The following is a 70,765-nucleotide window of genomic DNA, read 5'->3' on the forward strand; positions in this document are numbered from 1 at the left end:
AATGTCACAAGTATCAGTAAAACTGGTGCCTGGAGGCTGGAAACACACCCAAGGCCTTGCAGGCCTTATTATGATACTGTAAAGCAGTTAAATACACTTTCCTGAGGATGTGAAGTGTTTTATTTTCACACCTCAAGCCTGGGGTGAAGCCAGAAATCTCACCCTGCGCGGAGCTCCATGACACTGGGTAGAAGGTGCGACTTCATCCCCTTGAAGCCTAACACCTGCAAATGTCACAAGTATCAGTAAAACTGGTGCCAGGACGCTGGAAGTAGGCCCAAGGCCTTGCAGGCCTTATTCTGATACTGTAAAGCAGCTAAATACAATTTCCTGAGTATGTGAAGTGTTTTATTTTCACACCTCCAGCCAGGGGTGAAGCCTGAAATCTCACCCTGCGCGGAGCTCCATGACCCTGGGTAGAAGGTGCGACTTCATCCCCTTGAAGCCTAACACCTGCAAATGTCACAAGTATCAGTAAAACTGGTGCCAGGAGGCTGGAAGTAGGCCCAAGGCCTTGCAGGCCTTATTCTGATACTGTAAAGGAGCTAAATATACTTTCCTGAGTATGTGAAGCTTTTATTTTCACACCTCAAGCATGGGGTGAACCCTGAAATCTCACCCTGCGCGGAGCTCCATAACCCTGGGTAGAAGGTGCGACTTGATCCCCTTGAAGCCCAACACCTGCAAATGTCACAAGTATCAGTAAAACTGGTGCCAGTAGGCTGGATGTAGGCCCAAGGCCTTGCAGGCCTTATTCTGATACTGTAAAGGAGCTAAATACACTTTCCTGAGTATGTGAAGTGTTTTATTTTCACACCTCAAGCCTGGGGTGAACCCTGAAATCTCACCCTGCGCGGAGCTCCATGACCCTGGGTAGAAGGTGCGACTTCATCCCCTTGAAGCCTAACACCTACAAATGTCACAAGTATCAGTAAATCTGGTGCCAGGAGGCTGGAAGTAGGCCCAAGGCCTTGCAGGCCTTATTCTGATACAGTAAAGCAGCTAAATACACTTTCCTGAGTATGTGAAGTGTTTTATTTTCACACCTCCAGCCTGGGGTGAAGCCTGAAACCTTACCCTGCACGGAGCTCCATGACCCTGGGTAGAAGGTGCGACTTCATCCCCTTGAAGCCTAACACCTGCAAATGTCACAAGTATCAGTAAAACTGGTGCCAGGAGGCTGGAAGTAGGCCCAAGGCCTTGCAGGTCTTATTCTGATACTGTAAAGGAGCTAAATACACTTTCCTGAGTATGTGAAGTGTTTTATTTTCACACCTCCAGCCAGGGGTGAAGCCTGAAATCTCACCCTGCGCGGAGCTCCATGACCCTGGGTAGAAGGTGCGACTTCATCCCCTTGAAGCCTAACACCTACAAATGTCACAAGTATCAGTAAAACTGGTGCCAGGAGGCTGGAAGTAGGCCCAAGGCCTTGCAGGCCTTATTCCGATACTGTAAAGCAGCTAAATACACTTTCCTGAGTATGTGAAGTGTTTTATTTTCACACCTCCAGCCAGGGGTGAAGCCTGAAATCTCACCCTGCGCGGAGCTCCATGACCCTGGGTAGAAGGTGCGACTTCATCCCCTTGAAGCCTAACACCTCCAAGTGTCACAAGTATCAGTACAACTGGTGCCTGGAGGCTGGAAACACACCCAAGGCCTTGCAGGCCTTATTGTGATACTGTAAAGCAGTTAAATACACTTTCCTGAGTATGTGAAGTGTTTTATTTTCACACCTCCAGCCAGGGGTGAACCCTGAAATCTTACCCTGCGCGAAGCTCCATGACCCTGGGTAGAAGGTGCGACTTCATCCCCTTGAAGCATAACACCTCCAAGTGTCACAAGTATCAGTACAACTGGTGCCTGGAGGCTGGAAACAAACCCAAGGCCTTGCAGGCCTTGTTCTGATACTGTAAATGAGTTAAATACACTTTCCTGAGTAAGTGAAGTGTTTTATTTTCACACTTCCATCCAGGGGTGAACCCTGATATCTCACCCTGCGCGGAGCTCCATAACCCTGGGTAGAAGTTGCGACTTCATCCCCTTGAAGCCTAACACCTGCAAATGTCACCAGTATCAGTAAAACTGGAGTCTGGAGGCTGGAAACACACCCAAGGCATTGCAGGTCCTATTCTGATACTGTAAAGGAGTTAAATACACTTTAATGAGTATTTGAAGTGTTTTGTTTTCACACCACCAGCCAGGGGTGAACCCTGAATTCTCACCCTGAGCGGAGCTCCATAACCCTGGGTAGAAGGTGCGACTTCATCCCCTTGAAGCCTAACACCTGCAAACGTCACAAGCATCAGTAAAACTGGTGCCTGGGTGCTGGAAACACACCCAAGGCCTTGCAGGCCTTATCCTGATACTGTAAAGGAGTTAAATACACTTTCCCGAGTATGTGAAGTGTTTTGTTTTCACACCTTGAGCCAGGGGTGAACCCTGAAATCTAACCCTGCGCGGAGCTCCATGACCCTGGGTAGAAGGTGCGACTTCATCCCCTTGAAGCCTAACACCTGCAAATGTCACCAGTATCAGTAAAACTGGTGTCTGGAGGCTGGAAACACACCCAAGGCATTGCAGGCCCTATTCTGATACTGTAAAGGAGTGAAATACACTTTCCTGAGTATGTGAAGTGATTTGTTTTCACACCTCCAGCCAGGGGTGAACCCTGAAATCTTACCCTGCGCGGAGCTCCATGACCCTGGGTAGAAGGTGCGACTTCATCCCCTTGAAGCATAACACCTCCAAGTGTCACAAGTATCAGTACAACTGGTGCCTGGAGGCTGGAAACAAACCCAAGGCCTTGCAGGCCTTGTTCTGATACTGTAAAGGAGTTAAATACACTTTCCTGAGTAAGTGAAGTGTTTTATTTTCACACTTCCATCCAGGGGTGAATCCTGAAATCTCACCCTGCGCGGAGCTCCATAACCCTGGGTAGAAGGTGCGACTTCATCCCCTTGAAGCCTAACACCTGCAAATGTCACAAGTATCAGTAAAACTGGTGCCTGGAGGCTGGAAACACACCCAAGGCCTTGCAGGCCTTATTGTGATACTGTAAAGCAGTTAAATACACTTTCCTGAGTATGTGAAGTGTTTTATTTTCACACCTCCAGCCAGGGGTGAACCCTGAAATCTTACCCTGCGTGAAGCTCCATGACCCTGGGTAGAAGGTGCGACTTCATCCCCTTGAAGCATAACACCTCCAAGTTTCACAAGTATCAGTACAACTGGTGCCTGGAGGCTGGAAACAAACCCAAGGCCTTGCAGGCCTTGTTCTGATACTGTAAACGAGTTAAATACACTTTCCTGAGTAAGTGAAGTGTTTTATTTTCACACTTCCATCCAGGGGTGAACCCTGAAATCTCACCCTGCGCGAAGCTCCATGACCCTGGGTAGAAGGTGCGACTTCATCCCCTTGAAGCCTAACACCTGCAAATGTCACAAGTATCAGTAAAACTGGTGCCAGGAGGCTGGAAGTAGGCCCAAGGCCTTGCAGGCCTTATTCTGATACTGTAAAGGAGCTAAATACACTTTCCTGAGTGTGTGAAGTGTTTTATTTTCACACCTCCAGCCAGGGGTGAAGCCTGAAATCTCACCCTGCGCGGAGCTCCATGACCCTGGGTAGAAGGTGCGACTTCACCCCCTTGAAGCCTAACACCTACAAATGTCACAAGTATCAGTAAAACTGGTGCCAGGAGGCTGGAAGTAGGCCCAAGGCCTTGCAGGCCTTATTCTGATACTGTAAAGCAGCTAAATACGCTTTCCTGAGTATGTGAAGTGTTTTATTTTCACACCTCCAGCCAGGGGTGAAGCCTGAAATCTCACCCTGCGCGGAGCTCCATAACCCTGGGTAGAAGGTGCGGCTTCATCCCCTTGAAGCCTAACACCTACAAATGTCACAAGTATCAGTAAAACTGGTGCCAGGAGGCTGGAAGTAGGCCCAAGGCCTTGCAGGCCTTATTCTGATACTGTAAAGCAGCTAAATACGCTTTCCTGAGTATGTGAAGTGTTTTATTTTCACACCTCCAGCCAGGGGTGAAGCCTGAAATCTCACCCTGCGCGGAGCTCCATAACCCTGGGTAGAAGGTGCGACTTCATCCCCTTGAAGCCTAACACCTGCAAATGTCACAAGTATCAGTAAAACTGGTGCCTGGAGGCTGGAAACACACCCAAGGCCTTGCAGGCCTTATTGTGATACTGTAAAGCAGTTAAATACGCTTTCCTGAGTATGTGAAGTGTTTTATTTTCACACCTCCAGCCAGGGGTGAACCCTGAAATCTTACCCTGCGCGAAGCTCCATGACCCTGGGTAGAAGGTGCGACTTCATCCCCTTGAAGCATAACACCTCCAAGTGTCACAAGTATCAGTACAACTGGTGCCTGGAGGCTGGAAACAAACCCAAGGCCTTGCAGGCCTTGTTCTGATACTGTAAATGAGTTAAATACACTTTCCTGAGTAAGTGAAGTGTTTTATTTTCACACTTCCATCCAGGGGTGAACCCTGATATCTCACCCTGCGCGGAGCTCCATAACCCTGGGTAGAAGTTGCGACTTCATCCCCTTGAAGCCTAACACCTGCAAATGTCACCAGTATCAGTAAAACTGGAGTCTGGAGGCTGGAAACACACCCAAGGCATTGCAGGTCCTATTCTGATACTGTAAAGGAGTTAAATACACTTTAATGAGTATGTGAAGTGTTTTGTTTTCACACCACCAGCCAGGGGTGAACCCTGAATTCTCACCCTGAGCGGAGCTCCATAACCCTGGGTAGAAGGTGCGACTTCATCCCCTTGAAGCCTAACACCTGCAAACGTCACAAGCATCAGTAAAACTGGTGCCTGGGTGCTGGAAACACACCCAAGGCCTTGCAGGCCTTATCCTGATACTGTAAAGGAGTTAAATACACTTTCCTGAGTATGTGAAGTGTTTTGTTTTCACACCTTGAGCCAGGGGTGAACCCTGAAATCTAACCCTGCGCGGAGCTCCATGACCCTGGGTAGAAGGTGCGACTTCTTCCCCTTGAAGCCTAACACCTGCAAATGTCACCAGTATCAGTAAAACTGGTGTCTGGAGGCTGGAAACACACCCAAGGCATTGCAGGCCCTATTCTGATACTGTAAAGGAGTGAAATACACTTTACTGAGTATGTGAAGTGATTTGTTTTCACACCTCCAGCCAGGGGTGAACCCTGAAATCTTACCCTGCGCGGAGCTCCATGACCCTGGGTAGAAGGTGCGACTTCATCCCCTTGAAGCATAACACCTCCAAGTGTCACAAGTATCAGTACAACTGGTGCCTGGAGGCTGGAAACAAACCCAAGGCCTTGCAGGCCTTGTTCTGATACTGTAAAGGAGTTAAATACACTTTCCTGAGTAAGTGAAGTGTTTTATTTTCACACTTCCATCCAGGGGTGAACCCTGAAATCTCACCCTGCGCGGAGCTCCATAACCCTGGGTAGAAGGTGCGACTTCATCCCCTTGAAGCCTAACACCTGCAAATGTCACAAGTATCAGTAAAACTGGTGCCTGGAGGCTGGAAACACACCCAAGGCCTTGCAGGCCTTATTGTGATACTGTAAAGCAGTTAAATACACTTTCCTGAGTATGTGAAGTGTTTTATTTTCACACCTCCAGCCAGGGGTGAACCCTGAAATCTTACCCTGCGCGAAGCTCCATGACCCTGGGTAGAAGGTGCGACTTCATCCCCTTGAAGCATAACACCTCCAAGTGTCACAAGTATCAGTACAACTGGTGCCTGGAGGCTGGAAACAAACCCAAGGCCTTGCAGGCCTTGTTCTGATACTGTAAATGAGTTAAATACACTTTCCTGAGTAAGTGAAGTGTTTTATTTTCACACTTCCATCCAGGGGTGAACCCTGAAATCTCACCCTGCGCGAAGCTCCATGACCCTGGGTAGAAGGTGCGACTTCATCCCCTTGAAGCCTAACACCTGCAAATGTCACAAGTATCAGTAAAACTGGTGCCAGGAGGCTGGAAGTAGGCCCAAGGCCTTGCAGGCCTTATTCTGATACTGTAAAGGAGCTAAATACACTTTCCTGAGTATGTGAAGTGTTTTATTTTCACACCTCCAGCCAGGGGTGAAGCCTGAAATCTCACCCTGCGCGGAGCTCCATGACCCTGGGTAGAAGGTGCGACTTCATCCCCTTGAAGCCTAACAACTACAAATGTCACAAGTATCAGTAAAACTGGTGCCAGGAGGCTGGAAGTAGGCCCAAGGCCTTGCAGGCCTTATTCTGATACTGTAAAGCAGCTAAATACGCTTTCCTGAGTATGTGAAGTGTTTTATTTTCACACCTCCAGCCAGGGGTGAAGCCTGAAATCTCACCCTGCGCGGAGCTCCATAACCCTGGGTAGAAGGTGCGGCTTCATCCCCTTGAAGCCTAACACCTGCAAATGTCACAAGTATCAGTAAATCTGGTGCCAGGAGGCTGGAAGTAGGCCCAAGGCCTTGCAGGCCTTATTCTGATACTGTAAAGCAGCTAAATACGCTTTCCTGAGTATGTGAAGTGTTTTATTTTCACACTTCCATCCAGGGGTGAACTCTGAAATCTCACCCTGCGCGGAGCTCCATAACCCTGGGTAGAAGGTGCGACTTCATCCCCTTGAAGCCTAACACCTACAAATGTCACAAGTATCAGTAAAACTGGTGCCAGGAGGCTGGAAGTAGGCCCAAGGCCTTGCAGGCCTTATTCTGATACTGTAAAGCAGCTAAATACACTTTCCTGAGTATGTGAAGTGTATATTTTTCACACCTCAAGCCTGGGGTGAACCCTGAAATCTCACCCTGCGCGGAGCTCCATGACCCTGGGTAGAAGGTGCGACTTCATCCCCTTGAAGCCTAACACCTACAAATGTCACAAGTATCAGTAAAACTGGTGCCAGGAGGCTGGAAGTAGGCCCAAGGCCTTGCAGGCCTTGTTCTGATACTGTAAAGGAGTTAAATACACTTTCCTGAGTATGTGAAGTGTTTTATTTTCACACTTCCATCCAGGGGTGAACCCTGAAATCTCACCCTGCGCGGAGCTCCATGACCCTGGGTAGAAGGTGCGACTTCATCCCCTTGAAGCCTAACACCTGCAAATGTCACAAGTATCAGTAAAACTGGTGCCTGGAGGCTGGAAACACACCCAAGGCCTTGCAGGCCTTATTATGATACTGTAAAGCAGTTAAATACACTTTCCTGAGGATGTGAAGTGTTTTATTTTCACACCTCAAGCCTGGGGTGAAGCCAGAAATCTCACCCTGCGCGGAGCTCCATGACACTGGGTAGAAGGTGCGACTTCATCCCCTTGAAGCCTAACACCTGCAAATGTCACAAGTATCAGTAAAACTGGTGCCAGGACGCTGGAAGTAGGCCCAAGGCCTTGCAGGCCTTATTCTGATACTGTAAAGCAGCTAAATACAATTTCCCGAGTATGTGAAGTGTTTTATTTTCACACCTCCAGCCAGGGGTGAAGCCTGAAATCTCACCCTGCGCGGAGCTCCATGACCCTGGGTAGAAGGTGCGACTTCATCCCCTTGAAGCCTAACACCTGCAAATGTCACAAGTATCAGTAAAACTGGTGCCAGGAGGCTGGAAGTAGGCCCAAGGCCTTGCAGGCCTTATTCTGATACTGTAAAGGAGCTAAATATACTTTCCTGAGTATGTGAAGCTTTTATTTTCACACCTCAAGCATGGGGTGAACCCTGAAATCTCACCCTGCGCGGAGCTCCATAACCCTGGGTAGAAGGTGCGACTTGATCCCCTTGAAGCCCAACACCTGCAAATGTCACAAGTATCAGTAAAACTGGTGCCAGTAGGCTGGATGTAGGCCCAAGGCCTTGCAGGCCTTATTCTGATACTGTAAAGGAGCTAAATACACTTTCCTGAGTATGTGAAGTGTTTTATTTTCACACCTCAAGCCTGGGGTGAACCCTGAAATCTCACCCTGCGCGGAGCTCCATGACCCTGGGTAGAAGGTGCGACTTCATCCCCTTGAAGCCTAACACCTACAAATGTCACAAGTATCAGTAAATCTGGTGCCAGGAGGCTGGAAGTAGGCCCAAGGCCTTGCAGGCCTTATTCTGATACAGTAAAGCAGCTAAATACACTTTCCTGAGTATGTGAAGTGTTTTATTTTAACACCTCCAGCCTGGGGTGAAGCCTGAAACCTTACCCTGCACGGAGCTCCATGACCCTGGGTAGAAGGTGCGACTTCATCCCCTTGAAGCCTAACACCTGCAAATGTCACAAGTATCAGTAAAACTGGTGCCAGGAGGCTGGAAGTAGGCCCAAGGCCTTGCAGGCCTTATTCTGATACTGTAAAGGAGCTAAATACACTTTCCTGAGTATGTGAAGTGTTTTATTTTCACACCTCCAGCCAGGGGTGAAGCCTGAAATCTCACCCTGCGCGGAGCTCCATGACCCTGGGTAGAAGGTGCGACTTCATCCCCTTGAAGCCTAACACCTACAAATGTCACAAGTATCAGTAAAACTGGTGCCAGGAGGCTGGAAGTAGGCCCAAGGCCTTGCAGGCCTTATTCCGATACTGTAAAGCAGCTAAATACACTTTCCTGAGTATGTGAAGTGTTTTATTTTCACACCTCCAGCCAGGGGTGAAGCCTGAAATCTCACCCTGCGCGGAGCTCCATGACCCTGGGTAGAAGGTGCGACTTCATCCCCTTGAAGCCTAACACCTCCAAGTGTCACAAGTATCAGTACAACTGGTGCCTGGAGGCTGGAAACACACCCAAGGCCTTGCAGGCCTTATTGTGATACTGTAAAGCAGTTAAATACACTTTCCTGAGTATGTGAAGTGTTTTATTTTCACACCTCCAGCCAGGGGTGAACCCTGAAATCTTACCCTGCGCGAAGCTCCATGACCCTGGGTAGAAGGTGCGACTTCATCCCCTTGAAGCATAACACCTCCAAGTGTCACAAGTATCAGTACAACTGGTGCCTGGAGGCTGGAAACAAACCCAAGGCCTTGCAGGCCTTGTTCTGATACTGTAAATGAGTTAAATACACTTTCCTGAGTAAGTGAAGTGTTTTATTTTCACACTTCCATCCAGGGGTGAACCCTGATATCTCACCCTGCGCGGAGCTCCATAACCCTGGGTAGAAGTTGCGACTTCATCCCCTTGAAGCCTAACACCTGCAAATGTCACCAGTATCAGTAAAACTGGAGTCTGGAGGCTGGAAACACACCCAAGGCATTGCAGGTCCTATTCTGATACTGTAAAGGAGTTAAATACACTTTAATGAGTATGTGAAGTGTTTTGTTTTCACACCACCAGCCAGGGGTGAACCCTGAATTCTCACCCTGAGCGGAGCTCCATAACCCTGGGTAGAAGGTGCGACTTCATCCCCTTGAAGCCTAACACCTGCAAACGTCACAAGCATCAGTAAAACTGGTGCCTGGGTGCTGGAAACACACCCAAGGCCTTGCAGGCCTTATCCTGATACTGTAAAGGAGTTAAATACACTTTCCCGAGTATGTGAAGTGTTTTGTTTTCACACCTTGAGCCAGGGGTGAACCCTGAAATCTAACCCTGCGCGGAGCTCCATGACCCTGGGTAGAAGGTGCGACTTCATCCCCTTGAAGCCTAACACCTGCAAATGTCACCAGTATCAGTAAAACTGGTGTCTGGAGGCTGGAAACACACCCAAGGCATTGCAGGCCCTATTCTGATACTGTAAAGGAGTGAAATACACTTTCCTGAGTATGTGAAGTGATTTGTTTTCACACCTCCAGCCAGGGGTGAACCCTGAAATCTTACCCTGCGCGGAGCTCCATGACCCTGGGTAGAAGGTGCGACTTCATCCCCTTGAAGCATAACACCTCCAAGTGTCACAAGTATCAGTACAACTGGTGCCTGGAGGCTGGAAACAAACCCAAGGCCTTGCAGGCCTTGTTCTGATACTGTAAAGGAGTTAAATACACTTTCCTGAGTAAGTGAAGTGTTTTATTTTCACACTTCCATCCAGGGGTGAACCCTGAAATCTCACCCTGCGCGGAGCTCCATAACCCTGGGTAGAAGGTGCGACTTCATCCCCTTGAAGCCTAACACCTGCAAATGTCACAAGTATCAGTAAAACTGGTGCCTGGAGGCTGGAAACACACCCAAGGCCTTGCAGGCCTTATTGTGATACTGTAAAGCAGTTAAATACACTTTCCTGAGTATGTGAAGTGTTTTATTTTCACACCTCCAGCCAGGGGTGAACCCTGAAATCTTACCCTGCGTGAAGCTCCATGACCCTGGGTAGAAGGTGCGACTTCATCCCCTTGAAGCATAACACCTCCAAGTGTCACAAGTATCAGTACAACTGGTGCCTGGAGGCTGGAAACAAACCCAAGGCCTTGCAGGCCTTGTTCTGATACTGTAAATGAGTTAAATACACTTTCCTGAGTAAGTGAAGTGTTTTATTTTCACACTTCCATCCAGGGGTGAACCCTGAAATCTCACCCTGCGCGAAGCTCCATGACCCTGGGTAGAAGGTGCGACTTCATCCCCTTGAAGCCTAACACCTGCAAATGTCACAAGTATCAGTAAAACTGGTGCCAGGAGGCTGGAAGTAGGCCCAAGGCCTTGCAGGCCTTATTCTGATACTGTAAAGGAGCTAAATACACTTTCCTGAGTGTGTGAAGTGTTTTATTTTCACACCTCCAGCCAGGGGTGAAGCCTGAAATCTCACCCTGCGCGGAGCTCCATGACCCTGGGTAGAAGGTGCGACTTCACCCCCTTGAAGCCTAACACCTACAAATGTCACAAGTATCAGTAAAACTGGTGCCAGGAGGCTGGAAGTAGGCCCAAGGCCTTGCAGGCCTTATTCTGATACTGTAAAGCAGCTAAATACGCTTTCCTGAGTATGTGAAGTGTTTTATTTTCACACCTCCAGCCAGGGGTGAAGCCTGAAATCTCACCCTGCGCGGAGCTCCATAACCCTGGGTAGAAGGTGCGGCTTCATCCCCTTGAAGCCTAACACCTACAAATGTCACAAGTATCAGTAAAACTGGTGCCAGGAGGCTGGAAGTAGGCCCAAGGCCTTGCAGGCCTTATTCTGATACTGTAAAGCAGCTAAATACGCTTTCCTGAGTATGTGAAGTGTTTTATTTTCACACCTCCAGCCAGGGGTGAAGCCTGAAATCTCACCCTGCGCGGAGCTCCATAACCCTGGGTAGAAGGTGCGACTTCATCCCCTTGAAGCCTAACACCTGCAAATGTCACAAGTATCAGTAAAACTGGTGCCTGGAGGCTGGAAACACACCCAAGGCCTTGCAGGCCTTATTGTGATACTGTAAAGCAGTTAAATACGCTTTCCTGAGTATGTGAAGTGTTTTATTTTCACACCTCCAGCCAGGGGTGAACCCTGAAATCTTACCCTGCGCGAAGCTCCATGACCCTGGGTAGAAGGTGCGACTTCATCCCCTTGAAGCATAACACCTCCAAGTGTCACAAGTATCAGTACAACTGGTGCCTGGAGGCTGGAAACAAACCCAAGGCCTTGCAGGCCTTGTTCTGATACTGTAAATGAGTTAAATACACTTTCCTGAGTAAGTGAAGTGTTTTATTTTCACACTTCCATCCAGGGGTGAACCCTGATATCTCACCCTGCGCGGAGCTCCATAACCCTGGGTAGAAGTTGCGACTTCATCCCCTTGAAGCCTAACACCTGCAAATGTCACCAGTATCAGTAAAACTGGAGTCTGGAGGCTGGAAACACACCCAAGGCATTGCAGGTCCTATTCTGATACTGTAAAGGAGTTAAATACACTTTAATGAGTATGTGAAGTGTTTTGTTTTCACACCACCAGCCAGGGGTGAACCCTGAATTCTCACCCTGAGCGGAGCTCCATAACCCTGGGTAGAAGGTGCGACTTCATCCCCTTGAAGCCTAACACCTGCAAACGTCACAAGCATCAGTAAAACTGGTGCCTGGGTGCTGGAAACACACCCAAGGCCTTGCAGGCCTTATCCTGATACTGTAAAGGAGTTAAATACACTTTCCTGAGTATGTGAAGTGTTTTGTTTTCACACCTTGAGCCAGGGGTGAACCCTGAAATCTAACCCTGCGCGGAGCTCCATGACCCTGGGTAGAAGGTGCGACTTCTTCCCCTTGAAGCCTAACACCTGCAAATGTCACCAGTATCAGTAAAACTGGTGTCTGGAGGCTGGAAACACACCCAAGGCATTGCAGGCCCTATTCTGATACTGTAAAGGAGTGAAATACACTTTACTGAGTATGTGAAGTGATTTGTTTTCACACCTCCAGCCAGGGGTGAACCCTGAAATCTTACCCTGCGCGGAGCTCCATGACCCTGGGTAGAAGGTGCGACTTCATCCCCTTGAAGCATAACACCTCCAAGTGTCACAAGTATCAGTACAACTGGTGCCTGGAGGCTGGAAACAAACCCAAGGCCTTGCAGGCCTTGTTCTGATACTGTAAAGGAGTTAAATACACTTTCCTGAGTAAGTGAAGTGTTTTATTTTCACACTTCCATCCAGGGGTGAACCCTGAAATCTCACCCTGCGCGGAGCTCCATAACCCTGGGTAGAAGGTGCGACTTCATCCCCTTGAAGCCTAACACCTGCAAATGTCACAAGTATCAGTAAAACTGGTGCCTGGAGGCTGGAAACACACCCAAGGCCTTGCAGGCCTTATTGTGATACTGTAAAGCAGTTAAATACACTTTCCTGAGTATGTGAAGTGTTTTATTTTCACACCTCCAGCCAGGGGTGAACCCTGAAATCTTACCCTGCGCGAAGCTCCATGACCCTGGGTAGAAGGTGCGACTTCATCCCCTTGAAGCATAACACCTCCAAGTGTCACAAGTATCAGTACAACTGGTGCCTGGAGGCTGGAAACAAACCCAAAGCCTTGCAGGCCTTGTTCTGATACTGTAAATGAGTTAAATACACTTTCCTGAGTAAGTGAAGTGTTTTATTTTCACACTTCCATCCAGGGGTGAACCCTGAAATCTCACCCTGCGCGAAGCTCCATGACCCTGGGTAGAAGGTGCGACTTCATCCCCTTGAAGCCTAACACCTGCAAATGTCACAAGTATCAGTAAAACTGGTGCCAGGAGGCTGGAAGTAGGCCCAAGGCCTTGCAGGCCTTATTCTGATACTGTAAAGGAGCTAAATACACTTTCCTGAGTATGTGAAGTGTTTTATTTTCACACCTCCAGCCAGGGGTGAAGCCTGAAATCTCACCCTGCGCGGAGCTCCATGACCCTGGGTAGAAGGTGCGACTTCATCCCCTTGAAGCCTAACAACTACAAATGTCACAAGTATCAGTAAAACTGGTGCCAGGAGGCTGGAAGTAGGCCCAAGGCCTTGCAGGCCTTATTCTGATACTGTAAAGCAGCTAAATACGCTTTCCTGAGTATGTGAAGTGTTTTATTTTCACACCTCCAGCCAGGGGTGAAGCCTGAAATCTCACCCTGCGCGGAGCTCCATAACCCTGGGTAGAAGGTGCGGCTTCATCCCCTTGAAGCCTAACACCTGCAAATGTCACAAGTATCAGTAAATCTGGTGCCAGGAGGCTGGAAGTAGGCCCAAGGCCTTGCAGGCCTTATTCTGATACTGTAAAGCAGCTAAATACGCTTTCCTGAGTATGTGAAGTGTTTTATTTTCACACTTCCATCCAGGGGTGAACTCTGAAATCTCACCCTGCGCGGAGCTCCATAACCCTGGGTAGAAGGTGCGACTTCATCCCCTTGAAGCCTAACACCTACAAATGTCACAAGTATCAGTAAAACTGGTGCCAGGAGGCTGGAAGTAGGCCCAAGGCCTTGCAGGCCTTATTCTGATACTGTAAAGCAGCTAAATACACTTTCCTGAGTATGTGAAGTGTATATTTTTCACACCTCAAGCCTGGGGTGAACCCTGAAATCTCACCCTGCGCGGAGCTCCATGACCCTGGGTAGAAGGTGCGACTTCATCCCCTTGAAGCCTAACACCTACAAATGTCACAAGTATCAGTAAAACTGGTGCCAGGAGGCTGGAAGTAGGCCCAAGGCCTTGCAGGCCTTGTTCTGATACTGTAAAGGAGTTAAATACACTTTCCTGAGTATGTGAAGTGTTTTATTTTCACACTTCCATCCAGGGGTGAACCCTGAAATCTCACCCTGCGCGGAGCTCCATGACCCTGGGTAGAAGGTGCGACTTCATCCCCTTGAAGCCTAACACCTGCAAATGTCACAAGTATCAGTAAAACTGGTGCCTGGAGGCTGGAAACACACCCAAGGCCTTGCAGGCCTTATTATGATACTGTAAAGCAGTTAAATACACTTTCCTGAGGATGTGAAGTGTTTTATTTTCACACCTCAAGCCTGGGGTGAAGCCAGAAATCTCACCCTGCGCGGAGCTCCATGACACTGGGTAGAAGGTGCGACTTCATCCCCTTGAAGCCTAACACCTGCAAATGTCACAAGTATCAGTAAAACTGGTGCCAGGACGCTGGAAGTAGGCCCAAGGCCTTGCAGGCCTTATTCTGATACTGTAAAGCAGCTAAATACAATTTCCCGAGTATGTGAAGTGTTTTATTTTCACACCTCCAGCCAGGGGTGAAGCCTGAAATCTCACCCTGCGCGGAGCTCCATGACCCTGGGTAGAAGGTGCGACTTCATCCCCTTGAAGCCTAACACCTGCAAATGTCACAAGTATCAGTAAAACTGGTGCCAGGAGGCTGGAAGTAGGCCCAAGGCCTTGCAGGCCTTATTCTGATACTGTAAAGGAGCTAAATATACTTTCCTGAGTATGTGAAGCTTTTATTTTCACACCTCAAGCATGGGGTGAACCCTGAAATCTCACCCTGCGCGGAGCTCCATAACCCTGGGTAGAAGGTGCGACTTGATCCCCTTGAAGCCCAACACCTGCAAATGTCACAAGTATCAGTAAAACTGGTGCCAGTAGGCTGGATGTAGGCCCAAGGCCTTGCAGGCCTTATTCTGATACTGTAAAGGAGCTAAATACACTTTCCTGAGTATGTGAAGTGTTTTATTTTCACACCTCAAGCCTGGGGTGAACCCTGAAATCTCACCCTGCGCGGAGCTCCATGACCCTGGGTAGAAGGTGCGACTTCATCCCCTTGAAGCCTAACACCTACAAATGTCACAAGTATCAGTAAATCTGGTGCCAGGAGGCTGGAAGTAGGCCCAAGGCCTTGCAGGCCTTATTCTGATACAGTAAAGCAGCTAAATACACTTTCCTGAGTATGTGAAGTGTTTTATTTTAACACCTCCAGCCTGGGGTGAAGCCTGAAACCTTACCCTGCACGGAGCTCCATGACCCTGGGTAGAAGGTGCGACTTCATCCCCTTGAAGCCTAACACCTGCAAATGTCACAAGTATCAGTAAAACTGGTGCCAGGAGGCTGGAAGTAGGCCCAAGGCCTTGCAGGCCTTATTCTGATACTGTAAAGGAGCTAAATACACTTTCCTGAGTATGTGAAGTGTTTTATTTTCACACCTCCAGCCAGGGGTGAAGCCTGAAATCTCACCCTGCGCGGAGCTCCATGACCCTGGGTAGAAGGTGCGACTTCATCCCCTTGAAGCCTAACACCTACAAATGTCACAAGTATCAGTAAAACTGGTGCCAGGAGGCTGGAAGTAGGCCCAAGGCCTTGCAGGCCTTATTCCGATACTGTAAAGCAGCTAAATACACTTTCCTGAGTATGTGAAGTGTTTTATTTTCACACCTCCAGCCAGGGGTGAAGCCTGAAATCTCACCCTGCGCGGAGCTCCATGACCCTGGGTAGAAGGTGCGACTTCATCCCCTTGAAGCCTAACACCTCCAAGTGTCACAAGTATCAGTACAACTGGTGCCTGGAGGCTGGAAACACACCCAAGGCCTTGCAGGCCTTATTGTGATACTGTAAAGCAGTTAAATACACTTTCCTGAGTATGTGAAGTGTTTTATTTTCACACCTCCAGCCAGGGGTGAACCCTGAAATCTTACCCTGCGCGAAGCTCCATGACCCTGGGTAGAAGGTGCGACTTCATCCCCTTGAAGCATAACACCTCCAAGTGTCACAAGTATCAGTACAACTGGTGCCTGGAGGCTGGAAACAAACCCAAGGCCTTGCAGGCCTTGTTCTGATACTGTAAATGAGTTAAATACACTTTCCTGAGTAAGTGAAGTGTTTTATTTTCACACTTCCATCCAGGGGTGAACCCTGATATCTCACCCTGCGCGGAGCTCCATAACCCTGGGTAGAAGTTGCGACTTCATCCCCTTGAAGCCTAACACCTGCAAATGTCACCAGTATCAGTAAAACTGGAGTCTGGAGGCTGGAAACACACCCAAGGCATTGCAGGTCCTATTCTGATACTGTAAAGGAGTTAAATACACTTTAATGAGTATGTGAAGTGTTTTGTTTTCACACCACCAGCCAGGGGTGAACCCTGAATTCTCACCCTGAGCGGAGCTCCATAACCCTGGGTAGAAGGTGCGACTTCATCCCCTTGAAGCCTAACACCTGCAAACGTCACAAGCATCAGTAAAACTGGTGCCTGGGTGCTGGAAACACACCCAAGGCCTTGCAGGCCTTATCCTGATACTGTAAAGGAGTTAAATACACTTTCCCGAGTATGTGAAGTGTTTTGTTTTCACACCTTGAGCCAGGGGTGAACCCTGAAATCTAACCCTGCGCGGAGCTCCATGACCCTGGGTAGAAGGTGCGACTTCATCCCCTTGAAGCCTAACACCTGCAAATGTCACCAGTATCAGTAAAACTGGTGTCTGGAGGCTGGAAACACACCCAAGGCATTGCAGGCCCTATTCTGATACTGTAAAGGAGTGAAATACACTTTCCTGAGTATGTGAAGTGATTTGTTTTCACACCTCCAGCCAGGGGTGAACCCTGAAATCTTACCCTGCGCGGAGCTCCATGACCCTGGGTAGAAGGTGCGACTTCATCCCCTTGAAGCATAACACCTCCAAGTGTCACAAGTATCAGTACAACTGGTGCCTGGAGGCTGGAAACAAACCCAAGGCCTTGCAGGCCTTGTTCTGATACTGTAAAGGAGTTAAATACACTTTCCTGAGTAAGTGAAGTGTTTTATTTTCACACTTCCATCCAGGGGTGAACCCTGAAATCTCACCCTGCGCGGAGCTCCATAACCCTGGGTAGAAGGTGCGACTTCATCCCCTTGAAGCCTAACACCTGCAAATGTCACAAGTATCAGTAAAACTGGTGCCTGGAGGCTGGAAACACACCCAAGGCCTTGCAGGCCTTATTGTGATACTGTAAAGCAGTTAAATACACTTTCCTGAGTATGTGAAGTGTTTTATTTTCACACCTCCAGCCAGGGGTGAACCCTGAAATCTTACCCTGCGTGAAGCTCCATGACCCTGGGTAGAAGGTGCGACTTCATCCCCTTGAAGCATAACACCTCCAAGTGTCACAAGTATCAGTACAACTGGTGCCTGGAGGCTGGAAACAAACCCAAGGCCTTGCAGGCCTTGTTCTTCTGATACTGTAAATGAGTTAAATACACTTTCCTGAGTAAGTGAAGTGTTTTATTTTCACACTTCCATCCAGGGGTGAACCCTGAAATCTCACCCTGCGCGAAGCTCCATGACCCTGGGTAGAAGGTGCGACTTCATCCCCTTGAAGCCTAACACCTGCAAATGTCACAAGTATCAGTAAAACTGGTGCCAGGAGGCTGGAAGTAGGCCCAAGGCCTTGCAGGCCTTATTCTGATACTGTAAAGGAGCTAAATACACTTTCCTGAGTGTGTGAAGTGTTTTATTTTCACACCTCCAGCCAGGGGTGAAGCCTGAAATCTCACCCTGCGCGGAGCTCCATGACCCTGGGTAGAAGGTGCGACTTCACCCCCTTGAAGCCTAACACCTACAAATGTCACAAGTATCAGTAAAACTGGTGCCAGGAGGCTGGAAGTAGGCCCAAGGCCTTGCAGGCCTTATTCTGATACTGTAAAGCAGCTAAATACGCTTTCCTGAGTATGTGAAGTGTTTTATTTTCACACCTCCAGCCAGGGGTGAAGCCTGAAATCTCACCCTGCGCGGAGCTCCATAACCCTGGGTAGAAGGTGCGGCTTCATCCCCTTGAAGCCTAACACCTACAAATGTCACAAGTATCAGTAAAACTGGTGCCAGGAGGCTGGAAGTAGGCCCAAGGCCTTGCAGGCCTTATTCTGATACTGTAAAGCAGCTAAATACGCTTTCCTGAGTATGTGAAGTGTTTTATTTTCACACCTCCAGCCAGGGGTGAAGCCTGAAATCTCACCCTGCGCGGAGCTCCATAACCCTGGGTAGAAGGTGCGACTTCATCCCCTTGAAGCCTAACACCTGCAAATGTCACAAGTATCAGTAAAACTGGTGCCTGGAGGCTGGAAACACACCCAAGGCCTTGCAGGCCTTATTGTGATACTGTAAAGCAGTTAAATACGCTTTCCTGAGTATGTGAAGTGTTTTATTTTCACACCTCCAGCCAGGGGTGAACCCTGAAATCTTACCCTGCGCGAAGCTCCATGACCCTGGGTAGAAGGTGCGACTTCATCCCCTTGAAGCATAACACCTCCAAGTGTCACAAGTATCAGTACAACTGGTGCCTGGAGGCTGGAAACAAACCCAAGGCCTTGCAGGCCTTGTTCTGATACTGTAAATGAGTTAAATACACTTTCCTGAGTAAGTGAAGTGTTTTATTTTCACACTTCCATCCAGGGGTGAACCCTGATATCTCACCCTGCGCGGAGCTCCATAACCCTGGGTAGAAGTTGCGACTTCATCCCCTTGAAGCCTAACACCTGCAAATGTCACCAGTATCAGTAAAACTGGAGTCTGGAGGCTGGAAACACACCCAAGGCATTGCAGGTCCTATTCTGATACTGTAAAGGAGTTAAATACACTTTAATGAGTATGTGAAGTGTTTTGTTTTCACACCACCAGCCAGGGGTGAACCCTGAATTCTCACCCTGAGCGGAGCTCCATAACCCTGGGTAGAAGGTGCGACTTCATCCCCTTGAAGCCTAACACCTGCAAACGTCACAAGCATCAGTAAAACTGGTGCCTGGGTGCTGGAAACACACCCAAGGCCTTGCAGGCCTTATCCTGATACTGTAAAGGAGTTAAATACACTTTCCTGAGTATGTGAAGTGTTTTGTTTTCACACCTTGAGCCAGGGGTGAACCCTGAAATCTAACCCTGCGCGGAGCTCCATGACCCTGGGTAGAAGGTGCGACTTCTTCCCCTTGAAGCCTAACACCTGCAAATGTCACCAGTATCAGTAAAACTGGTGTCTGGAGGCTGGAAACACACCCAAGGCATTGCAGGCCCTATTCTGATACTGTAAAGGAGTGAAATACACTTTACTGAGTATGTGAAGTGATTTGTTTTCACACCTCCAGCCAGGGGTGAACCCTGAAATCTTACCCTGCGCGGAGCTCCATGACCCTGGGTAGAAGGTGCGACTTCATCCCCTTGAAGCATAACACCTCCAAGTGTCACAAGTATCAGTACAACTGGTGCCTGGAGGCTGGAAACAAACCCAAGGCCTTGCAGGCCTTGTTCTGATACTGTAAAGGAGTTAAATACACTTTCCTGAGTAAGTGAAGTGTTTTATTTTCACACTTCCATCCAGGGGTGAACCCTGAAATCTCACCCTGCGCGGAGCTCCATAACCCTGGGTAGAAGGTGCGACTTCATCCCCTTGAAGCCTAACACCTGCAAATGTCACAAGTATCAGTAAAACTGGTGCCTGGAGGCTGGAAACACACCCAAGGCCTTGCAGGCCTTATTGTGATACTGTAAAGCAGTTAAATACACTTTCCTGAGTATGTGAAGTGTTTTATTTTCACACCTCCAGCCAGGGGTGAACCCTGAAATCTTACCCTGCGCGAAGCTCCATGACCCTGGGTAGAAGGTGCGACTTCATCCCCTTGAAGCATAACACCTCCAAGTGTCACAAGTATCAGTACAACTGGTGCCTGGAGGCTGGAAACAAACCCAAGGCCTTGCAGGCCTTGTTCTGATACTGTAAATGAGTTAAATACACTTTCCTGAGTAAGTGAAGTGTTTTATTTTCACACTTCCATCCAGGGGTGAACCCTGAAATCTCACCCTGCGCGAAGCTCCATGACCCTGGGTAGAAGGTGCGACTTCATCCCCTTGAAGCCTAACACCTGCAAATGTCACAAGTATCAGTAAAACTGGTGCCAGGAGGCTGGAAGTAGGCCCAAGGCCTTGCAGGCCTTATTCTGATACTGTAAAGGAGCTAAATACACTTTCCTGAGTATGTGAAGTGTTTTATTTTCACACCTCCAGCCAGGGGTGAAGCCTGAAATCTCACCCTGCGCGGAGCTCCATGACCCTGGGTAGAAGGTGCGACTTCATCCCCTTGAAGCCTAACAACTACAAATGTCACAAGTATCAGTAAAACTGGTGCCAGGAGGCTGGAAGTAGGCCCAAGGCCTTGCAGGCCTTATTCTGATACTGTAAAGCAGCTAAATACGCTTTCCTGAGTATGTGAAGTGTTTTATTTTCACACCTCCAGCCAGGGGTGAAGCCTGAAATCTCACCCTGCGCGGAGCTCCATAACCCTGGGTAGAAGGTGCGACTTCATCCCCTTGAAGCCTAACACCTGCAAATGTCACCAGTATCAGTAAAACTGGAGTCTGGAGGCTGGAAACACACCCAAGGCATTGCAGGCCCTATTCTGATACTGTAAAGCAGCTAAATACAATTTCCTGAGTATGTGAAGTGTTTTATTTTCACACCTCCAGCCAGGGGTGAAGCCTGAAATCTCACCCTGCGCGGAGCTCCATGACCCTGGGTAGAAGGTGCGACTTCATCCCCTTGAAGCCTAACACCTGCAAATGTCACAAGTATCAGTAAAACTGGTGCCAGGAGGCTGGAAGTAGGCCCAAGGCCTTGCAGGCCTTATTCTGATACTGTAAAGCAGCTAAATACACTTTCCTGAGTATGTGAAGTGTTTTATTTTCACACCTCCAGCCAGGGGTGAAGCCTGAAATCTCACCCTGCGCGGAGCTCCATGACCCTGGGTAGAAGGTGCGACTTCATCCCCTTGAAGCCTAACAACTACAAATGTCACAAGTATCAGTAAAACTGGTGCCAGGAGGCTGGAAGTAGGCCCAAGGCCTTGCAGGCCTTATTCTGATACTGTAAAGCAGCTAAATACGCTTTCCTGAGTATGTGAAGTGTTTTATTTTCACACCTCCAGCCAGGGGTGAAGCCTGAAATCTCACCCTGCGCGGAGCTCCATAACCCTGGGTAGAAGGTGCGGCTTCATCCCCTTGAAGCCTAACACCTGCAAATGTCACAAGTATCAGTAAATCTGGTGCCAGGAGGCTGGAAGTAGGCCCAAGGCCTTGCAGGCCTTATTCTGATACTGTAAAGCAGCTAAATACGCTTTCCTGAGTATGTGAAGTGTTTTATTTTCACACTTCCATCCAGGGGTGAACTCTGAAATCTCACCCTGCGCGGAGCTCCATAACCCTGGGTAGAAGGTGCGACTTCATCCCCTTGAAGCCTAACACCTACAAATGTCACAAGTATCAGTAAAACTGGTGCCAGGAGGCTGGAAGTAGGCCCAAGGCCTTGCAGGCCTTATTCTGATACTGTAAAGCAGCTAAATACACTTTCCTGAGTATGTGAAGTGTATATTTTTCACACCTCAAGCCTGGGGTGAACCCTGAAATCTCACCCTGCGCGGAGCTCCATGACCCTGGGTAGAAGGTGCGACTTCATCCCCTTGAAGCCTAACACCTACAAATGTCACAAGTATCAGTAAAACTGGTGCCAGGAGGCTGGAAGTAGGCCCAAGGCCTTGCAGGCCTTGTTCTGATACTGTAAAGGAGTTAAATACACTTTCCTGAGTATGTGAAGTGTTTTATTTTCACACTTCCATCCAGGGGTGAACCCTGAAATCTCACCCTGCGCGGAGCTCCATGACCCTGGGTAGAAGGTGCGACTTCATCCCCTTGAAGCCTAACACCTGCAAATGTCACAAGTATCAGTAAAACTGGTGCCTGGAGGCTGGAAACACACCCAAGGCCTTGCAGGCCTTATTATGATACTGTAAAGCAGTTAAATACACTTTCCTGAGGATGTGAAGTGTTTTATTTTCACACCTCAAGCCTGGGGTGAAGCCAGAAATCTCACCCTGCGCGGAGCTCCATGACACTGGGTAGAAGGTGCGACTTCATCCCCTTGAAGCCTAACACCTGCAAATGTCACAAGTATCAGTAAAACTGGTGCCAGGACGCTGGAAGTAGGCCCAAGGCCTTGCAGGCCTTATTCTGATACTGTAAAGCAGCTAAATACAATTTCCTGAGTATGTGAAGTGTTTTATTTTCACACCTCCAGCCAGGGGTGAAGCCTGAAATCTCACCCTGCGCGGAGCTCCATGACCCTGGGTAGAAGGTGCGACTTCATCCCCTTGAAGCCTAACACCTGCAAATGTCACAAGTATCAGTAAAACTGGTGCCAGGAGGCTGGAAGTAGGCCCAAGGCCTTGCAGGCCTTATTCTGATACTGTAAAGGAGCTAAATATACTTTCCTGAGTATGTGAAGCTTTTATTTTCACACCTCAAGCATGGGGTGAACCCTGAAATCTCACCCTGCGCGGAGCTCCATAACCCTGGGTAGAAGGTGCGACTTGATCCCCTTGAAGCCCAACACCTGCAAATGTCACAAGTATCAGTAAAACTGGTGCCAGTAGGCTGGATGTAGGCCCAAGGCCTTGCAGGCCTTATTCTGATACTGTAAAGGAGCTAAATACACTTTCCTGAGTATGTGAAGTGTTTTATTTTCACACCTCAAGCCTGGGGTGAACCCTGAAATCTCACCCTGCGCGGAGCTCCATGACCCTGGGTAGAAGGTGCGACTTCATCCCCTTGAAGCCTAACACCTACAAATGTCACAAGTATCAGTAAATCTGGTGCCAGGAGGCTGGAAGTAGGCCCAAGGCCTTGCAGGCCTTGTTCTGATACTGTGAAGGAGTTAAATACACTTTACTGAGTATGTAAAGTGTTTTGTTTTCACACCAACAGCCAGGGGTGAACCCTGAATTCTCACCCTGCACGGAGCTCCATGACCCTGGGTAGAAGGTGCGACTTCATCCCCTTGAAGCCTAACACCTGCAAATGTCACCAGTATCAGTAAAACTGGTGCCAGGAGGCTGGAAGTAGGCCCAAGGCCTTGCAGGCCTTATTCTGATACTGTAAAGGAGCTAAATACACTTTCCTGAGTATGTGAAGTGTTTTATTTTCACACCTCCAGCCAGGGGTGAAGCCTGAAATCTCACCCTGCGCGGAGCTCCATGACCCTGGGTAGAAGGTGCGACTTCATCCCCTTGAAGCCTAACACCTACAAATGTCACAAGTATCAGTAAAACTGGTGCCAGGAGGCTGGAAGTAGGCCCAAGGCCTTGCAGGCCTTATTCCGATACTGTAAAGCAGCTAAATACACTTTCCTGAGTATGTGAAGTGTTTTATTTTCACACCTCCAGCCAGGGGTGAAGCCTGAAATCTCACCCTGCGCGGAGCTCCATGACCCTGGGTAGAAGGTGCGACTTCATCCCCTTGAAGCCTAACACCTCCAAGTGTCACAAGTATCAGTACAACTGGTGCCTGGAGGCTGGAAACACACCCAAGGCCTTGCAGGCCTTATTGTGATACTGTAAAGCAGTTAAATACACTTTCCTGAGTATGTGAAGTGTTTTATTTTCACACCTCCAGCCAGGGGTGAACCCTGAAATCTTACCCTGCGCGAAGCTCCATGACCCTGGGTAGAAGGTGCGACTTCATCCTCTTGAAGCCTAACACCTGCAAATGTCACAAGTATCAGTAAAACTGGTGCCAGGAGGCTGGAAGTAGGCCCAAGGCCTTGCAGGCCTTATTCTGATACTGTAAAGGAGCTAAATACACTTTCCTGAGTATTTGAAGTGTTTTATTTTCACACCTCCAGCCAGGGGTGAAGCCTGAAATCTTACCCTGCGCGGAGCTCCATAACCCTGGGTAGAAGGTGCGACTTCATCCCCTTGAAGCCTAACACCTACAAATGTCTCAAGTATCAGTAAAACTGGTGCCTGGAGGCTGGAAACACACCCAAGGCCTTGTAGGCCTTATTCTGATACTGTAAAGGAGCTAAATACGCTTTCCTGAGTATGTGAAGTGTTTTATTTTCACACCTCCAGCCAGCGGTGAACCCTGAAATCTTACCCTGCGCAAAGCTCCTTAACCCTGGGTAGAAGGTGCGACTTCATCCCCTTGAAGCCTGACACCTGCAAATGTCACAAGCATCAGTTAAACTGGTGCCTGGATGCTGGAAACACACCCAAGGCCTTGCAGGCCTTATCCTGATACTGTAAAGGAGTTAAATACACTTTCCTGAGTATGTGAAGTGTTTTGTTTTCACACCTTGAGCCAGGGGTGAACCCTGAAATCTAACCCTGCGCGGAGCTCCATACCCTTGGGTAGAAGGTGCAACTTTATCCCCTTGAAGCCTAACACCTGCAAATGTCACAAGTATCAGTAAAACTGGTGCCAGGAGGCTGGAAGTAGGCCCAAGGCCTTGCAGGCCTTATTCTGATACTGTAAAGGAGTTAAATACACTTTCCTGAGTATGTGAAGTGTTTTATTTTCACACCTCCAGCCAGGGGTGAACCCTGATATCTCACCCTGCGCGGAGCTCCATACCCTTGGGTAGAAGGTGCAACTTTATCCCCTTGAAGCCTAACACCTGCAAATGTCACAAGTATCAGTAAATTGGTGCTAGGAGGCTGGAACTAGGCCCAAGGCCTTGCAGGCCTTGTTATGATACTGTGAAGGAGTTAAATACACTTTACTGAGTATGTAAAGTGTTTTGTTTTCACACCAACAGCCAGGGGTGAACCCTGAATTCTCACCCTGCGCGGAGCTCCATAACGCTGGGTAGAAGTTGCGACTTCATCCCCTTGAAGCCTAACACCTGCAAATGTCACCAGTATCAGTAAAACTGGTGTCTGGAGGCTGGAAACACACCCAAGGCATTGCAGGTCCTATTCTGATACTGTAAAGGAGTTAAATACACTTTACTGAGAATGTGAAGTGTTTTGTTTTCACACCTTGAGCCAGGGGTGAACCCTGAAATCTAACCCTGCGCGGAGCTCCATGACCCTGGGTAGAAGGTGCGACTTCCTCCCCTTGAAGCCTAACACCTGCAAATGTCACAAGGATCATTAAAACTGGTGTCTGGAGGCTGGAATTAGGCCCAAGGCCTTGCAGGCCTTGTTCAGTTACTGTGAAGGAGATAGATACTCTTTACTGAGTATGTGAAGTGTTTTGTTTACACACAAACAGCCAGGGGTGAACCCTGAATTCTCACCCTGCGCAGAGCTCCATAACCCTGGGTAGAAGGTGCGACTTCATCCCCTTGAAGCCTAACACCTGCAAATGTCACAAGCATCAGTAAAACTGGTGCCTGGATGCTGGAAACACACCCAAGGCCTTGCAGGCCTTATTCTGATACTGTAAAGGAGTTAAATACACTTTCCTGAGTATGTGAAGTGTTTTATTTTCACACCTCCAGCCAGGGGTGAACCCTGATATCTCACCCTGCGCGGAGCTCCATACCCTTGGGTAGAAGGTGCAACTTTATCCCCTTGAAGCCTAACACCTGCAAATGTCACAAGTATCAGTAAATTGGTGCCAGCAGGCTGGAATTAGGCCCAAGGCCTTGCAGGCCTTGTTCTGATACTGTGAAGGAGTTAAATACACTTTACTGAGTATGTAAAGTGTTTTGTTTTCACACCAACAGCCAGGGGTGAACCCTGAATTCTCACCCTGCGCGGAGCTCCATAACCTTGGGTAGAAGGTGCAACTTCATCCCCTTGAAGCCTAACACCTGCAAATGTCACAAGTATCAGTAAATTGGTGCTAGGAGGCTGGAAGTAGGCCCAAGGCCTTGCAGGCCTTGTTCTGATACTGTGAAGGAGTTAAATACACTTTACTGAGTATGTAAAGTGTTTTGTTTTCACACCAACAGCCAGGGGTGAACCCTGAATTCTCACCCTGCGCGGAGCTCCATAACCCTGGGTAGAAGGTGCGACTTCATCCCCTTGAAGCCTAACACCTGCAAATGTCACAAGCATCAGTAAAACTGGTTCCTGGATGCTGGAAACACACCCAAGGCCTTGCAGGCCTTATTCTGATACTGTAAAGGAGTTAAATACACTTTACTGAGAATGTGAAGTGTTTTGTTTTCACACCTTGAGCCAGGGGTGAACCCTGAAATCTAACCCTGCTCGGAGCTCCATGACCCTGGGTAGAAGGTGCGACTTCCTCCCCTTGAAGCCTAACACCTGCAAATGTCACAAGGATCATTAAAACTGGTGTCTGGAGGCTGGAATTAGGCCCAAGGCCTTGCAGGCCTTGTTCAGTTACTGTGAAGGAGATAGATACTCTTTACTGAGTATGTGAAGTGTTTTGTTTACACACAAACAGCCAGGGGTGAACCCTGAATTCTCACCCTGCGCAGAGCTCCATAACCCTGGGTAGCAGGTGCGACTTCATCCCCTTGAAGCCTAACACCTGCAAATGTCACAAGCATCAGTAAAACTGGTGCCTGGATGCTGGAAACACACCCAAGGCCTTGCAGGCCTTATTCTGATACTGTAAAGGAGTTAAATACACTTTCCTGAGTATGTGAAGTGTTTTATTTTCACACCTCCAGCCAGGGGTGAACCCTGATATCTCACCCTGCGCGGAGCTCCATACCCTTGGGTAGAAGGTGCAACTTTATCCCCTTGAAGCCTAACACCTGCAAATGTCACAAGTATCAGTAAGTTGGTGCCAGGAGGCTGGAATTAGGCCCAAGGCCTTGCAGGCCTTGTTCTGATACTGTGAAGGAGTTAAATACACTTTACTGAGTATGTAAAGTGTTTTGTTTTCACACCAACAGCCAGGGGTGAACCCTGAATTCTCACCCTGCGCGGAGCTCCATAACCTTGGGTAGAAGGTGCAACTTCATCCCCTTGAAGCCTAACACCTGCAAATGTCACAAGTATCAGTAAATTGGTGCTAGGAGGCTGGAAGTAGGCCCAAGGCCTTGCAGGCCTTGTTCTGATACTGTGAAGGAGTTAAATACACTTTACTGAGTATGTAAAGTGTTTTGTTTTCACACCAACAGCCAGGGGTGAACCCTGAATTCTCACCCTGCGCGGAGCTCCATAACCCTGGGTAGAAGGTGCGACTTCATCCCCTTGAAGCCTAACACCTGCAAATGTCACAAGCATCAGTAAAACTGGTTCCTGGATGCTGGAAACACACCCAAGGCCTTGCAGGCCTTATTCTGATACTGTAAAGGAGTTAAATACACTTTGCTGAGTATGTGAAGTGTTTTATTTTCACACCTCCAGCCAGGGTTGAACCCTGATATCTCACCCTGCGCGGAGCTCCATACCCTTGGGTAGAAGGTGCAACTTTATCCCCTTGAAGCCTAACACCTGCAAATGTCACAAGTATCAGTAAATTGGTGCCAGGAGGCTGGAATTAGGCCCAAGGCCTTGCAGGCCTTGTTCTGATACTGTGAAGGAGTTAAATACACTTTACTGAGTATGTAAAGTGTTTTGTTTTCACACCAACAGCCAGGGGTGAACCCTGAATTCTCACCCTGCGCGGAGCTCCATAACGCTGGGTAGAAGTTGCGACTTCATCCCCTTGAAGCCTAACACCTGCAAATGTCACCAGTATCAGTAAAACTGGTGTCTGGAGGCTGGAAACACACCCAAGGCATTGCAGGTCCTATTCTGATACTGTAAAGGAGTTAAATACACTTTACTGAGAATGTGAAGTGTTTTGTTTTCACACCTTGAGCCAGGGGTGAACCCTGAAATCTAACCCTGCGCGGAGCTCCATGACCCTGGGTAGAAGGTGCGACTTCCTCCCCTTGAAGCCTAACACCTGCAAATGTCACAAGGATCATTAAAACTGGTGTCTGGAGGCTGGAATTAGGCCCAAGGCCTTGCAGGCCTTGTTCAGTTACTGTGAAGGAGATAGATACTCTTTACTGAGTATGTGAAGTGTTTTGTTTACACACAAACAGCCAGGGGTGAACCCTGAATTCTCACCCTGCGCAGAGCTCCATAACCCTGGGTAGAAGGTGCGACTTCATCCCCTTGAAGCCTAACACCTGCAAATGTCACAAGCATCAGTAAAACTGGTGCCTGGATGCTGGAAACACACCCAAGGCCTTGCAGGCCTTATTCTGATACTGTAAAGCAGCTAAATACGCTTTCCTGAGTATGTGAAGTGTTTTATTTTCACACCTCCAGCCAGGGGTGAAGCCTGAAATCTCACCCTGCGCGGAGCTCCATAACCCTGGGTAGAAGGTGCGACTTCATCCCCTTGAAGCCTAACACCTGCAAATGTCACAAGTATCAGTAAAACTGGTGCCTGGAGGCTGGAAACACACCCAAGGCCTTGCAGGCCTTATTGTGATACTGTAAAGCAGTTAAATACACTTTCCTGAGTATGTGAAGTGTTTTATTTTCACACCTCCAGCCAGGGGTGAACCCTGAAATCTTACCCTGCGCGAAGCTCCATGACCCTGGGTAGAAGGTGCGACTTCATCCCCTTGAAGCATAACACCTCCAAGTGTCACAAGTATCAGTACAACTGGTGCCTGGAGGCTGGAAACAAACCCAAGGCCTTGCAGGCCTTGTTCTGATACTGTAAATGAGTTAAATACACTTTCCTGAGTAAGTGAAGTGTTTTATTTTCACACTTCCATCCAGGGGTGAACCCTGAAATCTCACCCTGCGCGAAGCTCCATGACCCTGGGTAGAAGGTGCGACTTCATCCCCTTGAAGCCTAACACCTGCAAATGTCACAAGTATCAGTAAAACTGGTGCCAGGAGGCTGGAAGTAGGCCCAAGGCCTTGCAGGCCTTATTCTGATACTGTAAAGGAGCTAAATACACTTTCCTGAGTGTGTGAAGTGTTTTATTTTCACACCTCCAGCCAGGGGTGAAGCCTGAAATCTCACCCTGCGCGGAGCTCCATGACCCTGGGTAGAAGGTGCGACTTCACCCCCTTGAAGCCTAACACCTACAAATGTCACAAGTATCAGTAAAACTGGTGCCAGGAGGCTGGAAGTAGGCCCAAGGCCTTGCAGGCCTTATTCTGATACTGTAAAGCAGCTAAATACGCTTTCCTGAGTATGTGAAGTGTTTTATTTTCACACCTCCAGCCAGGGGTGAAGCCTGAAATCTCACCCTGCGCGGAGCTCCATAACCCTGGGTAGAAGGTGCGGCTTCATCCCCTTGAAGCCTAACACCTACAAATGTCACAAGTATCAGTAAAACTGGTGCCAGGAGGCTGGAAGTAGGCCCAAGGCCTTGCAGGCCTTATTCTGATACTGTAAAGCAGCTAAATACGCTTTCCTGAGTATGTGAAGTGTTTTATTTTCACACCTCCAGCCAGGGGTGAAGCCTGAAATCTCACCCTGCGCGGAGCTCCATAACCCTGGGTAGAAGGTGCGACTTCATCCCCTTGAAGCCTAACACCTGCAAATGTCACAAGTATCAGTAAAACTGGTGCCTGGAGGCTGGAAACACACCCAAGGCCTTGCAGGCCTTATTGTGATACTGTAAAGCAGTTAAATACACTTTCCTGAGTATGTGAAGTGTTTTATTTTCACACCTCCAGCCAGGGGTGAACCCTGAAATCTTACCCTGCGCGAAGCTCCATGACCCTGGGTAGAAGGTGCGACTTCATCCCCTTGAAGCATAACACCTCCAAGTGTCACAAGTATCAGTACAACTGGTGCCTGGAGGCTGGAAACAAACCCAAGGCCTTGCAGGCCTTGTTCTGATACTGTAAATGAGTTAAATACACTTTCCTGAGTAAGTGAAGTGTTTTATTTTCACACTTCCATCCAGGGGTGAACCCTGATATCTCACCCTGCGCGGAGCTCCATAACCCTGGGTAGAAGTTGCGACTTCATCCCCTTGAAGCCTAACACCTGCAAATGTCACCAGTATCAGTAAAACTGGAGTCTGGAGGCTGGAAACACACCCAAGGCATTGCAGGTCCTATTCTGATACTGTAAAGGAGTTAAATACACTTTAATGAGTATGTGAAGTGTTTTGTTTTCACACCACCAGCCAGGGGTGAACCCTGAATTCTCACCCTGAGCGGAGCTCCATAACCCTGGGTAGAAGGTGCGACTTCATCCCCTTGAAGCCTAACACCTGCAAACGTCACAAGCATCAGTAAAACTGGTGCCTGGGTGCTGGAAACACACCCAAGGCCTTGCAGGCCTTATCCTGATACTGTAAAGGAGTTAAATACACTTTCCTGAGTATGTGAAGTGTTTTGTTTTCACACCTTGAGCCAGGGGTGAACCCTGAAATCTAACCCTGCGCGGAGCTCCATGACCCTGGGTAGAAGGTGCGACTTCTTCCCCTTGAAGCCTAACACCTGCAAATGTCACCAGTATCAGTAAAACTGGTGTCTGGAGGCTGGAAACACACCCAAGGCATTGCAGGCCCTATTCTGATACTGTAAAGGAGTGAAATACACTTTACTGAGTATGTGAAGTGATTTGTTTTCACACCTCCAGCCAGGGGTGAACCCTGAAATCTTACCCTGCGCGGAGCTCCATGACCCTGGGTAGAAGGTGCGACTTCATCCCCTTGAAGCATAACACCTCCAAGTGTCACAAGTATCAGTACAACTGGTGCCTGGAGGCTGGAAACAAACCCAAGGCCTTGCAGGCCTTGTTCTGATACTGTAAAGGAGTTAAATACACTTTCCTGAGTAAGTGAAGTGTTTTATTTTCACACTTCCATCCAGGGGTGAACCCTGAAATCTCACCCTGCGCGGAGCTCCATAACCCTGGGTAGAAGGTGCGTCTTCATCCCCTTGAAGCCTAACACCTGCAAATGTCACAAGTATCAGTAAAACTGGTGCCTGGAGGCTGGAAACACACCCAAGGCCTTGCAGGCCTTATTGTGATACTGTAAAGCAGTTAAATACACTTTCCTGAGTATGTGAAGTGTTTTATTTTCACACCTCCAGCCAGGGGTGAACCCTGAAATCTTACCCTGCGCGAAGCTCCATGACCCTGGGTAGAAGGTGCGACTTCATCCCCTTGAAGCATAACACCTCCAAGTGTCACAAGTATCAGTACAACTGGTGCCTGGAGGCTGGAAACAAACCCAAGGCCTTGCAGGCCTTGTTCTGATACTGTAAATGAGTTAAATACACTTTCCTGAGTAAGTGAAGTGTTTTATTTTCACACTTCCATCCAGGGGTGAACCCTGAAATCTCACCCTGCGCGAAGCTCCATGACCCTGGGTAGAAGGTGCGACTTCATCCCCTTGAAGCCTAACACCTGCAAATGTCACAAGTATCAGTAAAACTGGTGCCAGGAGGCTGGAAGTAGGCCCAAGGCCTTGCAGGCCTTATTCTGATACTGTAAAGGAGCTAAATACACTTTCCTGAGTATGTGAAGTGTTTTATTTTCACACCTCCAGCCAGGGGTGAAGCCTGAAATCTCACCCAGCGCGGAGCTCCATGACCCTGGGTAGAAGGTGCGACTTCATCCCCTTGAAGCCTAACAACTACAAATGTCACAAGTATCAGTAAAACTGGTGCCAGGAGGCTGGAAGTAGGCCCAAGGCCTTGCAGGCCTTATTCTGATACTGTAAAGCAGCTAAATACGCTTTCCTGAGTATGTGAAGTGTTTTATTTTCACACCTCCAGCCAGGGGTGAAGCCTGAAATCTCACCCTGCGCGGAGCTCCATAACCCTGGGTAGAAGGTGCGGCTTCATCCCCTTGAAGCCTAACACCTGCAAATGTCACAAGTATCAGTAAATCTGGTGCCAGGAGGCTGGAAGTAGGCCCAAGGCCTTGCAGGCCTTATTCTGATACTGTAAAGCAGCTAAATACACTTTCCTGAGTATGTGAAGTGTTTTATTTTCACACTTCCATCCAGGGGTGAACCCTGAAATCTCACCCTGCGCGGAGCTCCATAACCCTGGGTAGAAGGTGCGACTTCATCCCCTTGAAGCCTAACACCTACAAATGTCACAAGTATCAGTAAAACTGGTGCCAGGAGGCTGGAAGTAGGCCCAAGGCCTTGCAGGCCTTATTCTGATATTGTAAAGCAGCTAAATACACTTTCCTGAGTATGTGAAGTGTATATTTTTCACACCTCAAGCCTGGGGTGAACCCTGAAATCTCACCCTGCGCGGAGCTCCATGACCCTGGGTAGAAGGTGCGACTTCATCCCCTTGAAGCCTAACACCTGCAAATGTCACAAGCATCAGTAAAACTGGTGCCTGGATGCTGGAAACACACCCAAGGCCTTGCAGGCCTTATTCTGATACTGTAAAGGAGTTAAATACACTTTCCTGAGTATGTGAAGTGTTTTATTTTCACACCTCCAGCCAGGGGTGAACCCTGATATCTCACCCTGCGCGGAGCTCCATACCCTTGGGTAGAAGGTGCAACTTTATCCCCTTGAAGCCTAACACCTGCAAATGTCACAAGTATCAGTAAATTGGTGCCAGGAGGCTGGAATTAGGCCCAAGGCCTGGCAGGCCTTGTTCTGATACTGTGAAGGAGTTAAATACACTTTACTGAGTATGTAAAGTGTTTTGTTTTCACACCAACAGCCAGGGGTGAACCCTGAATTCTCACCCTGCGCGGAGCTCCATAACCTTGGGTAGAAGGTGCGACTTCATCCCCTTGAAGACTAACACCTACAAATGTCACAAGTATCAGTAAAACTGGTGCCAGGAGGCTGGAAGTAGGCCCAAGGCCTTGCAGGCCTTATTCCGATACTGTAAAGCAGCTAAATACACTTTCCTGAGTATGTGAAGTGTTTTATTTTCACACCTCCAGCCAGGGGTGAAGCCTGAAATCTCACCCTGCGCGGAGCTCCATGACCCTGGGTAGAAGGTGCGACTTCATCCCCTTGAAGCATAACACCTCCAAGTGTCACAAGTATCAGTACAACTGGTGCCTGGAGGCTGGAAACAAACCCAAGGCCTTGCAGGCCTTGTTCTGATACTGTAAATGAGTTAAATACACTTTCCTGAGTAAGTGAAGTGTTTTATTTTCACACTTCCATCCAGGGGTGAACCCTGAAATCTCACCCTGCGCGGAGCTCCATAACCCTGGGTAGAAGGTGCGACTTCATCCCCTTGAAGCCTAACACCTACAAATGTCACAAGTATCAGTAAAACTGGTGCCAGGAGGCTGGAAGTAGGCCCAAGGCCTTGCAGGCCTTATTCTGATATTGTAAAGCAGCTAAATACACTTTCCTGAGTATGTGAAGTGTATATTTTTCACACCTCAAGCCTGGGGTGAACCCTGAAATCTCACCCTGCGCGGAGCTCCATGACCCTGGGTAGAAGGTGCGACTTCATCCCCTTGAAGCCTAACACCTGCAAATGTCACAAGCATCAGTAAAACTGGTGCCTGGATGCTGGAAACACACCCAAGGCCTTGCAGGCCTTATTCTGATACTGTAAAGGAGTTAAATACACTTTCCTGAGTATGTGAAGTGTTTTATTTTCACACCTCCAGCCAGGGTTGAAGCCTGAAATCTCACCCTGTGCGGAGCTCCATGACCCTGGGTAGAAGGTGCGACTTCATCCCCTTGAAGCATAACACCTCCAAGTGTCACAAGGATCAGTACAACTGGTGCCTGGAGGCTGGAAACAAACCCAAGACCTTGCAGGCCTTGTTCTGATACTGTAAAGCAGCTAAATACACTTTCCTGATTATGTGAAGTGTTTTATCTTCACACCTGCAGCCAGGGGTGAACCCTGAAATCTCACCCTGCGCGGAGCTCCATAGCCCTGGGTAGAAGGAGATACTGTGTCCCCTTAAACCTGTAATTTTCAAAATGTCATAAAAAGAATAAATCAAGCGCCTGGAGGCTAGAAATGGGCCCGAGACACTGAAGTCTTGGATCTGATAATGTAAAGGGCTTTGTGTACCTTTTGAGTGAAGTTTTTTTTCCCACCTCCAGCCGAGGGTTAAATCCTGAAATATTACCCCAATCGAAGCTCCATAGCCCTGTGTAGAAAAAGTGACTTCGTCCCCTTGGACCTAAAATGTTAGTACTTTTTTTTTATTTTTGTATTAAACATTGTTAAAGGGGTGACTGGAGGCTAATAAAATGGACCAGATACTGTGAAGGACATTATTTCATTTTTGGGCGAAAAAAAAATAAAAAAATAAAAATATATGTATTATATTATTATTGCGATTTTTTTTTTTTATTGGGGCCCATCTCCAGCTAAGGGGGAAAACCTGAAATGTTACCCGAAGCGGAGCTCCATTGCCCTGGGTAGAAGTAGTGCCATGGTCCCCTTGAACCAAAATGCCAACAAAAGAATAAATAAATAAATAAAAAAAAAGTACTAAAACAGGTGCTTAGAGGCCCAGAGGGTCCCGAAATCGGTCACGATCGATCACAAAAAAAATGAGGATCCCACACCCCATGGCCCTGCATGGGAACTCTATTTTACTGACTATTAAGCCCCCACGGAGTGGGGGCTTACAGCGCCCGAGCGGGAGACAAAAGTTAGAGTTAGCGCCGCCCATCCGCCGCCCGGCCATCTGGTCGCTCAGCTCCGAGGGCCATCTGGTCGCGCAACTCGGCGACCAGATGGCCGGCCGCGCTCCCGGCGCGGCTAACTCTAACCTTTGTCCCTCGTCCGTGTTCTGTAAGCCCCCACTACGTGGGGGCTTAATAGTCGAGGGAGAAATGACCGGCCCTGGGCCGGGCCAAACTCGCCTTGGGTCCCCAGTACAGGGCTCTAGGATGGCGGGCCCCTGGGCCGGCCTATACCCGCCTTAGGTCCCCAGTTCAGGGCTCCAGGATGGCGGGCCCCTGGGCCGGGCTATACCCGCCTTAGGTGCCCAGTACAGGGCTTCAGGATAGCGGCCCCATGGGCTGGACTGGGATGAACGCGCCCCTGGACCCCCATGCCGGGGCTCCAGGAAGGCACCCTGGCCCCGGGACAGTGCCTTGCATGGCAGGGTGGCTGCGGAGAATTTCCCCTGATGCACCCCTCACTCGACCCGCTGTGGGCCTAGAAAGCAGCCCTAGCGCATAGACACAGCTCTCCCATGACATCGTGGTCGGCTCTTAAAAGAGCCTTTGGGTTTTGTTTTGTTTTTTCCGTGGGCAAGCCGAGTGTTTACCCGCCGAATCCGTAGAGGGTGCGACCCTGACGCTTCAGGGCGTAGACCACATCCATGGCGGTGACGGTCTTCCTCTTGGCGTGCTCGGTGTAGGTGACGGCGTCCCGGATCACGTTCTCCAGGAAAACCTTCAACACCCCGCGGGTCTCCTCGTAGATGAGGCCGGAGATGCGCTTGACCCCGCCACGGCGAGCCAGGCGGCGAATGGCTGGCTTGGTGATGCCCTGGATGTTGTCCCGGAGCACCTTTGCCGAGCCCCTTCCCTCCTTTACCGCGTCCAGACATGGTCTCCTGTCGGTGCTGTGACTGAGCAGAAATGAGGGCCGCGGCCAGCGGCGGCTGCTTATATGGAGGAGCTGTGCCGGACCAGCTAGGGCGCTGCAAGCGGCCCACGTGACTCAAAGGATGGCGAGGGAGCCCGCCCCGGACCGCCCTCTGCAGGGAGCGGGGGCTGGAGCGGCCGTTGCCGTTTGAAAAAGAGCGCGCTCCCAGCCGCCTCTTTGTCGTGGGCTCTGCAGCTGCCGCCGGGGCATAGATCACAGTCAAGCACACACACACGCGCCTCCCTTCCCGGGCCCCCACTCGTCACCGCGGCCCGCCTAACCCTGGCGCTCGGTGCCCGCTCCCACCATGAACAGAAGGCTCTGAAAAGTGTTAATGGAGCAAACAGGTTAACGGCCTCGCCGGCAGCACCCAGCTGTGTGCGGCCGCCCGCCACCCCGTAACACTGTCCACATGTCACGCCCGGTTGTGGCAAGTCTGTAAACTGCCCCTATTAAAATGTACATTTTTTTTTTTTTTACAAAAACATTATTATTGTGGGCCTCAAGCTAGGTTTTGGGACGGGGGCCAAGATCTACGTGTACGTCCGAGGGCTTGTGCATGCCCTCCTATGTAGCGACGGTGCGGGCGCTGCCGCAACTATGAAGCCGCCAGAGTAACACCTTGGCCACGGATACGCTCTTTGATGGAGTCTGTGGTTGGCCCTGAAAAGAGCCTTTGTGTTTAGGGTGCGTTTCCACGGTGGTCTGCGGGCCTTTACTTGCTTGCTTTGCCCCCTGCCTTGTGGCTCTCGGTTTTCTTGGGCAGCAGCACGGCCTGGATGTTGGGCAGGACTCCTCCCTGGGCGATGGTGACTCGGCCCAGCAGCTTGTTCAGCTCCTCGTCGTTGCGGATGGCCAGCTGGAGGTGTCTGGGGATGATGCGGGTCTTTTTGTTGTCCCGGGCCGCGTTGCCGGCCAGCTCCAGGATCTCAGCGGTCAGGTACTCCAGGACTGCAGCCAGATAGACTGGGGCACCGGCGCCCACCCTCTCGGCGTAGCTTCCCTTGCGGAGCAGCCTGTGCACACGGCCCACGGGGAACTGGAGCCCGGCTCTGGAAGAGCGTGTCTTGGCCTTAGCGCGGGCCTTTCCTCCTTGCTTCCCGCGTCCAGACATGGCGATCGATGCAGGGGCTCACTCACACAACAGAAAGAATAGTACTGCTGTTCTGCGGGACTCCGGCGATATAAAGACTTCGGGCGCTTCTGATTGGTTGACAGCTAGGCTCTGATAGTTCTTCTCATTGGAGGGAGGAGGGCTTCCTTTTCACCAATCAAAGTTCCAGTACCGCATTACAAAGGGAAGTGGGGGCCCTGCCTGAGCCTGCCAATGAGACGGGAGAGCAGAGAAGCAGCTACTTTACACGGCCAGCCTATAAATACAAGTGCCGGGCTCGCCTGCCTTATTTCTCTCGGCTCCACAGGAAGCGGTGCAGATTGTCGACCATGCCTGAACCAGCCAAGTCCGCGCCGGCTCCCAAGAAGGGCTCCAAGAAAGCGCTCTCCAAGCCGCCCAAGAAGGACGGGAAGAAGCGCAAGAGGAGCAGGAAGGAAAGCTATGCTATCTACATTTACAAAGTGATGAAGCAGGTGCACCCGGACACCGGCATCTCCTCCAAGGCCATGGGCATCATGAACTCCTTCGTGAACGACATCTTCGAGCGCATCGCCGGGGAGGCTTCCCGCCTGGCCCACTACAACTCGCGGCGCACCATCACCTCCCGGGAGATCCAGACCGCAGTGCGTCTGCTGCTGCCCGGAGAGCTGGCCAAGCACGCCGTGTCCGAGGGCACCAAGGCCGTCACCAAGTACACCAGCGCCAAGTAAGGCTTCGAGGCGCATCCCCAACTAACACAACGGCTCTTTTAAGGGCCACTCACGTCCTCCCCTAAGAGCTAATGTGCTTCATTTATGACCGGAGAAAGAAGTGTTTTAAACGGTAATGTTGAGCGCACAAGACCCGCTCTCACGGGGCTTGCTGCAGACCGAGGGACGATGGAGCAGGCAACCCGTTTTAATAAGCATGTTTATATGAATGAGCCCTCTTTGGGACCAAGTGTCACACAAGCACTGTAATGTAACGATGACGTTAAATAAAGCCCACGCGGAACTCGCACGGCTGCCCCCGGGCTTATTGTTTCCTGCGACCAGTTTTAGTGTGTGCGGGTGTCACGTTGTGTTTGTACTTTAAGACCAGGGGCAACGGCTAACATCCGCCCCAGGGCAAAGGCTCCCGAAATCGGGACACATAAACCCGATGTACAGATGCCCCACAGCGCTGGCTTGTGACCAGCGGATCCCAGCACGACCCTCTACCCAAACAAAGCGCTTTATTAATTGAAGAGGTGGCTGTGCACACCGAGTGCTCGGATTTCCCAGTGCCGGTATAAGTTTCCCAGTGCCTGTATAAGTTTCCCAGTGCCGGTATAAGTTACCCAGTACTCGGGGTACTCTCAGCCAGCCCACCCACCCACACCTGTAGAACATGGCAGATAAGAGAAGCTCGTAGGTGACAGGGTGGTGGCCCTTAAAAGAGCCGTTGTGGTGGTTGTTCGGGTCGGTGTCTCCTTAGGCCCTCTCGCCTCGGATGCGACGGGCCAGCTGGATGTCCTTGGGCATGATGGTCACCCTCTTGGCGTGGATGGCGCACCGGTTGGTGTCCTCGAAGAGCCCGACCAGGTAGGCCTCGCTGGCCTCTTGCAGGGCCATGACGGCGGAGCTCTGGAAGCGCAGGTCGGTCTTGAAGTCCTGGGCGATCTCCCTCACCAAGCGCTGGAAGGGCAGCTTGCGGATGAGGAGCTCGGTGGACTTCTGGTAGCGGCGGATCTCGCGGAGAGCCACAGTGCCGGGTCGGTAGCGGTGAGGCTTCTTGACTCCACCGGTGGCAGGGGCGCTCTTGCGGGCAGCCTTGGTGGCCAGCTGCTTGCGAGGCGCTTTGCCGCCGGTGGACTTGCGGGCTGTCTGCTTGGTGCGGGCCATGGCGGGAGCGGTCTCTCTCAACGACGAGCGAGGAAGAATGGAGTTCGAGCAGGCAAGAGCCCTATTTATGCACTCGAAGACGGAGGGCTGCTCTGGTTGGCTGAAGCGACCGCCCCAGGTTTGAAAACAGCCCGCGGTGTGCAACGATTGGCTACTCAACCGGAGGCTGTAGCCTGCCTCTCCAATGAGCTGTGGAGAAAAAGACACCCTCCGATTGGACGATGTACGTTGGAGCCGAAGCCCGCGCTTCGGTCAACCTTTGTCTCCGTGTCCATCCACTCATTTGTAGTCACACGAACCACTCGCCCCCGATCAACTGGGCGAGGAGACCAGGATGTTTTAAGTGTACCGCCCTTGGTCACCCTGGAACACGCCGCCGTTGACTGCGCTCGATTTCACGTTCACAATCGTCTGCTTTATGCAGACACCACTTCGAGTCTGCCCGGATACAGTGAAAGCACCAAGGCACACGTTATCTCACATTTATTATAAACTGAGGTCTAATAACTCCCAGACCCCCTTCTTTCTTTGTTATAAAGATTCCAATCCACGCAGCACCAAAAGAGCCGTTCATATGACCAAGATCACACACGGCACTCGCGTGTGTAAAGGTGCGCTAGGGATTTACTGTGCCGTTTATTATTATTGAGAAGTGTGCACGCGGGGTGAAAGGGTGGGGGTGAACAAGCTCTCTTCTAGACCGGGTGGATGGCTCTTAAAAGAGCCGTTGTGTTTGCAGTGTCTCGGTGCAAGCCCTTACTTCTTCTTGGGCGCTGCCTTCTTGGGCTTGGCTGCTTTGGGCTTGGCTGCCTTGGGTTTGACTACCTTGGCAGGGCTTTTCTTGGCCACTTTGGGCTTCGCCGCCTTGGCTTTCGCTGGGCTCTTGGCAGCCTTCTTGGCGGGGGCAGCCTTGGGCTTCTTGGGGCTCTTTGCTGCCGCTGGCTTCTTGACCTTCTTCGGGCTCTTCTTGACCCCCGCGGGAGCCTTTTTGGGCTTCTTGGCAGCAGGGGCAGCTTTCTTGGCCGCTGGTTTCTTGGTCTTGGCGGCCGCCTTCTTGGCCGCCTTCTTGCCCTCCAGCTGCTTCTTGTTCACCTTGAAGGATCCGGAGGCCCCGGTGCCCTTCAGCTGGGCCAGGGCGCCTTTGCTGACCAGGCTCTTGACGGAGGCCTTGACCCGGCTCTTGTTCTTGTCCACATCGTAGCCCTCGGCGATCAGCCCCTTCTTCATGGCCGACAGGGAGACTCCCTTCCTCTCGGCAGAGGCGGTCACCACCTTCAAGATCAGATCGGCCACGCTGGGGCCGGAAGGCTTCTTGGCCTTGGAGGCCCCCGCTGTCTTCTTCTGCTGCTTCTTCTTGGGGGCGACCTCAGCGGGAGGCGCCGCGGCGGCTGGAGCGGTTTCGGCCATTGCAATGCAAGTCTCGGCGCGGGCGCTGTCACAGAACAGAAATGTCCCTCTCGGCCCGAGCCCCGTGAATATATACAGGGAGGAGCCAGCCTCTGATTGGTCGCGAGCAGACAGGGCTCTGCGAGGCACACTCGGCTCTCTGCTCCGAGCTGACTTTTGTGTTTCCTACCTTCCGATTATCCACGTTTTAAAGCACAATCAGTTAAACACGCGCTTCCACACATGTATGACCAGGAGCCCAGCTTCGGCCCTCTCCCGGGCCTGCCCCCGTTTCGGATCCACCCCTCGTCCCTGGCTTGTGATCCGCGGGGAGACTCGGCGCTCCCCCGACGGTGGACGCCTCCATGCCTGAAATCCCGGGCTCCCGGCCCCTTTACCCAACCACTCTCGCCTCCTGCGGCCGGGAGCGGCGGCCCGCGGGAGGGAGGGGGCTCCTGCAGGGAGCGGGCCCTGCGGCGTCACAGTGGGGCTGCGGGGGCCGCGGGGAGCGCGTTCTGGAACGGGCCGAAGTAACACAGGGCTCCGCCGGCCGAGCGCGGGGTGGAAACAATGCCAGGGAGCCCCCAGCCCGGCGCCTGCACCCTCGGCTGTGGCACCCACGGCTGGGGGGGGCGCAACCGGAGGCCTTTTACAAGCAGCGGGGCACGGCCCTGGCTCCGGCCTCGCATGCATCACCAGGCGGCCGTGTGCTGGCAGCTTCACATGCAGGCAGAGGGCATTCACTGCCGAGCGCCGAGCCAGAGGAGGCGGGCGCAGACTAAATAAAATAAATACAGTGACACAACGAAGGAAGGCGGCCGAGTTAGGCCTACATGTTTAAAAACACCCCAAGTGAGAGCAGAGGGTGGGAATGCACCTGAAATGGTGACCCCAGTACCGGCATGGAGGCACTCTACTGAGCTGATTTTTAAAGCTGGAGCTAGGTGTACGTCTGAGGTGACATCTGTAGACAGAGTGAGTTACTGTATGTCAGACGCTGAGCCTATGACCGGGGGGAGGCCCACTGCGGAACTGAATAGTACAGTACAGAGTGAGGCATGTGACTACAACTGTTCTACTGAGCCCTATCGCTGGAGTGGGGACCACTCCTGAATCCAATGGTATATCACGAGGGAGACCTGAGACCAGAAATGATATTCTGCGCCCTGTAGCCTGATCGAGGCCTGCTGCTAATTTGGACGGAGGTAGGGGAAGAAAACAGAACACTTCACATAGTCCAGAACGTACATGAACACCAGTCCCAGTATCAGATCTTAGCCTTCAGGATCTCCGGCCCATCCCTAGCTTCCAGGTACCTGTTTTAGTAATATGTGTGACATTTGGAGGTGTACAGCTTCAAGGGGATGAAGTTGCACCTTCTACACAGGGTTGAGGAGCTCCGCGCAGGGTGAGATTTCAGGGTTCATGCCTGGCTGGAGGTGTGAAAACAAAACACTCCACATAGTCACACCTCCATCCAGGGGTGAACCCTGAAATCTCACCCTGCGCGGAGCTCCATGACCCTGGGTAGAAGGTGCGACTTCATCCCCTTGAAGCCTAACACCTACAAATGTCACAAGTATCAGTACAACTGGTGCCAGGAGGCTGGAAGTAGGCCCAAGGCCTTGCAGGCCATATTCTGATACTGTAAAGGAGCTAAATACACTTTCCTGAGAATGTGAGGTGTTTTATTTTCACACCAACAGCCAGGGGTGAACCCTGAATTCTCACCCTGCGCGGAGCTCCATAACCCTGGGTAGAAGTTGCGACTTCATCCCCTTGAAGCCTAACACCTGCAAATGTCACCAGTATCAGTAAAACTGGAGTCTGGAGGCTGGAAACACACCCAAGGCATTGCAGGTCCTATTCTGATACTGTAAAGGAGTTAAATACACTTTACTGAGGATGTGAAGTGTTTTGTTTTCACACCACCAGCCAGGGGTGAACCCTGAATTCTCACCCTGCGCGGAGATCCATAACCCTGGGTAGAAGGTGCGACTTCATCCCCTTGAAGCCTAACACCTGCAAACGTCACAAGCATCAGTAAAACTGGTGCCTGGATGCTGGAAACACACCCAGGGCCTTGCAGGCCTTATCCTGATACTGTAAAGGAGTTAAATACACTTTCCTGAGTATGTGAAGTGTTTTGTTTTCACACCTTGAGCCAGGGGTGAACCCTGAAATCTAACCCTGCGCGGAGCTCCATGACCCTGGGTAGAAGGTGCGACTTCTTCCCCTTGAAGCCTAACACCTGCAAATGTCACAAGTATCAGTAAATTGGTGCCAGGAGGCTGGAATTAGGCCCAAGGCCTTGCAGGCCTTGTTCTGATACTGTGAAGGAGTTAAATACACTTTACTGAGTATGTGAAGTGTTTTGTTTTCACACCACCAGCCAGGGGTGAACCCTGAATTCTCACCCTGCGCGGAGATCCATAACCCTGGGTAGAAGGTGCGACTTCATCCCCTTGAAGCCTAACACCTGCAAACGTCACAAGCATCAGTAAAACTGGTGCCTGGATGCTGGAAACACACCCAGGGCCTTGCAGGCCCTATTCTGATACTGTAAAGGAGTGAAATACACTTTCCTGAGTATGTGAAGTGTTTTATTTTCACACCTTGAGCCAGGGGTGAACCCTGAAATCTAACCCTGCGCGGAGCTCCGTGACCATGGGTAGAAGGTGCGACTTCTTCCCCTTGAAGCCTAACACCTGCAAATGTCACAAGCATCAGTAAAACTGGTGCCTGGATGCTGGAAACACACCCAAGGCCTTGCAGGCCTTATTCTGATACTGTAAAGGAGTTAAATACACTTTCCTGAGTATGTGAAGTGTTTTATTTTCACACCTCCAGCCAGGGGTGAACCCTGATATCTCACCCTGCGCGGAGCTCCATACCCTTGGGTAGAAGGTGCAACTTTATCCCCTTGAAGCCTAACACCTGCAAATGTCACAAGTATCAGTAAATTGGTGCCAGGAGGCTGGAATTAGGCCCAAGGCCTTGCAGGCCTTGTTCTGATACTGTGAAGGAGTTAAATACACTTTACTGAGTATGTAAAGTGTTTTGTTTTCACACCAACAGCCAGGGGTGAACCCTGAATTCTCACCCTGCGCGGAGCTCCATAACCTTGGGTAGAAGGTGCAACTTCATCCCCTTGAAGCCTAACACCTGCAAATGTCACCAGTATCAGTAAAACTGGTGTCTGGAGGCTGGAAACACACCCAAGGCCTTGCAGGCCTTATTATGATACTGTAAAGCAGTTAAATACACTTTCCTGAGTATGTGAAGTGTTTTATTTTCACACCTCAAGCCTGGGGTGAAGCCAGAAATCTCACCCTGCGCGGAGCTCCATGACACTGGGTAGAAGGTGCGACTTCATCCCCTTGAAGCCTAACACCTGCAAATGTCACAAGTATCAGTAAAACTGGTGCCAGGAGGCTGAAAGTAGGCCCAAGGCCTTGTAGGCCTTGTTCTGATACTGTAAAGCAGCTAAATACACTTTCCTGAGTATGTGAAGTGTTTTATTTTCACACCTCAAGCCTGGGGTGAACCCTGAAATCTTACCCTGCGCGGAGCTCCATAACCCTGGGTAGAAGGTGCGACTTCATCCCCTTGAAGCCTAACACCTGCAAATGTCACAAGTATCAGTAAAACTGGTGCCTGGAGGCTGGAAACACACCCAAGGCCTTGCAGGCCTTATTGTGATACTGTAAAGCAGTTAAATACACTTTCCTGAGTATGTGAAGTGTTTTATTTTCACACCTCCAGCCAGGGGTGAACCCTGAAATCTTACCCTGCGCGAAGCTCCATGACCCTGGGTAGAAGGTGCGACTTCATCCTCTTGAAGCCTAACACCTGCAAATGTCACAAGTATCAGTAAAACTGGTGCCAGGAGGCTGGAAGTAGGCCCAAGGCCTTGCAGGCCTTATTCTGATACTGTAAAGGAGCTAAATACACTTTCCTGAGTATTTGAAGTGTTTTATTTTCACACCTCCAGCCAGGGGTGAAGCCTGAAATCTTACCCTGCGCGGAGCTCCATAACCCTGGGTAGAAGGTGCGACTTCATCCCCTTGAAGCCTAACACCTACAAATGTCTCAAGTATCAGTAAAACTGGTGCCTGGAGGCTGGAAACACACCCAAGGCCTTGTAGGCCTTATTCTGATACTGTAAAGGAGCTAAATACGCTTTCCTGAGTATGTGAAGTGTTTTATTTTCACACCTCCAGCCAGCGGTGAACCCTGAAATCTTACCCTGCGCAAAGCTCCTTAACCCTGGGTAGAAGGTGCGACTTCATCCCCTTGAAGCCTGACACCTGCAAATGTCACAAGCATCAGTTAAACTGGTGCCTGGATGCTGGAAACACACCCAAGGCCTTGCAGGCCTTATCCTGATACTGTAAAGGAGTTAAATACACTTTCCTGAGTATGTGAAGTGTTTTGTTTTCACACCTTGAGCCAGGGGTGAACCCTGAAATCTAACCCTGCGCGGAGCTCCATACCCTTGGGTAGAAGGTGCAACTTTATCCCCTTGAAGCCTAACACCTGCAAATGTCACAAGTATCAGTAAAACTGGTGCCAGGAGGCTGGAAGTAGGCCCAAGGCCTTGCAGGCCTTATTCTGATACTGTAAAGGAGTTAAATACACTTTCCTGAGTATGTGAAGTGTTTTATTTTCACACCTCCAGCCAGGGGTGAACCCTGATATCTCACCCTGCGCGGAGCTCCATACCCTTGGGTAGAAGGTGCAACTTTATCCCCTTGAAGCCTAACACCTGCAAATGTCACAAGTATCAGTAAATTGGTGCTAGGAGGCTGGAACTAGGCCCAAGGCCTTGCAGGCCTTGTTATGATACTGTGAAGGAGTTAAATACACTTTACTGAGTATGTAAAGTGTTTTGTTTTCACACCAACAGCCAGGGGTGAACCCTGAATTCTCACCCTGCGCGGAGCTCCATAACGCTGGGTAGAAGTTGCGACTTCATCCCCTTGAAGCCTAACACCTGCAAATGTCACCAGTATCAGTAAAACTGGTGTCTGGAGGCTGGAAACACACCCAAGGCATTGCAGGTCCTATTCTGATACTGTAAAGGAGTTAAATACACTTTACTGAGAATGTGAAGTGTTTTGTTTTCACACCTTGAGCCAGGGGTGAACCCTGAAATCTAACCCTGCGCGGAGCTCCATGACCCTGGGTAGAAGGTGCGACTTCCTCCCCTTGAAGCCTAACACCTGCAAATGTCACAAGGATCATTAAAACTGGTGTCTGGAGGCTGGAATTAGGCCCAAGGCCTTGCAGGCCTTGTTCAGTTACTGTGAAGGAGATAGATACTCTTTACTGAGTATGTGAAGTGTTTTGTTTACACACAAACAGCCAGGGGTGAACCCTGAATTCTCACCCTGCGCAGAGCTCCATAACCCTGGGTAGAAGGTGCGACTTCATCCCCTTGAAGCCTAACACCTGCAAATGTCACAAGCATCAGTAAAACTGGTGCCTGGATGCTGGAAACACACCCAAGGCCTTGCAGGCCTTATTCTGATACTGTAAAGGAGTTAAATACACTTTCCTGAGTATGTGAAGTGTTTTATTTTCACACCTCCAGCCAGGGGTGAACCCTGATATCTCACCCTGCGCGGAGCTCCATACCCTTGGGTAGAAGGTGCAACTTTATCCCCTTGAAGCCTAACACCTGCAAATGTCACAAGTATCAGTAAATTGGTGCCAGGAGGCTGGAATTAGGCCCAAGGCCTTGCAGGCCTTGTTCTGATACTGTGAAGGAGTTAAATACACTTTACTGAGTATGTAAAGTGTTTTGTTTTCACACCAACAGCCAGGGGTGAACCCTGAATTCTCACCCTGCGCGGAGCTCCATAACCTTGGGTAGAAGGTGCAACTTCATCCCCTTGAAGCCTAACACCTGCAAATGTCACAAGTATCAGTAAATTGGTGCTAGGAGGCTGGAAGTAGGCCCAAGGCCTTGCAGGCCTTGTTCTGATACTGTGAAGGAGTTAAATACACTTTACTGAGTATGTAAAGTGTTTTGTTTTCACACCAACAGCCAGGGGTGAACCCTGAATTCTCACCCTGCGCGGAGCTCCATAACCCTGGGTAGAAGGTGCGACTTCATCCCCTTGAAGCCTAACACCTGCAAATGTCACAAGCATCAGTAAAACTGGTTCCTGGATGCTGGAAACACACCCATGGCCTTGCAGGCCTTATTCTGATACTGTAAAGGAGTTAAATACACTTTACTGAGAATGTGAAGTGTTTTGTTTTCACACCTTGAGCCAGGGGTGAACCCTGAAATCTAACCCTGCTCGGAGCTCCATGACCCTGGGTAGAAGGTGCGACTTCCTCCCCTTGAAGCCTAACACCTGCAAATGTCACAAGGATCATTAAAACTGGTGTCTGGAGGCTGGAATTAGGCCCAAGGCCTTGCAGGCCTTGTTCAGTTACTGTGAAGGAGATAGATACTCTTTACTGAGTATGTGAAGTGTTTTGTTTACACACAAACAGCCAGGGGTGAACCCTGAATTCTCACCCTGCGCAGAGCTCCATAACCCTGGGTAGAAGGTGCGACTTCATCCCCTTGAAGCCTAACACCTGCAAATGTCACAAGCATCAGTAAAACTGGTGCCTGGATGCTGGAAACACACCCAAGGCCTTGCAGGCCTTATTCTGATACTGTAAAGGAGTTAAATACACTTTCCTGAGTATGTGAAGTGTTTTATTTTCACACCTCCAGCCAGGGGTGAACCCTGATATCTCACCCTGCGCGGAGCTCCATACCCTTGGGTAGAAGGTGCAACTTTATCCCCTTGAAGCCTAACACCTGCAAATGTCACAAGTATCAGTAAGTTGGTGCCAGGAGGCTGGAATTAGGCCCAAGGCCTTGCAGGCCTTGTTCTGATACTGTGAAGGAGTTAAATACACTTTACTGAGTATGTAAAGTGTTTTGTTTTCACACCAACAGCCAGGGGTGAACCCTGAATTCTCACCCTGCGCGGAGCTCCATAACCTTGGGTAGAAGGTGCAACTTCATCCCCTTGAAGCCTAACACCTGCAAATGTCACAAGTATCAGTAAATTGGTGCTAGGAGGCTGGAAGTAGGCCCAAGGCCTTGCAGGCCTTGTTCTGATACTGTGAAGGAGTTAAATACACTTTACTGAGTATGTAAAGTGTTTTGTTTTCACACCAACAGCCAGGGGTGAACCCTGAATTCTCACCCTGCGCGGAGCTCCATAACCCTGGGTAGAAGGTGCGACTTCATCCCCTTGAAGCCTAACACCTGCAAATGTCACAAGCATCAGTAAAACTGGTTCCTGGATGCTGGAAACACACCCAAGGCCTTGCAGGCCTTATTCTGATACTGTAAAGGAGTTAAATACACTTTGCTGAGTATGTGAAGTGTTTTATTTTCACACCTCCAGCCAGGGTTGAACCCTGATATCTCACCCTGCGCGGAGCTCCATACCCTTGGGTAGAAGGTGCAACTTTATCCCCTTGAAGCCTAACACCTGCAAATGTCACAAGTATCAGTAAATTGGTGCCAGGAGGCTGGAATTAGGCCCAAGGCCTTGCAGGCCTTGTTCTGATACTGTGAAGGAGTTAAATACACTTTACTGAGTATGTAAAGTGTTTTGTTTTCACACCAACAGCCAGGGGTGAACCCTGAATTCTCACCCTGCGCGGAGCTCCATAACCTTGGGTAGAAGGTGCAACTTCATCCCCTTGAAGCCTAACACCTGCAAATGTCACAAGTATCAGTAAATTGGTGCTAGGAGGCTGGAAGTAGGCCCAAGACCTTGCAGGCCTTGTTCTGATACTGTGAAGGAGTTAAATACACTTTACTGAGTATGTAAAGTGTTTTGTTTTCACACCAACAGCCAGGGGTGAACCCTGAATTCTCACCCTGCGCGGAGCTCCATAACCCTGCGTAGAAGTTGCGACTTCATCCCCTTGAAGCCTAACACCTGCAAATGTCACAAGCATCAGTAAAACTGGAGTCTGGAGGCTGGAAACACACCCAAGGCATTGCAGGTCCTATTCTGATACTGTAAAGGAGTTAAATACACTTTACTGAGGATGTGAAGTGTTTTGTTTTCACACCACCAGCCAGGGGTGAACCCTGAATTCTCACCCTGAGCGGAGCTCCATAACCCTGGGTAGAAGGTGCGACTTCATCCCCTTGAAGCCTAACACCTGCAAACGTCACAAGCATCAGTAAAACTGGTGCCTGGGTGCTGGAAACACACCCAAGGCCTTGCAGGCCTTATCCTGATACTGTAAAGGAGTTAAATACACTTTTCTGAGTATGTGAAGTGTTTTGTTTTCACACCTTGAGCCAGGGGTGAACCCTGAAATCTAACCCTGCGCGGAGCTCCATGACCCTGGGTAGAAGGTGCGACTTCCTCCCCTTGAAGCCTAACACCTGCAAAGGTCACAAGCATCAGTAAAACTGGTGCCTGGATGCTGGAAACACACCCAAGGCCTTGCAGGCCTTATTCTGATACTGTAAAGGAGTTAAATACACTTTCCTGAGTATGTGAAGTGTTTTATTTTCACACCTCCAGCCAGGGGTGAACCCTGACTTCTCACCCTGCGCGGAGCTCCATAACCCTGGGTAGAAGGTGCGACTTCATCCCCATGAAGCCTAACACCGGCAAATGTCACAATTATCAGTAAAACCGGTGCCTGGAGGCTGGAAACACACCCAAGGCCTTGCAGGCATTATTCTGATACTTTAAAGGAGTTAAATACACTTTCCTGAGTATGTGAAGTGCTTTATTTTCACACCTCCAGCCAGGGGTGAACCCTGATATCTCACCCTGCGCGGAGCTCCATAAGCCCGGGTAGAAGGTGCGACTTTGTCCCCTTGAAGCCTAACGCCTGCAAATGTCACAAGTATCAGTAAATTAGTGCCAGGAGGCTGGAATCAGGCCAAAGGCCTTGCAGGCCTTGTTCTGTTACTGTGAAGGACCTAAATACTCTTTACTGAGTCTGTGAAGTGTTTTGATTTCACATCTCCAGCCAGGGTTGAAACCCGAAATCATACCCTGCGCGAAGGTCCATAACCCTGGGTAGAAGGTGCAACTTCATCCCCTTGAAGCCTAACACCTACAAATGTCACAAGTATCAGTAAAACTGGTGCCAGGAGGCTGGAAGTAGGCCCAAGGCCTTGCAGGCCTTATTCTGATACTGTAAAGCAGCTAAATACACTTTCCTGAGTATGTGAAGTGTTTTATTTTCACACCTCCAGCCAGGGGTGAAGCCTGAAATCTCACCCTGCGCGGAGCTCCATGACCCTGGGTAGAAGGTGCGACTTCATCCCCTTGAAGCATAACACCTCCAAGTGTCACAAGTATCAGTACAACTGGTGCCTGGAGGCTGGAAACAAACCCAAGGCCTTGCAGGCCTTGTTCTGATACTGTAAAGGAGTTAAATACACTTTCCTGAGTAAGTGAAGTGTTTTATTTTCACACTTCCATCCAGGGGTGAACCCTGAAATCTCACCCTGCGCGGAGCTCCATAACCCTGGGTAGAAGGTGCGACTTCATCCCCTTGAAGCCTAACACCTGCAAATGTCACAAGTATCAGTAAAACTGGTGCCTGGAGGCTGGAAACACACCCAAGGCCTTGCAGGCCTTATTGTGATACTGTAAAGCAGTTAAATACACTTTCCTGAGTATGTGAAGTGTTTTATTTTCACACCTCCAGCCAGGGGTGAACCCTGAAATCTTACCCTGCGCGAAGCTCCATGACCCTGGGTAGAAGGTGCGACTTCATCCCCTTGAAGCATAACACCTCCAAGTGTCACAAGTATCAGTACAACTGGTGCCTGGAGGCTGGAAACAAACCCAAGGCCTTGCAGGCCTTGTTCTGATACTGTAAATGAGTTAAATACACTTTCCTGAGTAAGTGAAGTGTTTTATTTTCACACTTCCATCCAGGGGTGAACCCTGATATCTCACCCTGCGCGGAGCTCCATAACCCTGGGTAGAAGTTGCGACTTCATCCCCTTGAAGCCTAACACCTGCAAATGTCACCAGTATCAGTAAAACTGGAGTCTGGAGGCTGGAAACACACCCAAGGCATTGCAGGTCCTATTCTGATACTGTAAAGGAGTTAAATACACTTTAATGAGTATGTGAAGTGTTTTGTTTTCACACCACCAGCCAGGGGTGAACCCTGAATTCTCACCCTGAGCGGAGCTCCATAACCCTGGGTAGAAGGTGCGACTTCATCCCCTTGAAGCCTAACACCTGCAAACGTCACAAGCATCAGTAAAACTGGTGCCTGGGTGCTGGAAACACACCCAAGGCCTTGCAGGCCTTATCCTGATACTGTAAAGGAGTTAAATACACTTTCCCGAGTATGTGAAGTGTTTTGTTTTCACACCTTGAGCCAGGGGTGAACCCTGAAATCTAACCCTGCGCGGAGCTCCATGACCCTGGGTAGAAGGTGCGACTTCATCCCCTTGAAGCCTAACACCTGCAAATGTCACCAGTATCAGTAAAACTGGTGTCTGGAGGCTGGAAACACACCCAAGGCATTGCAGGCCCTATTCTGATACTGTAAAGGAGTGAAATACACTTTCCTGAGTATGTGAAGTGATTTGTTTTCACACCTCCAGCCAGGGGTGAACCCTGAAATCTTACCCTGCGCGGAGCTCCATGACCCTGGGTAGAAGGTGCGACTTCATCCCCTTGAAGCATAACACCTCCAAGTGTCACAAGTATCAGTACAACTGGTGCCTGGAGGCTGGAAACAAACCCAAGGCCTTGCAGGCCTTGTTCTGATACTGTAAAGGAGTTAAATACACTTTCCTGAGTAAGTGAAGTGTTTTATTTTCACACTTCCATCCAGGGGTGAACCCTGAAATCTCACCCTGCGCGGAGCTCCATAACCCTGGGTAGAAGGTGCGACTTCATCCCCTTGAAGCCTAACACCTGCAAATGTCACAAGTATCAGTAAAACTGGTGCCTGGAGGCTGGAAACACACCCAAGGCCTTGCAGGCCTTATTGTGATACTGTAAAGCAGTTAAATACACTTTCCTGAGTATGTGAAGTGTTTTATTTTCACACCTCCAGCCAGGGGTGAACCCTGAAATCTTACCCTGCGTGAAGCTCCATGACCCTGGGTAGAAGGTGCGACTTCATCCCCTTGAAGCATAACACCTCCAAGTGTCACAAGTATCAGTACAACTGGTGCCTGGAGGCTGGAAACAAACCCAAGGCCTTGCAGGCCTTGTTCTGATACTGTAAATGAGTTAAATACACTTTCCTGAGTAAGTGAAGTGTTTTATTTTCACACTTCCATCCAGGGGTGAACCCTGAAATCTCACCCTGCGCGAAGCTCCATGACCCTGGGTAGAAGGTGCGACTTCATCCCCTTGAAGCCTAACACCTGCAAATGTCACAAGTATCAGTAAAACTGGTGCCAGGAGGCTGGAAGTAGGCCCAAGGCCTTGCAGGCCTTATTCTGATACTGTAAAGGAGCTAAATACACTTTCCTGAGTGTGTGAAGTGTTTTATTTTCACACCTCCAGCCAGGGGTGAAGCCTGAAATCTCACCCTGCGCGGAGCTCCATGACCCTGGGTAGAAGGTGCGACTTCATCCCCTTGAAGCCTAACACCTACAAATGTCACAAGTATCAGTAAAACTGGTGCCAGGAGGCTGGAAGTAGGCCCAAGGCCTTGCAGGCCTTATTCTGATACTGTAAAGCAGCTAAATACGCTTTCCTGAGTATGTGAAGTGTTTTATTTTCACACCTCCAGCCAGGGGTGAAGCCTGAAATCTCACCCTGCGCGGAGCTCCATAACCCTGGGTAGAAGGTGCGGCTTCATCCCCTTGAAGCCTAACACCTGCAAATGTCACAAGTATCAGTAAATCTGGTGCCAGGAGGCTGGAAGTAGGCCCAAGGCCTTGCAGGCCTTATTCTGATACTGTAAAGCAGCTAAATACGCTTTCCTGAGTATGTGAAGTGTTTTATTTTCACACTTCCATCCAGGGGTGAACTCTGAAATCTCACCCTGCGCGGAGCTCCATAACCCTGGGTAGAAGGTGCGACTTCATCCCCTTGAAGCCTAACACCTACAAATGTCACAAGTATCAGTAAAACTGGTGCCAGGAGGCTGGAAGTAGGCCCAAGGCCTTGCAGGCCTTATTCTGATACTGTAAAGCAGCTAAATACACTTTCCTGAGTATGTGAAGTGTATATTTTTCACACCTCAAGCCTGGGGTGAACCCTGAAATCTCACCCTGCGCGGAGCTCCATGACCCTGGGTAGAAGGTGCGACTTCATCCCCTTGAAGCCTAACACCTACAAATGTCACAAGTATCAGTAAAACTGGTGCCAGGAGGCTGGAAGTAGGCCCAAGGCCTTGCAGGCCTTGTTCTGATACTGTAAAGGAGTTAAATACACTTTCCTGAGTATGTGAAGTGTTTTATTTTCACACTTCCATCCAGGGGTGAACCCTGAAATCTCACCCTGCGCGGAGCTCCATGACCCTGGGTAGAAGGTGCGACTTCATCCCCTTGAAGCCTAACACCTGCAAATGTCACAAGTATCAGTAAAACTGGTGCCTGGAGGCTGGAAACACACCCAAGGCCTTGCAGGCCTTATTATGATACTGTAAAGCAGTTAAATACACTTTCCTGAGGATGTGAAGTGTTTTATTTTCACACCTCAAGCCTGGGGTGAAGCCAGAAATCTCACCCTGCGCGGAGCTCCATGACACTGGGTAGAAGGTGCGACTTCATCCCCTTGAAGCCTAACACCTGCAAATGTCACAAGTATCAGTAAAACTGGTGCCAGGACGCTGGAAGTAGGCCCAAGGCCTTGCAGGCCTTATTCTGATACTGTAAAGCAGCTAAATACAATTTCCTGAGTATGTGAAGTGTTTTATTTTCACACCTCCAGCCAGGGGTGAAGCCTGAAATCTCACCCTGCGCGGAGCTCCATGACCCTGGGTAGAAGGTGCGACTTCATCCCCTTGAAGCCTAACACCTGCAAATGTCACAAGTATCAGTAAAACTGGTGCCAGGAGGCTGGAAGTAGGCCCAAGGCCTTGCAGGCCTTATTCTGATACTGTAAAGGAGCTAAATATACTTTCCTGAGTATGTGAAGCTTTTATTTTCACACCTCAAGCATGGGGTGAACCCTGAAATCTCACCCTGCGCGGAGCTCCATAACCCTGGGTAGAAGGTGCGACTTGATCCCCTTGAAGCCCAACACCTGCAAATGTCACAAGTATCAGTAAAACTGGTGCCAGTAGGCTGGATGTAGGCCCAAGGCCTTGCAGGCCTTATTCTGATACTGTAAAGGAGCTAAATACACTTTCCTGAGTATGTGAAGTGTTTTATTTTCACACCTCAAGCCTGGGGTGAACCCTGAAATCTCACCCTGCGCGGAGCTCCATGACCCTGGGTAGAAGGTGCGACTTCATCCCCTTGAAGCCTAACACCTACAAATGTCACAAGTATCAGTAAATCTGGTGCCAGGAGGCTGGAAGTAGGCCCAAGGCCTTGCAGGCCTTATTCTGATACAGTAAAGCAGCTAAATACACTTTCCTGAGTATGTGAAGTGTTTTATTTTCACACCTCCAGCCTGGGGTGAAGCCTGAAACCTTACCCTGCACGGAGCTCCATGACCCTGGGTAGAAGGTGCGACTTCATCCCCTTGAAGCCTAACACCTGCAAATGTCACAAGTATCAGTAAAACTGGTGCCAGGAGGCTGGAAGTAGGCCCAAGGCCTTGCAGGTCTTATTCTGATACTGTAAAGGAGCTAAATACACTTTCCTGAGTATGTGAAGTGTTTTATTTTCACACCTCCAGCCAGGGGTGAAGCCTGAAATCTCACCCTGCGCGGAGCTCCATGACCCTGGGTAGAAGGTGCGACTTCATCCCCTTGAAGCCTAACACCTACAAATGTCACAAGTATCAGTAAAACTGGTGCCAGGAGGCTGGAAGTAGGCCCAAGGCCTTGCAGGCCTTATTCCGATACTGTAAAGCAGCTAAATACACTTTCCTGAGTATGTGAAGTGTTTTATTTTCACACCTCCAGCCAGGGGTGAAGCCTGAAATCTCACCCTGCGCGGAGCTCCATGACCCTGGGTAGAAGGTGCGACTTCATCCCCTTGAAGCCTAACACCTCCAAGTGTCACAAGTATCAGTACAACTGGTGCCTGGAGGCTGGAAACACACCCAAGGCCTTGCAGGCCTTATTGTGATACTGTAAAGCAGTTAAATACACTTTCCTGAGTATGTGAAGTGTTTTATTTTCACACCTCCAGCCAGGGGTGAACCCTGAAATCTTACCCTGCGCGAAGCTCCATGACCCTGGGTAGAAGGTGCGACTTCATCCCCTTGAAGCATAACACCTCCAAGTGTCACAAGTATCAGTACAACTGGTGCCTGGAGGCTGGAAACAAACCCAAGGCCTTGCAGGCCTTGTTCTGATACTGTAAATGAGTTAAATACACTTTCCTGAGTAAGTGAAGTGTTTTATTTTCACACTTCCATCCAGGGGTGAACCCTGATATCTCACCCTGCGCGGAGCTCCATAACCCTGGGTAGAAGTTGCGACTTCATCCCCTTGAAGCCTAACACCTGCAAATGTCACCAGTATCAGTAAAACTGGAGTCTGGAGGCTGGAAACACACCCAAGGCATTGCAGGTCCTATTCTGATACTGTAAAGGAGTTAAATACACTTTAATGAGTATTTGAAGTGTTTTGTTTTCACACCACCAGCCAGGGGTGAACCCTGAATTCTCACCCTGAGCGGAGCTCCATAACCCTGGGTAGAAGGTGCGACTTCATCCCCTTGAAGCCTAACACCTGCAAACGTCACAAGCATCAGTAAAACTGGTGCCTGGGTGCTGGAAACACACCCAAGGCCTTGCAGGCCTTATCCTGATACTGTAAAGGAGTTAAATACACTTTCCCGAGTATGTGAAGTGTTTTGTTTTCACACCTTGAGCCAGGGGTGAACCCTGAAATCTAACCCTGCGCGGAGCTCCATGACCCTGGGTAGAAGGTGCGACTTCATCCCCTTGAAGCCTAACACCTGCAAATGTCACCAGTATCAGTAAACCTGGTGTCTGGAGGCTGGAAACACACCCAAGGCATTGCAGGCCCTATTCTGATACTGTAAAGGAGTGAAATACACTTTCCTGAGTATGTGAAGTGATTTGTTTTCACACCTCCAGCCAGGGGTGAACCCTGAAATCTTACCCTGCGCGGAGCTCCATGACCCTGGGTAGAAGGTGCGACTTCATCCCCTTGAAGCATAACACCTCCAAGTGTCACAAGTATCAGTACAACTGGTGCCTGGAGGCTGGAAACAAACCCAAGGCCTTGCAGGCCTTGTTCTGATACTGTAAAGGAGTTAAATACACTTTCCTGAGTAAGTGAAGTGTTTTATTTTCACACTTCCATCCAGGGGTGAACCCTGAAATCTCACCCTGCGCGGAGCTCCATAACCCTGGGTAGAAGGTGCGACTTCATCCCCTTGAAGCCTAACACCTGCAAATGTCACAAGTATCAGTAAAACTGGTGCCTGGAGGCTGGAAACACACCCAAGGCCTTGCAGGCCTTATTGTGATACTGTAAAGCAGTTAAATACACTTTCCTGAGTATGTGAAGTGTTTTATTTTCACACCTCCAGCCAGGGGTGAACCCTGAAATCTTACCCTGCGTGAAGCTCCATGACCCTGGGTAGAAGGTGCGACTTCATCCCCTTGAAGCATAACACCTCCAAGTGTCACAAGTATCAGTACAACTGGTGCCTGGAGGCTGGAAACAAACCCAAGGCCTTGCAGGCCTTGTTCTGATACTGTAAATGAGTTAAATACACTTTCCTGAGTAAGTGAAGTGTTTTATTTTCACACTTCCATCCAGGGGTGAACCCTGAAATCTCACCCTGCACGAAGCTCCATGACCCTGGGTAGAAGGTGCGACTTCATCCCCTTGAAGCCTAACACCTGCAAATGTCACAAGTATCAGTAAAACTGGTGCCAGGAGGCTGGAAGTAGGCCCAAGGCCTTGCAGGCCTTATTCTGATACTGTAAAGGAGCTAAATACACTTTCCTGAGTGTGTGAAGTGTTTTATTTTCACACCTCCAGCCAGGGGTGAAGCCTGAAATCTCACCCTGCGCGGAGCTCCATGACCCTGGGTAGAAGGTGCGACTTCACCCCCTTGAAGCCTAACACCTACAAATGTCACAAGTATCAGTAAAACTGGTGCCAGGAGGCTGGAAGTAGGCCCAAGGCCTTGCAGGCCTTATTCTGATACTGTAAAGCAGCTAAATACGCTTTCCTGAGTATGTGAAGTGTTTTATTTTCACACCTCCAGCCAGGGGTGAAGCCTGAAATCTCACCCTGCGCGGAGCTCCATAACCCTGGGTAGAAGGTGCGGCTTCATCCCCTTGAAGCCTAACACCTACAAATGTCACAAGTATCAGTAAAACTGGTGCCAGGAGGCTGGAAGTAGGCCCAAGGCCTTGCAGGCCTTATTCTGATACTGTAAAGCAGCTAAATACGCTTTCCTGAGTATGTGAAGTGTTTTATTTTCACACCTCCAGCCAGGGGTGAAGCCTGAAATCTCACCCTGCGCGGAGCTCCATAACCCTGGGTAGAAGGTGCGACTTCATCCCCTTGAAGCCTAACACCTGCAAATGTCACAAGTATCAGTAAAACTGGTGCCTGGAGGCTGGAAACACACCCAAGGCCTTGCAGGCCTTATTGTGATACTGTAAAGCAGTTAAATACGCTTTCCTGAGTATGTGAAGTGTTTTATTTTCACACCTCCAGCCAGGGGTGAACCCTGAAATCTTACCCTGCGCGAAGCTCCATGACCCTGGGTAGAAGGTGCGACTTCATCCCCTTGAAGCATAACACCTCCAAGTGTCACAAGTATCAGTACAACTGGTGCCTGGAGGCTGGAAACAAACCCAAGGCCTTGCAGGCCTTGTTCTGATACTGTAAATGAGTTAAATACACTTTCCTGAGTAAGTGAAGTGTTTTATTTTCACACTTCCATCCAGGGGTGAACCCTGATATCTCACCCTGCGCGGAGCTCCATAACCCTGGGTAGAAGTTGCGACTTCATCCCCTTGAAGCCTAACACCTGCAAATGTCACCAGTATCAGTAAAACTGGAGTCTGGAGGCTGGAAACACACCCAAGGCATTGCAGGTCCTATTCTGATACTGTAAAGGAGTTAAATACACTTTAATGAGTATGTGAAGTGTTTTGTTTTCACACCACCAGCCAGGGGTGAACCCTGAATTCTCACCCTGAGCGGAGCTCCATAACCCTGGGTAGAAGGTGCGACTTCATCCCCTTGAAGCCTAACACCTGCAAACGTCACAAGCATCAGTAAAACTGGTGCCTGGGTGCTGGAAACACACCCAAGGCCTTGCAGGCCTTATCCTGATACTGTAAAGGAGTTAAATACACTTTCCTGAGTATGTGAAGTGTTTTGTTTTCACACCTTGAGCCAGGGGTGAACCCTGAAATCTAACCCTGCGCGGAGCTCCATGACCCTGGGTAGAAGGTGCGACTTCTTCCCCTTGAAGCCTAACACCTGCAAATGTCACCAGTATCAGTAAAACTGGTGTCTGGAGGCTGGAAACACACCCAAGGCATTGCAGGCCCTATTCTGATACTGTAAAGGAGTGAAATACACTTTACTGAGTATGTGAAGTGATTTGTTTTCACACCTCCAGCCAGGGGTGAACCCTGAAATCTTACCCTGCGCGGAGCTCCATGACCCTGGGTAGAAGGTGCGACTTCATCCCCTTGAAGCATAACACCTCCAAGTGTCACAAGTATCAGTACAACTGGTGCCTGGAGGCTGGAAACAAACCCAAGGCCTTGCAGGCCTTGTTCTGATACTGTAAAGGAGTTAAATACACTTTCCTGAGTAAGTGAAGTGTTTTATTTTCACACTTCCATCCAGGGGTGAACCCTGAAATCTCACCCTGCGCGGAGCTCCATAACCCTGGGTAGAAGGTGCGACTTCATCCCCTTGAAGCCTAACACCTGCAAATGTCACAAGTATCAGTAAAACTGGTGCCTGGAGGCTGGAAACACACCCAAGGCCTTGCAGGCCTTATTGTGATACTGTAAAGCAGTTAAATACACTTTCCTGAGTATGTGAAGTGTTTTATTTTCACACCTCCAGCCAGGGGTGAACCCTGAAATCTTACCCTGCGCGAAGCTCCATGACCCTGGGTAGAAGGTGCGACTTCATCCCCTTGAAGCATAACACCTCCAAGTGTCACAAGTATCAGTACAACTGGTGCCTGGAGGCTGGAAACAAACCCAAGGCCTTGCAGGCCTTGTTCTGATACTGTAAATGAGTTAAATACACTTTCCTGAGTAAGTGAAGTGTTTTATTTTCACACTTCCATCCAGGGGTGAACCCTGAAATCTCACCCTGCGCGAAGCTCCATGACCCTGGGTAGAAGGTGCGACTTCATCCCCTTGAAGCCTAACACCTGCAAATGTCACAAGTATCAGTAAAACTGGTGCCAGGAGGCTGGAAGTAGGCCCAAGGCCTTGCAGGCCTTATTCTGATACTGTAAAGGAGCTAAATACACTTTCCTGAGTATGTGAAGTGTTTTATTTTCACACCTCCAGCCAGGGGTGAAGCCTGAAATCTCACCCTGCGCGGAGCTCCATGACCCTGGGTAGAAGGTGCGACTTCATCCCCTTGAAGCCTAACAACTACAAATGTCACAAGTATCAGTAAAACTGGTGCCAGGAGGCTGGAAGTAGGCCCAAGGCCTTGCAGGCCTTATTCTGATACTGTAAAGCAGCTAAATACGCTTTCCTGAGTATGTGAAGTGTTTTATTTTCACACCTCCAGCCAGGGGTGAAGCCTGAAATCTCACCCTGCGCGGAGCTCCATAACCCTGGGTAGAAGGTGCGGCTTCATCCCCTTGAAGCCTAACACCTGCAAATGTCACAAGTATCAGTAAATCTGGTGCCAGGAGGCTGGAAGTAGGCCCAAGGCCTTGCAGGCCTTATTCTGATACTGTAAAGCAGCTAAATACGCTTTCCTGAGTATGTGAAGTGTTTTATTTTCACACTTCCATCCAGGGGTGAACTCTGAAATCTCACCCTGCGCGGAGCTCCATAACCCTGGGTAGAAGGTGCGACTTCATCCCCTTGAAGCCTAACACCTACAAATGTCACAAGTATCAGTAAAACTGGTGCCAGGAGGCTGGAAGTAGGCCCAAGGCCTTGCAGGCCTTATTCTGATACTGTAAAGCAGCTAAATACACTTTCCTGAGTATGTGAAGTGTATATTTTTCACACCTCAAGCCTGGGGTGAACCCTGAAATCTCACCCTGCGCGGAGCTCCATGACCCTGGGTAGAAGGTGCGACTTCATCCCCTTGAAGCCTAACACCTACAAATGTCACAAGTATCAGTAAAACTGGTGCCAGGAGGCTGGAAGTAGGCCCAAGGCCTTGCAGGCCTTGTTCTGATACTGTAAAGGAGTTAAATACACTTTCCTGAGTATGTGAAGTGTTTTATTTTCACACTTCCATCCAGGGGTGAACCCTGAAATCTCACCCTGCGCGGAGCTCCATGACCCTGGGTAGAAGGTGCGACTTCATCCCCTTGAAGCCTAACACCTGCAAATGTCACAAGTATCAGTAAAACTGGTGCCTGGAGGCTGGAAACACACCCAAGGCCTTGCAGGCCTTATTATGATACTGTAAAGCAGTTAAATACACTTTCCTGAGGATGTGAAGTGTTTTATTTTCACACCTCAAGCCTGGGGTGAAGCCAGAAATCTCACCCTGCGCGGAGCTCCATGACACTGGGTAGAAGGTGCGACTTCATCCCCTTGAAGCCTAACACCTGCAAATGTCACAAGTATCAGTAAAACTGGTGCCAGGACGCTGGAAGTAGGCCCAAGGCCTTGCAGGCCTTATTCTGATACTGTAAAGCAGCTAAATACAATTTCCCGAGTATGTGAAGTGTTTTATTTTCACACCTCCAGCCAGGGGTGAAGCCTGAAATCTCACCCTGCGCGGAGCTCCATGACCCTGGGTAGAAGGTGCGACTTCATCCCCTTGAAGCCTAACACCTGCAAATGTCACAAGTATCAGTAAAACTGGTGCCAGGAGGCTGGAAGTAGGCCCAAGGCCTTGCAGGCCTTATTCTGATACTGTAAAGGAGCTAAATATACTTTCCTGAGTATGTGAAGCTTTTATTTTCACACCTCAAGCATGGGGTGAACCCTGAAATCTCACCCTGCGCGGAGCTCCATAACCCTGGGTAGAAGGTGCGACTTGATCCCCTTGAAGCCCAACACCTGCAAATGTCACAAGTATCAGTAAAACTGGTGCCAGTAGGCTGGATGTAGGCCCAAGGCCTTGCAGGCCTTATTCTGATACTGTAAAGGAGCTAAATACACTTTCCTGAGTATGTGAAGTGTTTTATTTTCACACCTCAAGCCTGGGGTGAACCCTGAAATCTCACCCTGCGCGGAGCTCCATGACCCTGGGTAGAAGGTGCGACTTCATCCCCTTGAAGCCTAACACCTACAAATGTCACAAGTATCAGTAAATCTGGTGCCAGGAGGCTGGAAGTAGGCCCAAGGCCTTGCAGGCCTTATTCTGATACAGTAAAGCAGCTAAATACACTTTCCTGAGTATGTGAAGTGTTTTATTTTAACACCTCCAGCCTGGGGTGAAGCCTGAAACCTTACCCTGCACGGAGCTCCATGACCCTGGGTAGAAGGTGCGACTTCATCCCCTTGAAGCCTAACACCTGCAAATGTCACAAGTATCAGTAAAACTGGTGCCAGGAGGCTGGAAGTAGGCCCAAGGCCTTGCAGGCCTTATTCTGATACTGTAAAGGAGCTAAATACACTTTCCTGAGTATGTGAAGTGTTTTATTTTCACACCTCCAGCCAGGGGTGAAGCCTGAAATCTCACCCTGCGCGGAGCTCCATGACCCTGGGTAGAAGGTGCGACTTCATCCCCTTGAAGCCTAACACCTACAAATGTCACAAGTATCAGTAAAACTGGTGCCAGGAGGCTGGAAGTAGGCCCAAGGCCTTGCAGGCCTTATTCCGATACTGTAAAGCAGCTAAATACACTTTCCTGAGTATGTGAAGTGTTTTATTTTCACACCTCCAGCCAGGGGTGAAGCCTGAAATCTCACCCTGCGCGGAGCTCCATGACCCTGGGTAGAAGGTGCGACTTCATCCCCTTGAAGCCTAACACCTCCAAGTGTCACAAGTATCAGTACAACTGGTGCCTGGAGGCTGGAAACACACCCAAGGCCTTGCAGGCCTTATTGTGATACTGTAAAGCAGTTAAATACACTTTCCTGAGTATGTGAAGTGTTTTATTTTCACACCTCCAGCCAGGGGTGAACCCTGAAATCTTACCCTGCGCGAAGCTCCATGACCCTGGGTAGAAGGTGCGACTTCATCCCCTTGAAGCATAACACCTCCAAGTGTCACAAGTATCAGTACAACTGGTGCCTGGAGGCTGGAAACAAACCCAAGGCCTTGCAGGCCTTGTTCTGATACTGTAAATGAGTTAAATACACTTTCCTGAGTAAGTGAAGTGTTTTATTTTCACACTTCCATCCAGGGGTGAACCCTGATATCTCACCCTGCGCGGAGCTCCATAACCCTGGGTAGAAGTTGCGACTTCATCCCCTTGAAGCCTAACACCTGCAAATGTCACCAGTATCAGTAAAACTGGAGTCTGGAGGCTGGAAACACACCCAAGGCATTGCAGGTCCTATTCTGATACTGTAAAGGAGTTAAATACACTTTAATGAGTATGTGAAGTGTTTTGTTTTCACACCACCAGCCAGGGGTGAACCCTGAATTCTCACCCTGAGCGGAGCTCCATAACCCTGGGTAGAAGGTGCGACTTCATCCCCTTGAAGCCTAACACCTGCAAACGTCACAAGCATCAGTAAAACTGGTGCCTGGGTGCTGGAAACACACCCAAGGCCTTGCAGGCCTTATCCTGATACTGTAAAGGAGTTAAATACACTTTCCCGAGTATGTGAAGTGTTTTGTTTTCACACCTTGAGCCAGGGGTGAACCCTGAAATCTAACCCTGCGCGGAGCTCCATGACCCTGGGTAGAAGGTGCGACTTCATCCCCTTGAAGCCTAACACCTGCAAATGTCACCAGTATCAGTAAAACTGGTGTCTGGAGGCTGGAAACACACCCAAGGCATTGCAGGCCCTATTCTGATACTGTAAAGGAGTGAAATACACTTTCCTGAGTATGTGAAGTGATTTGTTTTCACACCTCCAGCCAGGGGTGAACCCTGAAATCTTACCCTGCGCGGAGCTCCATGACCCTGGGTAGAAGGTGCGACTTCATCCCCTTGAAGCATAACACCTCCAAGTGTCACAAGTATCAGTACAACTGGTGCCTGGAGGCTGGAAACAAACCCAAGGCCTTGCAGGCCTTGTTCTGATACTGTAAATGAGTTAAATACACTTTCCTGAGTAAGTGAAGTGTTTTATTTTCACACTTCCATCCAGGGGTGAACCCTGAAATCTCACCCTGCGCGAAGCTCCATGACCCTGGGTAGAAGGTGCGACTTCATCCCCTTGAAGCCTAACACCTGCAAATGTCACAAGTATCAGTAAAACTGGTGCCAGGAGGCTGGAAGTAGGCCCAAGGCCTTGCAGGCCTTATTCTGATACTGTAAAGGAGCTAAATACACTTTCCTGAGTGTGTGAAGTGTTTTATTTTCACACCTCCAGCCAGGGGTGAAGCCTGAAATCTCACCCTGCGCGGAGCTCCATGACCCTGGGTAGAAGGTGCGACTTCACCCCCTTGAAGCCTAACACCTACAAATGTCACAAGTATCAGTAAAACTGGTGCCAGGAGGCTGGAAGTAGGCCCAAGGCCTTGCAGGCCTTATTCTGATACTGTAAAGCAGCTAAATACGCTTTCCTGAGTATGTGAAGTGTTTTATTTTCACACCTCCAGCCAGGGGTGAAGCCTGAAATCTCACCCTGCGCGGAGCTCCATAACCCTGGGTAGAAGGTGCGGCTTCATCCCCTTGAAGCCTAACACCTACAAATGTCACAAGTATCAGTAAAACTGGTGCCAGGAGGCTGGAAGTAGGCCCAAGGCCTTGCAGGCCTTATTCTGATACTGTAAAGCAGCTAAATACGCTTTCCTGAGTATGTGAAGTGTTTTATTTTCACACCTCCAGCCAGGGGTGAAGCCTGAAATCTCACCCTGCGCGGAGCTCCATAACCCTGGGTAGAAGGTGCGACTTCATCCCCTTGAAGCCTAACACCTGCAAATGTCACAAGTATCAGTAAAACTGGTGCCTGGAGGCTGGAAACACACCCAAGGCCTTGCAGGCCTTATTGTGATACTGTAAAGCAGTTAAATACGCTTTCCTGAGTATGTGAAGTGTTTTATTTTCACACCTCCAGCCAGGGGTGAACCCTGAAATCTTACCCTGCGCGAAGCTCCATGACCCTGGGTAGAAGGTGCGACTTCATCCCCTTGAAGCATAACACCTCCAAGTGTCACAAGTATCAGTACAACTGGTGCCTGGAGGCTGGAAACAAACCCAAGGCCTTGCAGGCCTTGTTCTGATACTGTAAATGAGTTAAATACACTTTCCTGAGTAAGTGAAGTGTTTTATTTTCACACTTCCATCCAGGGGTGAACCCTGATATCTCACCCTGCGCGGAGCTCCATAACCCTGGGTAGAAGTTGCGACTTCATCCCCTTGAAGCCTAACACCTGCAAATGTCACCAGTATCAGTAAAACTGGAGTCTGGAGGCTGGAAACACACCCAAGGCATTGCAGGTCCTATTCTGATACTGTAAAGGAGTTAAATACACTTTAATGAGTATGTGAAGTGTTTTGTTTTCACACCACCAGCCAGGGGTGAACCCTGAATTCTCACCCTGAGCGGAGCTCCATAACCCTGGGTAGAAGGTGCGACTTCATCCCCTTGAAGCCTAACACCTGCAAACGTCACAAGCATCAGTAAAACTGGTGCCTGGGTGCTGGAAACACACCCAAGGCCTTGCAGGCCTTATCCTGATACTGTAAAGGAGTTAAATACACTTTCCTGAGTATGTGAAGTGTTTTGTTTTCACACCTTGAGCCAGGGGTGAACCCTGAAATCTAACCCTGCGCGGAGCTCCATGACCCTGGGTAGAAGGTGCGACTTCTTCCCCTTGAAGCCTAACACCTGCAAATGTCACCAGTATCAGTAAAACTGGTGTCTGGAGGCTGGAAACACACCCAAGGCATTGCAGGCCCTATTCTGATACTGTAAAGGAGTGAAATACACTTTACTGAGTATGTGAAGTGATTTGTTTTCACACCTCCAGCCAGGGGTGAACCCTGAAATCTTACCCTGCGCGGAGCTCCATGACCCTGGGTAGAAGGTGCGACTTCATCCCCTTGAAGCATAACACCTCCAAGTGTCACAAGTATCAGTACAACTGGTGCCTGGAGGCTGGAAACAAACCCAAGGCCTTGCAGGCCTTGTTCTGATACTGTAAAGGAGTTAAATACACTTTCCTGAGTAAGTGAAGTGTTTTATTTTCACACTTCCATCCAGGGGTGAACCCTGAAATCTCACCCTGCGCGGAGCTCCATAACCCTGGGTAGAAGGTGCGACTTCATCCCCTTGAAGCCTAACACCTGCAAATGTCACAAGTATCAGTAAAACTGGTGCCTGGAGGCTGGAAACACACCCAAGGCCTTGCAGGCCTTATTGTGATACTGTAAAGCAGTTAAATACACTTTCCTGAGTATGTGAAGTGTTTTATTTTCACACCTCCAGCCAGGGGTGAACCCTGAAATCTTACCCTGCGCGAAGCTCCATGACCCTGGGTAGAAGGTGCGACTTCATCCCCTTGAAGCATAACACCTCCAAGTGTCACAAGTATCAGTACAACTGGTGCCTGGAGGCTGGAAACAAACCCAAGGCCTTGCAGGCCTTGTTCTGATACTGTAAATGAGTTAAATACACTTTCCTGAGTAAGTGAAGTGTTTTATTTTCACACTTCCATCCAGGGGTGAACCCTGAAATCTCACCCTGCGCGAAGCTCCATGACCCTGGGTAGAAGGTGCGACTTCATCCCCTTGAAGCCTAACACCTGCAAATGTCACAAGTATCAGTAAAACTGGTGCCAGGAGGCTGGAAGTAGGCCCAAGGCCTTGCAGGCCTTATTCTGATACTGTAAAGGAGCTAAATACACTTTCCTGAGTATGTGAAGTGTTTTATTTTCACACCTCCAGCCAGGGGTGAAGCCTGAAATCTCACCCTGCGCGGAGCTCCATGACCCTGGGTAGAAGGTGCGACTTCATCCCCTTGAAGCCTAACAACTACAAATGTCACAAGTATCAGTAAAACTGGTGCCAGGAGGCTGGAAGTAGGCCCAAGGCCTTGCAGGCCTTATTCTGATACTGTAAAGCAGCTAAATACGCTTTCCTGAGTATGTGAAGTGTTTTATTTTCACACCTCCAGCCAGGGGTGAAGCCTGAAATCTCACCCTGCGCGGAGCTCCATAACCCTGGGTAGAAGGTGCGGCTTCATCCCCTTGAAGCCTAACACCTGCAAATGTCACAAGTATCAGTAAATCTGGTGCCAGGAGGCTGGAAGTAGGCCCAAGGCCTTGCAGGCCTTATTCTGATACTGTAAAGCAGCTAAATACGCTTTCCTGAGTATGTGAAGTGTTTTATTTTCACACTTCCATCCAGGGGTGAACTCTGAAATCTCACCCTGCGCGGAGCTCCATAACCCTGGGTAGAAGGTGCGACTTCATCCCCTTGAAGCCTAACACCTACAAATGTCACAAGTATCAGTAAAACTGGTGCCAGGAGGCTGGAAGTAGGCCCAAGGCCTTGCAGGCCTTATTCTGATACTGTAAAGCAGCTAAATACACTTTCCTGAGTATGTGAAGTGTATATTTTTCACACCTCAAGCCTGGGGTGAACCCTGAAATCTCACCCTGCGCGGAGCTCCATGACCCTGGGTAGAAGGTGCGACTTCATCCCCTTGAAGCCTAACACCTACAAATGTCACAAGTATCAGTAAAACTGGTGCCAGGAGGCTGGAAGTAGGCCCAAGGCCTTGCAGGCCTTGTTCTGATACTGTAAAGGAGTTAAATACACTTTCCTGAGTATGTGAAGTGTTTTATTTTCACACTTCCATCCAGGGGTGAACCCTGAAATCTCACCCTGCGCGGAGCTCCATGACCCTGGGTAGAAGGTGCGACTTCATCCCCTTGAAGCCTAACACCTGCAAATGTCACAAGTATCAGTAAAACTGGTGTCTGGAGGCTGGAAACACACCCAAGGCCTTGCAGGCCTTATTATGATACTGTAAAGCAGTTAAATACACTTTCCTGAGGATGTGAAGTGTTTTATTTTCACACCTCAAGCCTGGGGTGAAGCCAGAAATCTCACCCTGCGCGGAGCTCCATGACACTGGGTAGAAGGTGCGACTTCATCCCCTTGAAGCCTAACACCTGCAAATGTCACAAGTATCAGTAAAACTGGTGCCAGGACGCTGGAAGTAGGCCCAAGGCCTTGCAGGCCTTATTCTGATACTGTAAAGCAGCTAAATACAATTTCCCGAGTATGTGAAGTGTTTTATTTTCACACCTCCAGCCAGGGGTGAAGCCTGAAATCTCACCCTGCGCGGAGCTCCATGACCCTGGGTAGAAGGTGCGACTTCATCCCCTTGAAGCCTAACACCTGCAAATGTCACAAGTATCAGTAAAACTGGTGCCAGGAGGCTGGAAGTAGGCCCAAGGCCTTGCAGGCCTTATTCTGATACTGTAAAGGAGCTAAATATACTTTCCTGAGTATGTGAAGCTTTTATTTTCACACCTCAAGCATGGGGTGAACCCTGAAATCTCACCCTGCGCGGAGCTCCATAACCCTGGGTAGAAGGTGCGACTTGATCCCCTTGAAGCCCAACACCTGCAAATGTCACAAGTATCAGTAAAACTGGTGCCAGTAGGCTGGATGTAGGCCCAAGGCCTTGCAGGCCTTATTCTGATACTGTAAAGGAGCTAAATACACTTTCCTGAGTATGTGAAGTGTTTTATTTTCACACCTCAAGCCTGGGGTGAACCCTGAAATCTCACCCTGCGCGGAGCTCCATGACCCTGGGTAGAAGGTGCGACTTCATCCCCTTGAAGCCTAACACCTACAAATGTCACAAGTATCAGTAAATCTGGTGCCAGGAGGCTGGAAGTAGGCCCAAGGCCTTGCAGGCCTTATTCTGATACAGTAAAGCAGCTAAATACACTTTCCTGAGTATGTGAAGTGTTTTATTTTAACACCTCCAGCCTGGGGTGAAGCCTGAAACCTTACCCTGCACGGAGCTCCATGACCCTGGGTAGAAGGTGCGACTTCATCCCCTTGAAGCCTAACACCTGCAAATGTCACAAGTATCAGTAAAACTGGTGCCAGGAGGCTGGAAGTAGGCCCAAGGCCTTGCAGGCCTTATTCTGATACTGTAAAGGAGCTAAATACACTTTCCTGAGTATGTGAAGTGTTTTATTTTCACACCTCCAGCCAGGGGTGAAGCCTGAAATCTCACCCTGCGCGGAGCTCCATGACCCTGGGTAGAAGGTGCGACTTCATCCCCTTGAAGCCTAACACCTACAAATGTCACAAGTATCAGTAAAACTGGTGCCAGGAGGCTGGAAGTAGGCCCAAGGCCTTGCAGGCCTTATTCCGATACTGTAAAGCAGCTAAATACACTTTCCTGAGTATGTGAAGTGTTTTATTTTCACACCTCCAGCCAGGGGTGAAGCCTGAAATCTCACCCTGCGCGGAGCTCCATGACCCTGGGTAGAAGGTGCGACTTCATCCCCTTGAAGCCTAACACCTCCAAGTGTCACAAGTATCAGTACAACTGGTGCCTGGAGGCTGGAAACACACCCAAGGCCTTGCAGGCCTTATTGTGATACTGTAAAGCAGTTAAATACACTTTCCTGAGTATGTGAAGTGTTTTATTTTCACACCTCCAGCCAGGGGTGAACCCTGAAATCTTACCCTGCGCGAAGCTCCATGACCCTGGGTAGAAGGTGCGACTTCATCCCCTTGAAGCATAACACCTCCAAGTGTCACAAGTATCAGTACAACTGGTGCCTGGAGGCTGGAAACAAACCCAAGGCCTTGCAGGCCTTGTTCTGATACTGTAAATGAGTTAAATACACTTTCCTGAGTAAGTGAAGTGTTTTATTTTCACACTTCCATCCAGGGGTGAACCCTGATATCTCACCCTGCGCGGAGCTCCATAACCCTGGGTAGAAGTTGCGACTTCATCCCCTTGAAGCCTAACACCTGCAAATGTCACCAGTATCAGTAAAACTGGAGTCTGGAGGCTGGAAACACACCCAAGGCATTGCAGGTCCTATTCTGATACTGTAAAGGAGTTAAATACACTTTAATGAGTATGTGAAGTGTTTTGTTTTCACACCACCAGCCAGGGGTGAACCCTGAATTCTCACCCTGAGCGGAGCTCCATAACCCTGGGTAGAAGGTGCGACTTCATCCCCTTGAAGCCTAACACCTGCAAACGTCACAAGCATCAGTAAAACTGGTGCCTGGGTGCTGGAAACACACCCAAGGCCTTGCAGGCCTTATCCTGATACTGTAAAGGAGTTAAATACACTTTCCCGAGTATGTGAAGTGTTTTGTTTTCACACCTTGAGCCAGGGGTGAACCCTGAAATCTAACCCTGCGCGGAGCTCCATGACCCTGGGTAGAAGGTGCGACTTCATCCCCTTGAAGCCTAACACCTGCAAATGTCACCAGTATCAGTAAAACTGGTGTCTGGAGGCTGGAAACACACCCAAGGCATTGCAGGCCCTATTCTGATACTGTAAAGGAGTGAAATACACTTTCCTGAGTATGTGAAGTGATTTGTTTTCACACCTCCAGCCAGGGGTGAACCCTGAAATCTTACCCTGCGCGGAGCTCCATGACCCTGGGTAGAAGGTGCGACTTCATCCCCTTGAAGCATAACACCTCCAAGTGTCACAAGTATCAGTACAACTGGTGCCTGGAGGCTGGAAACAAACCCAAGGCCTTGCAGGCCTTGTTCTGATACTGTAAAGGAGTTAAATACACTTTCCTGAGTAAGTGAAGTGTTTTATTTTCACACTTCCATCCAGGGGTGAACCCTGAAATCTCACCCTGCGCGGAGCTCCATAACCCTGGGTAGAAGGTGCGACTTCATCCCCTTGAAGCCTAACACCTGCAAATGTCACAAGTATCAGTAAAACTGGTGCCTGGAGGCTGGAAACACACCCAAGGCCTTGCAGGCCTTATTGTGATACTGTAAAGCAGTTAAATACACTTTCCTGAGTATGTGAAGTGTTTTATTTTCACACCTCCAGCCAGGGGTGAACCCTGAAATCTTACCCTGCGTGAAGCTCCATGACCCTGGGTAGAAGGTGCGACTTCATCCCCTTGAAGCATAACACCTCCAAGTGTCACAAGTATCAGTACAACTGGTGCCTGGAGGCTGGAAACAAACCCAAGGCCTTGCAGGCCTTGTTCTGATACTGTAAATGAGTTAAATACACTTTCCTGAGTAAGTGAAGTGTTTTATTTTCACACTTCCATCCAGGGGTGAACCCTGAAATCTCACCCTGCGCGAAGCTCCATGACCCTGGGTAGAAGGTGCGACTTCATCCCCTTGAAGCCTAACACCTGCAAATGTCACAAGTATCAGTAAAACTGGTGCCAGGAGGCTGGAAGTAGGCCCAAGGCCTTGCAGGCCTTATTCTGATACTGTAAAGGAGCTAAATACACTTTCCTGAGTGTGTGAAGTGTTTTATTTTCACACCTCCAGCCAGGGGTGAAGCCTGAAATCTCACCCTGCGCGGAGCTCCATGACCCTGGGTAGAAGGTGCGACTTCACCCCCTTGAAGCCTAACACCTACAAATGTCACAAGTATCAGTAAAACTGGTGCCAGGAGGCTGGAAGTAGGCCCAAGGCCTTGCAGGCCTTATTCTGATACTGTAAAGCAGCTAAATACGCTTTCCTGAGTATGTGAAGTGTTTTATTTTCACACCTCCAGCCAGGGGTGAAGCCTGAAATCTCACCCTGCGCGGAGCTCCATAACCCTGGGTAGAAGGTGCGGCTTCATCCCCTTGAAGCCTAACACCTACAAATGTCACAAGTATCAGTAAAACTGGTGCCAGGAGGCTGGAAGTAGGCCCAAGGCCTTGCAGGCCTTATTCTGATACTGTAAAGCAGCTAAATACGCTTTCCTGAGTATGTGAAGTGTTTTATTTTCACACCTCCAGCCAGGGGTGAAGCCTGAAATCTCACCCTGCGCGGAGCTCCATAACCCTGGGTAGAAGGTGCGACTTCATCCCCTTGAAGCCTAACACCTGCAAATGTCACAAGTATCAGTAAAACTGGTGCCTGGAGGCTGGAAACACACCCAAGGCCTTGCAGGCCTTATTGTGATACTGTAAAGCAGTTAAATACGCTTTCCTGAGTATGTGAAGTGTTTTATTTTCACACCTCCAGCCAGGGGTGAACCCTGAAATCTTACCCTGCGCGAAGCTCCATGACCCTGGGTAGAAGGTGCGACTTCATCCCCTTGAAGCATAACACCTCCAAGTGTCACAAGTATCAGTACAACTGGTGCCTGGAGGCTGGAAACAAACCCAAGGCCTTGCAGGCCTTGTTCTGATACTGTAAATGAGTTAAATACACTTTCCTGAGTAAGTGAAGTGTTTTATTTTCACACTTCCATCCAGGGGTGAACCCTGATATCTCACCCTGCGCGGAGCTCCATAACCCTGGGTAGAAGTTGCGACTTCATCCCCTTGAAGCCTAACACCTGCAAATGTCACCAGTATCAGTAA

The 70,765-nt window shown here is 49.5% G+C and overlaps 4 protein-coding genes across 4 annotated transcripts; 1 reads left to right on the forward strand and 3 right to left on the reverse strand.

Annotated features, from left to right (window-relative positions):
- Window positions 1–35,129: 35,129 nt before the first annotated feature.
- On the reverse strand, window positions 35,130–36,737 carry LOC146771201 (histone H2A type 2-C-like). The gene has a single exon (XM_085640301.1). The coding sequence runs from the start codon at window positions 36,627–36,629 to the stop codon at window positions 36,231–36,233; it is 399 nt and encodes a 132-aa protein (XP_085496427.1). The 5' UTR covers window positions 36,630–36,737; the 3' UTR covers window positions 35,130–36,230.
- A 214-nt stretch (window positions 36,738–36,951) lies between these two features.
- On the forward strand, window positions 36,952–37,968 carry LOC146771202 (histone H2B 1.2-like). The gene has a single exon (XM_085640302.1). It carries the CDS (start codon window positions 36,959–36,961, stop codon window positions 37,337–37,339), a length of 381 nt encoding a protein of 126 aa, XP_085496428.1. The 5' UTR covers window positions 36,952–36,958; the 3' UTR covers window positions 37,340–37,968.
- Window positions 37,969–38,080: 112 nt separating this feature from the next.
- On the reverse strand, window positions 38,081–38,491 carry LOC146771203 (histone H3-like). The gene has a single exon (XM_085640299.1). The coding sequence runs from the start codon at window positions 38,489–38,491 to the stop codon at window positions 38,081–38,083; it is 411 nt and encodes a 136-aa protein (XP_085496425.1).
- Window positions 38,492–39,200: 709 nt separating this feature from the next.
- LOC146771204 (histone H1.3-like) lies at window positions 39,201–40,178 on the reverse strand. The gene has a single exon (XM_085640300.1). The coding sequence runs from the start codon at window positions 39,896–39,898 to the stop codon at window positions 39,248–39,250; it is 651 nt and encodes a 216-aa protein (XP_085496426.1). The 5' UTR covers window positions 39,899–40,178; the 3' UTR covers window positions 39,201–39,247.
- Between the last annotated feature and the right edge of the window lie 30,587 nt (window positions 40,179–70,765).

The sequence above is a fragment of the Triturus cristatus genome, unplaced genomic scaffold (genome assembly GCF_964204655.1).
Source record: "Triturus cristatus unplaced genomic scaffold, aTriCri1.1 SCAFFOLD_820, whole genome shotgun sequence".
NCBI lineage: Eukaryota > Metazoa > Chordata > Amphibia > Caudata > Salamandridae > Triturus > Triturus cristatus.

Coding starts and splice junctions, on each gene's coding strand:
- LOC146771201 (XM_085640301.1), bottom strand. CDS start 36,629: ATGTCTGGACGCGGGAAGCAAGGAGGAAAGGCCCGCGCTAAGGCCAAG.
- LOC146771202 (XM_085640302.1), top strand. CDS start 36,959: ATGCCTGAACCAGCCAAGTCCGCGCCGGCTCCCAAGAAGGGCTCCAAG.
- LOC146771203 (XM_085640299.1), bottom strand. CDS start 38,491: ATGGCCCGCACCAAGCAGACAGCCCGCAAGTCCACCGGCGGCAAAGCG.
- LOC146771204 (XM_085640300.1), bottom strand. CDS start 39,898: ATGGCCGAAACCGCTCCAGCCGCCGCGGCGCCTCCCGCTGAGGTCGCC.